The sequence below is a fragment of the Oreochromis aureus genome, linkage group 4 (genome assembly GCF_013358895.1).
Source record: "Oreochromis aureus strain Israel breed Guangdong linkage group 4, ZZ_aureus, whole genome shotgun sequence".
Taxonomy (NCBI): Eukaryota; Metazoa; Chordata; class Actinopteri; order Cichliformes; family Cichlidae; genus Oreochromis; species Oreochromis aureus.
This window is the reverse complement of record NC_052945.1, coordinates 31,912,753-31,984,841: the sequence shown is the minus strand read 5'-3', so window position 1 is coordinate 31,984,841 and position 72,089 is coordinate 31,912,753. Positions and strand designations below refer to the sequence as shown.

The 72,089-nt window shown below is 41.6% G+C and overlaps 2 protein-coding genes across 2 annotated transcripts; both read right to left on the bottom strand.

Annotated features, from left to right (window-relative positions):
* Positions 1-34,255: 34,255 nt before the first annotated feature.
* LOC120439789 lies at positions 34,256-39,380 on the bottom strand. The gene is made up of 2 exons (XM_039610843.1): positions 38,562-39,380; positions 34,256-36,827 (listed from the first exon to the last, which is right to left on the bottom strand). The coding sequence occupies exons 1-2, from the start codon at positions 39,048-39,050 to the stop codon at positions 35,184-35,186; spliced, it is 2,133 nt and encodes a 710-aa protein (XP_039466777.1). The 5' UTR covers positions 39,051-39,380; the 3' UTR covers positions 34,256-35,183.
* A 27,095-nt stretch (positions 39,381-66,475) lies between these two features.
* Positions 66,476-70,806, bottom strand: LOC116335538 (cytochrome c oxidase assembly factor 3 homolog, mitochondrial). Its single transcript, XM_031759263.2, has 2 exons — positions 70,580-70,806; positions 66,476-66,740 (listed from the first exon to the last, which is right to left on the bottom strand). The coding sequence occupies exons 1-2, from the start codon at positions 70,746-70,748 to the stop codon at positions 66,634-66,636; spliced, it is 276 nt and encodes a 91-aa protein (XP_031615123.1). The 5' UTR covers positions 70,749-70,806; the 3' UTR covers positions 66,476-66,633.
* Positions 70,807-72,089: the final 1,283 nt, after the last annotated feature.

The window sequence follows — 72,089 nt, the reverse complement described above, 5'->3', positions numbered from 1 at the left end:
TCTTGGTGAGGAGATGGAAGACCTCCTGGATAAACTTGATGAACAGGTGAGTGAAGTGCTCCTTTATCTGACATTTTTAGAAGAGAGTATACTTTTCTCTTAACAGAAACTGAAAAGATGTTGGCTTCAAACAAAACACATCAGTGGACATGTCAGTAAAATGAATGTCATGAGTCATTGCTTTGTTCTTATTTGGCAGTATTTTATTTAATTTGTAAAAAGAAAGTAAAATTGTTAACATGGTGTTGTTGTTGTTGTTGTTTGGTTTTTGGGGGGTTGTATGTTTTGTGTGTTGCTGGGTCTGACCTGTGCTTTACTTTCATTACTATGAGATTGCATTGTGTATAGTACACCATGTTACTACACTAATTGAAATTCTTGTTTTCCACTGAACACTCTTTAGACATCCAACACTGTGTCCAACTTGCACTGAGAGGCCTGCCCATTTTCCTCAAGGGAAGATGCAACAGGTTTTCCTGAAGTGCTTAGTAAGTACAAAAAAGTAATGCAAGTAAAACTAATTGCTATGAGATGTTTTTAAAGGATGAGTTTATCCAAAATGGAAATGTACACTTTCTCAGTGCAGTCCAGATAATTTTATAGTGGGGATTGCAGTTGTCATAACTCTCACTCCTTTTTTTCTGCTGAGCAGCAGCTGGGCATTGTTAGTGGTTGTTCCATAGCAGAAAATCTTTTTGTACAAAACTCACAAGGTGGCATTAATTAAAGGAAAATAAGCTTTTTCTTCTTAAAACCTCCATGAGTCAAACGACCAGCATGGTATAGAGGTTAAAGTTAAAATCTTTAGAAAGTTCTTTTGTCTTTAGTTTTTCTTAGCTTTCAATAATTCATATTTTACTTTTCTTCAGGACACTGACATTTTGGAACCAGTGTTGAACGGTGCATCAGTTGCCATCCTCACTATCCTACAAGATGACGATGCTGATACGTCTGTGCGAGAACATGCAGTTGTGTTGGAAGGGGACATCGTGCTACAGAACATTCCAGATCTCTCTACTACCCTGGCACACCTCTTTGGCCTTCTGTATGCCCTCAACATTGATTATCCAAAGCAGATGAGTTTTACCTTTGAAGCAATTCAGGCCATCTTATTTTGACCTGGTCGGACATTATGAAGGCAAAGTGGATAAATCATTATTCGAAATGTAAATTTTAGTCAGATGAATCTGTATTGTTGATAATATATGGTGAAAATTTGTCTTGTAGTATTGTAAAAAACTTGTTATAGTGTTAGTTTCCTCTTCATTGATGGTAACATTTCTAAGAACTTTTAACTTCCATAGTTCATCATAGTAAGCCTGTGTAAAATGTCAGTGTCTGGGTACATAGGCAATCGTTTGTGCCACTACCCTATTTAATGTGCAATAGTAATGTTCAGCTTTTACAAGACGGTCAGGGTGTGTGTGTGTGTGTGTGTGTGTGTGTGTGTGTGTGTGTGTGTGTGAATTATTAAGTTGCTGGACACTTTTCTTTTTTGGTTCTGGACTCTGGAATTTTAACGTCTCTGCTGGGGTGCTCAAAGCACCCAAAAGAAACTGGCAACACGTTTTTGTTTGTTTGTTATTTCTTTTCTTTCTTTCTTTTTGTTTTTTTTTTAACAGAAATTCACCCTACTACCCATGACATTCTGAAATGTACTGAAAAGACTGTTGAACAAAATAAATAAGCTTTTAGATAACATTGAATTGTGCTTTGTTTTATTCTATATCATTTATTAAGTGTTTTTTCAAGTATAATAACAGCATACATTTTCCTTTGTTTATATAGGTAAATTTTCAACTCACTGGAGTAAGAATTGTATGATTACTCAACAAGAATATCTGTGTTTGGTGAAGGCAGAAATACATGGCATTGAAACCAGAATTTCTTTGTTAGACTTACAGGATTATCCTAATTAGGTGAACAAGAAGATCCAAGTTGGCAGAACTTGTAAATCTTAGTTAAGTCAACAACAGTTGGCAAAAGTTGAGAAAACTCAAAAATCTCTTGCATCATGTTGCCTTGAAATTTTACGTTTTCTCAACATTTTCTTTTTTACAGTGAAGTTTTAAAAAGAGACTTTTCCATTTGATTACATTTTGTATGATGGATTATGCAGAAAAAGTAGAATAGGACTGAAAGATCTATCGCTTTATCACCTATTCAGGTTGTAAATTGTGTTTTTAAAAAGTAACTAAGTAATTAATTACTTTTGAAAATAAGTAATCAGTAAAGTAACGGGATTACTTTTGGGGGGAAGTAATCAGTAATTAGTTACTGATTACTTTTTTCAAGTAACTTGACCAACACTGGTGGACACTATGCTATTCTTGTAATTGGCCTCCTGGTATTGCTGAACCAGAGAGATGTTTTCTTTTTGCCAAATTTTATTTCAACACTTGGGATCAACTGTGTGTTTCTGATCAGCTTAATGTGTCGATTAATAACAAGGGAACAGACATCTATGTATAGAACGACTGTAATTCCTAAACAGTGAAGTATTTTTGTTGCTATATTGAAGCTAAAACTCTGGTTTCAAATCCAATATTGTACTGGGCAGAGGCAAAATTGCCAAAATTGTGTCATTGTCCAAATACTTGTGAAAGTGTCTGTAGAAATAAAGTGTTATTGTATATGGTTTTTGTTTTTTCAGTTTTGGATTCTTGTTTTGATGGTTTTACTTTATGCTTATTTAATTGTTCAGTTCAGTTCAATTATTCAGTTCAGTTATTCAGTTCTGCAAAAAATCTGAATAAAAGCCAAAGCAGAGAAAATTCCTGTAATTCGGTTCCTCTTCTTGATTTCTTTGTTCTCTGTCTCAGCCTCTGTCTCATCTTTCAGGTAATGTCTGTTCCTGTATCTATTATTCATGTCTACTGTGGGTCTTATGCCTGTGTTTAGTGTTATGTCGTTTGTTCACATTGAAAGCTCTATGCAGACTGAAGACAAAGGTTGGTGTATAGATGTCACAGTTTTAAAAAATCATACGATCCCTAGAGACTGTTTTTACGGTCTATATCGTTTTATTCACTGTCTGAGTTCTCCTCATTTATTCTGTTCGGTGTTTGCATATCACCTCTGGGCTGTACTAGTGAGCCATTACATCTCCGGGGCGCTATTCCAGCAAGCATGATCAACAAACTCTGAGTTTAAAAATCACCTCTGGGTTAATTAACTCTGAGACCAGCAATTCTTAGTTTTTTGATCCAGAATAGCTGAGTAAGTTTAATCAACTCTGCACTGTAAAATCTAATATTGTGTTTAATTAAAAATATTAAGTAGTCTGAACTTAATTTTGAAATGAAAGATGAAAGATGTGCTTTGAAAATGCCACGTCACTACCGTCCTCCTCCCTTGCATGGATCAGTCCGCATGTTCACGGTGCATTTTTTCTGGAATATGTTGATCAAACCTGGAAAGCTTCAGCTCAAGATATTATTGTTGTCATTGCTGTGGATCTTTACCTGATACTCTCACTTGGTGAGTAAATGTTTACTCTTATTCAAACTGATTTTGTGGCTTCTCTTAGTTTAGCACCAGGTTTCTAATCTTGCTAGCTAGTTAGTGTTAGCCTAGCGTTGCTGCTGCCGCTGGGCTCATGTTACTTAAAAATTAACACCACAGCCTTCAAAACCTTATATAAAACTATGTCTGTGAAATTTTCTGTTGATTGTTTGAAATAAAAAAGTGAGATAAGAGCCCAGACAAAATTCTTCGGGAGGTGCAGCCATTATGGGTGGGGTGGGGTGTGGGGGGTATTTTCAATCCATAGCCATAACTAACTAACTATAAATATCATGTTTAACCTGAGTAGCAAAAGACCGCAGGGGGTTGAAAACAATATGCCAGGAGTTAGCTGTGCTTGCCGACCCTTGACCTCCCGGTCAGCTATCACGCTGGTGGACAACAGAGCTCTCTGAAAACGTGGAAGCACTTTTGCAAATATGTGATATTTTGATAAATTAAGTAGATATTTGAGCATTACACAGCTACATAATACAAAATATCGTAAAAGGTTATTTTGTGACCCAGAAAGGGTAGTCTGGGGAAAAGGAGGATCGCATTTGTCAGCCGCGGTTGTCGGAGCCTGTGCGTACTTGTAAGCACGGCAATGGCGGAGGAGCGCGGCTAAAAAACTTTTAAATCTCACTTTTTCTGGGTCACAAAATAAACTTTTAAGATATTTTCAGGCGAGAATGTAGCTGTGTAAAGTTCAAATATCTGCTCGATTTATCAAGACATCACATATTTGCAAAAATGCTCCGTTTTCAGAGACTCTATTCATGCTTTGTGTCAGCTTTTGAACATCTGTGGCATCTATTAATGTCAAATCTAGCCTTTCTATAACAAGTTAAGCAAACTACCTTTATATTTAACCGACTTTTCTGTTTCATTACATTTTAAACAATAATAATAATAATAACAATAGTATTTATTTTGTTAAAAAAATTTGTTTAAAAACAAGTTTTGTTGTGAAAGCTATAATCCAGATTAGTGGTTAAAAGTTAAATGGTTAAAGTCTAGGTTGGCTTTATACTTGAGAATAAAGTAATATAGCTTGTCCTTCTAAAGAATTTGTTAGGATCCCTGGGTCATCGACCCAGTGGTTTGTGTTTTGGTTCTTTGAGTTTGTTATTTCATTATATTCGTTTTGCTTTTTGGGTTTTTGGATTATTCTTAGTTTAGGTTCTCTGGGTGGGTTCTGTTAGAGTTTTAGTGTTCTGGTTTTCTGTCTGTGATTCTGAGTTGCTGTCTCCCCTGTTTGCTGTATCCCCACGTCCAGTCAGTGTCTGTGTCTGCCCTGGTCCCACGTCTTTGTTCCCTTTGTTATAATGCCTGCCTGTGAGTCTGTGTTATGTTTCCTGTTTTACTTTGAAAGTCCATGTCTCATGTTAGTGTATCTGGTTTTGCTCTCCTTGTCTCGTTAGTCCTGATTTGCCCCAGCTGTGTTTCCCTCCTGTTGCCCATTCCCTGATTACTCCCTCTGCGTATTTAAGCCCTGTTTTCCTGTGCTCTCTGTTGCGATCTACCCTTATCTAGCTGTGTGTTCTGTCTGTATAAGTTTATCTGGAAGTCTCAGTTTTGTTACCTTTTGAGTTCAGCATTAAAGCTGTTTTGAGTTCACCTTTTTGCCTCCGAGAGTCTGCACTTTGGGTCCTCCTTACCACCACTCCTGCCTGCCCACAGCCTACACCTAACAGAAGATCGCGACCATACTATGGACCCAGCAGACATTGAACTTCAGGAGCGACGCCGAGCAGCCTTTGCCGAGCTGGAGGAGGAACTCCGCTGGAAGCCATGGCGCACCCCTGACATCGGGCGCATTTTCCATGGAACTCGGCTGGCTCTCGGTGGGCCCCGGAGCTGCCAGAAGTCTCCACCTGTTGCTCCGTTGGCACTCAAGATGCGGCCGCTTCAGTTGGGAGTCCTCCGTATGGCTTCAGGTGCTCACGCTCCAGCCTCAGCGTCACCGTTCTGTGCACCAGAAGCTCAGTTCCTTACGCCGCCAGCTACCTCTGCCCAAAGGAAACGGCGCTCACTTCGCCGTCATATGGACACTTCTGAGCAACCTCCTATGGTGAGCCAAAAGGACTACACTTTCCACACTCCACCTGAGCCATTAAACAGTACGGATTATGAGCTCACCTCAGAGACTTCCGGGACCTCGTTTCTCGATGAGGATTTGGATTGGGAGGCCAGTTTTGGTTTAAGTCCTCACAAGCTAGTTAATGACAACGTACATTCTTCTAAGACTGTTGGTTCTTGGACTGTACATCATGGTGGAAACAAGCTAAAACCCACTTTTGCCAAGTCTGTTTTTTCTAACCCTGGCCACATAAATTCTGAGACTGTGAAAACTGTTAAGACTGTTAGACGTGGTGGTGGTAGGAAGCTAAGAAACTTTGTAGAGGAGTCTGTGTTTGCTGAACCTACTCCTTCGCCCCATTGTGTTCCTGCTCCCAGGGCAGCTCGGGCCCAGCATTCCCCTGCACCTGTTTCAGTGCTTCAGGTGAGGGAGGCTGAGGTCCAGCTGGTCCCTGCTCCAGTGTCCAGGCCGGCTGAGGCTCTGCCTGTCGCTGCACCCGTACCAGCTCCTCGGGTGGGGACAGCAGCTGCCCAGCCATTGACGGTGCCTGTCCCGGCTCCCAGCGTGAGGATGACCGGGAACCAGTTAGCTCCAGCACCCGTACCTTCTCCTCGGGGGGGAGCGGCTGGTGTCCGGCAGGTACCTGCACCTGTTTTTGACCTCGCTGGAGGCTCAGGTGAGCCCGTCCAGCGGTTGTTTTCAGGTTCTGGAGGCTCAGGGGAACTAGCTCAGTTTACTGCTAATCCACCACCTAACCCGCCATTACTACCATCGTTACAACAGTCAATAGAACTTAAACTTCTATCAATAGCTCGAACATTAGCTCACCTTTCAGCTCAGTCGCCTGCTCACTTACCACCTGCCTTGCCTGGAGGGTCCGAGGGGCCTGTCCAGCCTTCTGTTCCTGCTGGGGGTTCTGGAGAACCGCACCAGCCTTTGTTCGTCTCTGCTGGAGGGTCCGAGGGGCCCGTCCAGCCTTCTGTTCCCACTGGGGGTTCTGGAGAACCGCACCAGCCTTTGTTCGTCTCCGCTGGAGGGTCCGAGGGGCCCGTCCAGCCTTCTGTTCCCGCTGGGGGTTCTGGAGAACCGCACCAGCCTTTGTTTGTCTCCGTTGGAGGGTCCGAGGGGCCCATCCAGCCTTCGTCGCCACCACCTGCGGCTCCCACGCCGTCGCCTGCAGTGCCACCACCTGCGGCTCCCACGCCGTCGCCTGCAGTGCCACCACCTGCGGCTCCCACGCCGTCGCCTGCAGTGCCACCACCTGCGGCTCCCACGCCGTCGCCTGCAGCTTCGTCCTCACCTGGTCCAGCTTCAGCTTCAGCTACGGCTTCGTCCTCGCCTGGTCCGGCTTCGGCTTCAGCTACGGCTTTGTCCTCGCTTGGTCCGGCTTCGGCTTCGCCTGGTCCGGCTTCGGCTTCGCCGTCGCCTGGTCCAGCTCTGGCTTCGGCTTCGCCGCCGCCTGGTCCAGCTCTGGCCGGCGCCGCGCCGCCTGGTCCAGCTCTGGCTTCGCCGCGCCGCCTGGTCCAGCTCTGGCTTCGCCGCCGCCGCCTGGTCCAGCTCTGGCTTCGGCTTCGCCGCCGCCTGGTCCAGCTCTGGCTTCGGCTTCGCCGCCGCCTGGTCCAGCTCTGGCTTCGGCTTCGCCGCCGCCTGGTCCAGCTCTGGCTTCGGCTTCGCCGCCGCCTGGTCCAGCTCTGGCTTTGCCTGCTCGTCCTGCACGTCCTGCACGTCCTGTCCGGCCGCTTTCCAGGCCAATGACTGGATGTCCTCGCCGTCGTGGACGGCCTCCTGACCTGCTCCGTCGCCGCCGGTGCCTCCCGCCCGGCCGGCCTCCTGACTTGCTCCGTCGCCGCCGGTGCCTCCCGCCCGGCTGGCCTCCTGAACTTTTTTTCTGGACTCTTGTGCCGTCGTCCTCCGGGTCGGCCCCCTGAACTGCCCGGGTTTGGACTCTTGGGCCGTCGTCCTCCGGGCCGGCCCCCTGAACTCTGTGTGACTTGTTTTTCCTGGCCGCCTGTGTGTTTTGTGTTGCTTTCTGGGCTCCGGTGTTTGCGCTTTTTTTTGTTTCTTGCTTTTTGTTTGGTTGTTTCGAGCCCTCCGTCCTGTTTCCCCACCGCCCGCCCTGGTTGGGTTGTTTTTCGTTTTGGTGTTCTGGTTTGGGCTGTCTGGAAGCCAGCCCTTAAGGGGGGTACTGTTAGGATCCCTGGGTCATCGACCCAGTGGTTTGTGTTTTGGTTCTTTGAGTTTGTTATTTCATTATATTCGTTTTGCTTTTTGGGTTTTTGGATTATTCTTAGTTTAGGTTCTCTGGGTGGGTTCTGTTAGAGTTTTAGTGTTCTGGTTTTCTGTCTGTGATTCTGAGTTGCTGTCTCCCCTGTTTGCTGTATCCCCACGTCCAGTCAGTGTCTGTGTCTGCCCTGGTCCCACGTCTTTGTTCCCTTTGTTATAATGCCTGCCTGTGAGTCTGTGTTATGTTTCCTGTTTTACTTTGAAAGTCCATGTCTCATGTTAGTGTATCTGGTTTTGCTCTCCTTGTCTCGTTAGTCCTGATTTGCCCCAGCTGTGTTTCCCTCCTGTTGCCCATTCCCTGATTGCTCCCTCTATGTATTTAAGCCCTGTGTTTCAGTTTGTCATTGTTGCGATCTACCCTTATCTAGCTGTGTGTTCTGTCTGTATAAGTTTATCTGGAAGTCTCAGTTTTGTTACCTTTTGAGTTCAGCATTAAAGCTGTTTTGAGTTCACCTTTTTGCCTCAGAGTCTGCACTTTGGGTCCTCCTTACCACCACTCCTGCCTGCACACAGCCTACACCTAACAGAATTAAGTTAAATTCCACAGTTGAATCATAAGAAACATTATGTTACATATAAAGCCTGCAATATGTTAGATCTGGTCATTTTGCTTATTAGAAACTTTATATATTGGAAGTTAACTTTTAACAAGCATGTAATGATTATATTTAAATTAGGTGGTCTTTTGTTAAACACATACCTCTTTAGGCCTAAGCTGACAGTGCCAATACCACACATTCAGACACAGTAGTAGATGATGTTTTTAATACTATATGTGTTAGTCTAATTTGGTTGTATGGGGTCTACATTGACCCTCTGTGTTGTAAGTTATAATGATTGCACAGCCATTAAGGATCAAATCAGCTTCTAAAAACTTTTCTGTTTTTTCTCCCTCTGCTTGCTTCTTACTGTCTTTGAGGCTCGGGACCAGCACTCCTGCTGTTGGACAGAAAGACATCAACTCAGTGGTAAACAGTGATGGGAATAACGGCGTTACTAACGGCGTTACTTTTTTCAGTAACGAGTAATCTAACTAATTACTATTCCTATCGTTACAACGGCGTTAGTTACTAACAAGAAAACACGGTCCGTTACTATTTTTCAACAAACAGACGGTTGACGCTGTGTTCAGCTTACCGCATCTTATATCAGCTGCAGGAAGTAGCTGCAAGTAATCTGGACGCTACAGCTTTAAGCAGCTGTGCGCTCCCGCGGACGGCAATCACGATCACTGTCTAGCACAACACCTGGAGCTCAGGGGGGCAAAACAATCGCATCAGTGCTGCTGTTTGACTGAGGAAGAATAAAGTAGTCGTGGTAAGTCAATCACATGACCACTTAAAGACAAAGCAACAAGGTGATATATACCAGTTTTTAAATTGTGTTGATAGGCCACGTAAAACCAGAGTCATGATAAACAATATATACGCGGCGTTTTTTCCTCAATAGTTTTATCACGTTAGCGCTAGCAAGCACTCTCTGCTTATGAGCAGAAAAACAAAACAAAACAGGGGAAGTTTTAAGATTGACGGCGAGAGAGAGAGAGAACAGAAAAAGAGAGAGAGTTTTGAGATGTGAGATTTGTGACGTTTAGCGTTTGGAGTGTGTAGTTAATGTGTTGTCTTGTGTAGTTAGTGTGTAGTGTTGTGGATAGTTTTGTGTTGTGTGTCAGAACAATGAGGCGACTGCTGTCTCCAGGTAGAAACAGCAGTGATACACCTGCTGCTGTCACACCTGCAGGTATCAGGCTGTGATGTTCTCCTTTATAGTGCACACAAACTAGTTTTTGGAGTGGCACAAATAATTTGTGTGGCATCTTATTGAAGAACAGCTGATTGTTCTTTAAATAGTTTGAAATGGTTATTTAAAAGGGTATAAGGTAAATGGATGCAAATAACTTTGTTGTTTGCAAAACTTGTGCATAGGATTTTAAAATTGACAATTAATATTTGCATTTGAAGTTATGAAATATGATTCATTAAACATGTTTATGGTTGTTACAGTAAAAATATAACTTTTTCTACTGTGATTTTATGTTTTTTTGTCTGATTTTAGATCAATTCTGGTTATACAGTATGACAAAATGAGAACATAACTGTAAATTCAGGCACGTGAGGTTGTGCTAAAAAGAATGATACCAAACAAGGCAAAGCAAATAGTTTTTAAAGGTAAAATGTGGAGAGAAAATCAAGAGTAGTAAAAAAATGGCCAATTATACCCTGGACCCCAGAGGGTTAAATGTTCTTTGTTTTTTTTTAAAGTAACGCAATAGTTACTTTTCCAAGTAATTAATTACTTTTAGAATATTGTAACTCAGTTACTAACTCAGTTACTTTTTTGAAGAAGTAACTATAATTGAATTACTTTTTCAAAGTAACTTGCCCAACACTGGTGGTAAGTATTTTGGTTTTCCAATATATTAGCAACTGTCAGTAACATTTATATTAACAAGGCTGAACTTTAATCATACTTTAGATCAGCCTGTTTTACTTATTGTTTTATTTGTGCTTTGGTTTGGGGAAGTTGTTTTTTTACTGATCTTTTCCTGTCTTCTGTTATTAGACTTGAGATATGACTGCACTATGCTGTTTCTGGTGACTCCAGTTAATTCTACAAGACATGCTGTGTAAGTAAACAAACAACAGTTTGGTCTGCATTTCTTGAAAGATCACATCCCCCAAACTTAGTTTAGAGCAGGGGTGTCCAAAGTCCGGCGGCCCGCAGTCGTTAAGTCCAGTTCAGTCTGTTAATGTTGATAACCGTTTCAAACAAACGTTAATAGGTGTGTTGCTAAGCCTAAGAACTTAAATAACAAGCTTGAAATGTACCCGTCCCATTTTCCCCTTTGTTTTTTCTCTGTACTGTAAATCTTCTGTCCAAGAAGAAATCTGCTGCTGGTCTGAGAATGAGCTAACAAAGCTTTTTCTGAATAAATCAATAAAGATCCATTTATGGAAAGCTGTGATGAAAGCAGTTTTGTCTTTAATTATATTCAACAATATAACACATTTGACCACTTTTAAATGATTTTTCTAACTTTAATTACGCTACAGTTAAGGTTATATACCTAATTTCTAGTAAGTGGCCCAGCCCCTCCTATATTTGTATGTATGTGGCCCTCAGTGAAAAAAGTTTGGACACCCCTGGTTTAGAGTGTCTACACTGTATATAGTGAAGTCTGCAAGTTTTCTAACAGCAAAATTTTTGTGCCCAAATCATTTTGCACATCATTAGAATGAAAGTTATTGGCCATGTTTGCATAGCCCTTTTTAAAATGATGCTTTCATGACATTATTGTATGTTGGGTGGTGGTCAGGGCTATCTAGACATTGAATGTCACCTCTCCGGTGGGGAGGGAGCCTGAGATTGTCTAAACTGGAGTCTCTTTTATACCAAATGCAGAAAAAATGTTTTAAGAAAGCAATTAAGTTCATGTTCCAAAAAATATGATTGTTTGCTTGCAGGACACCAGGAGCGATGAGTCCTTCATCACAGATGGTGTGGTCAGTGAAGATGGTCGCCTGCAGGTTCAAGCTCATTGCATCTCCAACCCACATCCACTGCCACTGTACTTAAGGGAAGTTAAAGACTTTCTTCTGCACCTACATTTGGATCACCTCGATCCATGACAGTCATTCAGGCAGTAATGCCTGGACTGGAAACAAGCCATCCTTAAAATAATACAACATTCCAGCTCCTGTGTTGGAATGGAAAACAAATGTGTTGTTTAAATTAGAGACTGCACTTGTGACAGAACAATGAATATATTTCATTTTGATTACATAAATAAAGTAAGTACAAAACAAACTTGTGGTAGGCCTAGAGCCAGGCGATAGAACGATAACGATATGTATTGCGAAATAACTTTTCTCGATAGAAAAATGAAACTATTGCGATAGACCTCATCTCTCTCTCTTCCTCTCTTATATAAAAAAGAAAGAACAGCCAATCCAAATTAAGTAGCGCAGAGCCGAACCAATCACAGCCGCAGCGTCACGTCACGTAACTTGTTACGTACAGCACAAGTGCCAAGCTGCACATGTGTATTTGTTTGGGAAGCAGCCAGCCGCCGGGTAATGGAGGAAATGAGTGTGCCGACTAGAGAAAAATCAACCGAGAGCGTGGGTGACCAGGTTACCGAAGAGAACAGATGACCGTTCCAATGCCGGAGAGATTGTCGAAAGGAAAGGCCAGAGAAGTTCCGTAGTGTGGAGGTATTTCGGCTATTTGAAGTCTGACAAAAAACACTGAAAAAAGCGCGCACTGTAAATTGTGCCGAAAGCACGTTCCCACAAAGTCTGGAAATACAACAAACCTTTTTTTTAATCACCTGAAGCAGTGCCACCCACTAGAGCACGCTCAATCTCTGACTGAAAGCGCTAATTCGTCATTGAAAACAACCAGGGGGATCCCTGTGAAGCAGCAACAGTCAATTGAGTCGGCTTTCTCCAGCGTCTTACCATATGACAAAAAAGCTAAGAGACATAGCGACATAATGAATGCCATAGCTTACTGTCTTGCTAAAGACATGCTACCAATAAACATGGTCGAAAATGAAGGATTCAAGCAGCTAATTAGGGTAATGGATCCTCGTTACCGACTCCCTGGACATAAACATTTCTCTCAGACAGCGCTTCCAAAGCAATATTATACAAGTTACTCAATTTTGTCTGTTCTTCTATAAAACAAACTAAGATTTATTTTTAGAATTAATATTTTGTTTCTAAGTGGAATTGACAATTTAGTGGTCTGTTTTGTTTGTTCTATTTTAAAACTTAAACGTTTTAGCGGCTGCCTTTTGTGTAGTTTGTAATATTTGCCTTTATTTATCTGAAACTGAAGTCTCATGTTCCTTAAGTACATCTACCCTGTTGAACTTATTATGGGAAATAAATATTTAAATCAAAACAAGCTGCTGATTGTTAGATTTGTATTGTGATTGTCATTTATGCTTAGAAATATCTACTTATATATTCTTAGAGTTTTATAATTAGGTGTAGATTGGTAGAGGGTTGATCCTTAATAGTCTGCAAGCTTTGTGTGCATTCCAGAGCTCTCTGACTTTCACACCCACATTTTAGGAGCATGGGAGAGGTCGTACCTTGTCTTATTGTTTTATGGTAGGATAAACGTATCTATATCTGTTCTAGGCTAAGTGCCTTTTGTTTAGATGGACGGCTCTGGGGAGTCTTCCTGGGGTCACAGTTTGACCCCCACACACAGATACACACATACACACACACACACAAGGTATTCTTTGTTCACATGCATACCTATATAAGAGGTCATATGTTAATGACCCTATGCATATTCATGTAACCACAATAAAAGAGCAGTGTTACGGGGGAGCGGACGAGAGCAACTGGGGTCAAGCGAAGGAACGGCGCCTGTCCAGTTCTCTCCCGTGCACGTGAAACATAAAGAACTTGCCTACTCGTGTCTTGCTTGCTGTGTAATTACATTGTCTTCAACGTTCCAGCGAATAGGTTCAAGCTACAAACCTATCACTGATTATTTCACATTTTACTTGTGAGCAACGGCACATTTGAATCTTACAAATATAGTTATTTGGCTTATATCGTGATATATATCGTTATCGCCTGAAATGAAAAAAACATATCATGATATGAAAAAATCTTATATTGCCCAGCTCTAGGTAGGCCTAAACTTATTTTCAGAATAATTAAATCTGAGACTTTGTTTCATTGTAAGATTATAACAGTGATGGCAATATAATTGTTTGTTGTTCAGCAGAACAGTGTCCAGTATGTTGGCTGTTATACTTTGTTGTGTTTGAAAATAAAAGTTGGGCTGATTTTAACATCATTACAAAAAGTGTTGTTAATTATTTTTAGTCATAATCAGGTTACCACAAATTGTTTTTTCATTTAGTTGAACTTAAAATGTTTGTCAGTAGGTAAACAATTAGTAATGTACAGTCAGAAATATCAAGTTATTCTTAATACTGCAGACTTGCAATGAATAAGTTGTCCTAACAGTCATCTTAAGCTTTACTTAGTTTTTTTGAGGCAACGAGTTTGCATATTTTTTTTTGAGTTCTGGAAACTACATAGGTTTTTACTCTATACTCAAAGTGAATAAGTTGCCTTAACTTAGTCATCTTAAGTAAACTTTACTTAATTTTTTTGAGTTCTGGGAACTAATGAGGCTGTACAGTGTACTCAAAATGGGTAAGTTGCCCTAGCTTAATCATCTTAAGTAAAACTTTACTCAATTTTTTTAAGGCAACGAGTTTACATAGTTTTTTTGAGTTCTGTGAACTAATTAGATTTTACAGTGTGACTATGTTCACACCTTCTTTCCCTACTCGCGCACAGGGAAAGAAAGTCATCACATGTTATGAGAAATATCAGAGCTTTTAAATATATTTTAAATATTAGATGTTAGAATTTGTTCTGAGAGGGGAAAATGAAGCGATTTTGAATAGATGTGATAAGTTGGGAAATGACTGGATTTAAACTGGATCTGGGCCAGATCTGATTTGTATATAATCCTTATCTGATTTGTATCCACCCTACTGTGCACTTGACACCAGCACAGACATGGTTTGCTGAACTGTTGAAGATATGATATAATAGCATCAGGTTGATCTGGTTCTGGTTCCACTGAAACTGATTTAAGGGATTTTGGTGGAAACCATTTTGAGATTGAAAATGTTGAGGAACCTTGGAGTCATTTTTGACCAGGACATGTCCTTCAACGTACATATTAAACAAATATGTAAGACTGCTTTCTTCCATTTGCGCAACATCTCTAAAATTAGAAATATCCTGTCTCAGAGTGATGCTGAAAAACTAGTTCATACATTTATTCCAGGCTGGACTACTGTAATTCTTTATTATCAGGATGTCCTAAAAACTCGCTGAAAAGTCTTCAGCTGATCCAAAATGCTGCAGCAAGAGTACTGACAGGGACTAGAAAGAGAGAGCATATTTCTCCTGTTTTGGCTTCCCTTCATTGGCTTCCTGTTAAATCCAGAATTGAATTCAAAATCCTGCTCCTCAAATACAAGGTCTTAAATAATCAGGCCCCATCTTATCTTAATGACCTTGTAGTACCATATCACCCTATTAGAGCACTTCGCTCTCGCTCTGCAGGCCTACTTGCTGTCCCTAGAGTATTTAAAAGTAGAATGGGAGGCAGAGCCTTCAGTTTTCAGGCCCCTCTTCTGTGGAACCAGCTTCCAGTTTGGATTCGGGAGACAGACACTATCTCTACTTTCAAGATTAGGCTTAAAACTTTCCTTTTTGCTAAAGCATATAGTTAGGGCTGGACCAGGTGACCCTGAATCCTCCCGTAGTTATGCTGCAATAGACGTAGGCTGCCGGGGATTCCCATGATGCATTGAGTTTTTCCTTTCCAGTCACCTTTCTCACTCACTATGTGTTAATAGACCTCTCTGCACTGAATCATATCTGTTATTAATCTCTGTCTCTCTTCCACAGCATGTCTTTATCCTGTTTTCCTTCTCTCACCCCAACCGGTCGCAGCAGATGGCCGCCCCTCCCTGAGCCTGGTTCTGCTTCTGGTCCTGGTTCTGTTTCTTCTTGTTAAAAGGGAGTTTTTCCTTCCCACTGTCGCCAAAGTGCTTGCTCATAGGGGATCATATGATTGTTGGGTTTTTCTCTGTACCTATGAAGCGCCTTGAGGCGACTTTTGTTGTGATTTGACGCTATATAAATAAAATTGAATTGAATTGAATTGATAACTACTGAAAATTCTAGCATCAAATGTTCATAACAGACTCTTAGTCTCCTGCATTTAAAACCTCAGCCTAAAATATGTCTGGTTCAATTTTCAAGTCTTAAAAGTCATTTCAGTCTCATTGTTGCCCAGATGCTCGCATGATCTCCAAGACCCAGCTGCAACAGACTGTGAAAGTACTCAAGTACACAAAGTAGCAAACTATGTCTAATTAGGATTTTAGTTGTGTAAAAATATAAACTTCTCAATATCAGTTCACTCTTCTCTGAGCTTTAACAGCTACTTTATAAATAAGGAAATCAATGGGTATGTCATTCAGCTGGTTCAGGTGCAGCAGGAGGGAAGGAGTCAGCGAGAGACTCAAAGTTTGTTGAAGTACACCTGCCAGCGAGCAGGTTAGGTTCACAGAGCCTGTTACCTCGGTAAGGTTGAAACTCTTTTTCTAGAACATAAAAGTAAAGGACCAGCTTGAGCGCCCACCTGTCTTTCTTCTATGTGTGAAAATCACTCTTAGTTGTGTCTCTCCTGATAACTCACTGTTTCTTTGTAGTAACTTCTTTGACTTTGAATTCAGTGTAAAACTTCCTTGGCAGAATCCTCTACCTGTTACCTAACCGTATCCTTCAACCCTTCTTCAGAACATTCACCTCTGCAACTCACCTGCCTGCTGACATGCTCAATCTCTCTGCTCCTATATAAAAACAAATCAGTGGCCTCTCCCTCACCTCGCCAAGTATGCACATTCACTCTGCCCCACTGGACACACCTTGTGGTAGAAATTCAGAACACTGGAGAAAACCATGATACAAATTCGACATTAAGTAAGCACAAGATTACTTTTTTTAAAATAGCAATTCGAACAAGTCTTTTCAAACTCAAGGGTACATCTGACTTAGAATAAGTAATTATTACATTACTTAACCATGAGTGTAAGTAACCTACACTAAAAATTCTGTCAACTTGCATACAATATCTGTAACGGAAAAATTGTAACGGGTTCCAATTAAAGCCAGAAAAACTGGTTTAAGATGGGACTGCTTTTGTCTATAGCCTAAGGCAGAGGTTCCCAAAGTGTGGGGCCCGCCCCCTAGGGGGGGCGCAGAGCCATTGCAGGGGGGGCGCGGTATGAAAAGAAAAAAAGAGCGCTTGGACACTGTGGACAGGTTTTTGACGGGGCTCCCACATAAACGCAAAGCAGGAGATGAAGCATCGCCAAATATGTTTCCAAACCAACTTCCTTCCAAGCCAAAGACAGGAAAACATGGTGAAGCATATCTTCCCTTTGGCTTCACCTGCACAAGTGCCAAGGTAGGTCTCCCCTACAAAATTAGTTTCCATGGGTCGGGAGCAGCGCTGGGCTCTCCAAATCACGGACAAACAGTATCCCACATTCTTGATTTTTAGTTCACAAACACTTCCTGTAATGACTAACTACTCCTCACATTTTGGACATGTTAGCTCTTTATGCAGTAAAGTTACAGTGGGATACAAATAATATCAGGCTGATCCTGCCGTAATTTGTTCCCCCGGTTCAAATCACGGACAAACAGTATCCTACAGCTGTTTATGTGTTTAAACCCATTTTGCACAGAGAACATTTTTTGAAAAATGTATTGACAGCAATGTTGAATATTATTACACAGGAAAAAAACAACTACACGTAAAATAATCACACCGTGACGCCTCTGCCTTTCTAAATGGAGGGACAGTAACTGCGTGTGTATATGTAAGCGTGTAAAACCTGAAGATAGTCAGATTAACAGTAACAGTATTTTGTCTCTATCTGCCATTCTGCAATTCATCTCATGTAAACAATAACGAGGCGCACAGCGTGACGTGAAAAGAGGCACATACCTTTGACGTTGCGTGACGAACTCTGTAATCGTCGTCCACACGTAAACGCAAAAAAGGAGTTTTAAATAATCTCCGTTTTCGGTGAATCGCAACGCCGTTTACGTGTTGACGAAAGGCCCAAACGCATAGAAACAGCTGAATCTTCAAAAATACCCGTGTAGGTGTGGACGTAGCGTAAAAGAGTTAGTAGTATATTTTATTACTACCTGTAATTTATTGCCGTTTACTTGTATTTGCTTAATTGTTTACTAAATGTTTGAGGCGTGAAATAAACCGCAACGGAGCAAAATATAGGTGTGTGTGGTTGGAGGATGTGTTTGTGCGGGGGGGGGTGCGTGAACATTTTTCTTGTAAAAAAGGGGGGCCTGGCAAAAAAAAGTTTGGGAACCACTGGCCTAAGGTATCCTCTTCTTTATAAACAGGGAGGAGAATCAGTGAGAAAGACAAAAAAAAGCTCCTCTGCCTGGCTCCTCAGAGAAAGACAAAATAAGGGTGAAGAACACATGAAGATAAGGATTTTCAAATTCTGCTTATTGTGTGGATGTAAAATTTGATACATAACAATCATGTAATATTGAGGTCAACACAATTATTTAAAAAAAATGATGAGTCATTGACAAACAAATATATTCCTCTCCATTGGGGAAGGACAATGTAATGTAATCTTAAACCCTCGTTTTTGTTGTCAAGCAGTCAAGAAATACTAGTTTCAATTCTGACTACAAGACCAAATAGACATAAAACTATTCTTGTTTAATCCTAAACCGATTACGAATGTTTTTCACAAGATCAGAATCAGCATATTAGCAGTTCCCTCCTCTCTCACTTACAAAATGCATTACATGGAGGAACAGAAGCCTAAAAATCATAGAAAACAACATGTTTCTGCTTGTCACAACAAGACTTACAAGAATACCTCATATTCAGCCACATGTTCAGTTCACAATGTGAACATAGAGACGTACTTTAACACCAGTTTCTTCTCAGTAAAGTAAAAGTTGGCTTATAATACACAGCTTTCCTGATAAGCAGCAGCGTTTTTCTTTGCCTTTAATTCTCCAAGTCTGAACACAGGTGCTTTCAACTATGTGCGTAGAAAAACAAATCCAAATATGTCAAATATTCACTAATACTTATTTTAAGACAGAGCCTGAGGGGAGTGCTGTTGCTATCTGCATGCGCACCTCAGTCAAATAGCCTTAGCGTTAAAGCGTAAACACAGCTTTCCACTATGAGAAATTTCCGCCTTGTGAAAGATACAGAATTAATACAAACCTTTCCCACTGGCAGCAGGGTGTGTTTGAGTCTCCAAGCCTGACCACAGGTAATTTCAATCATGTACAGACAAAAGCAAATCCAAACATGTTAAATGTCCAGCAACACTTGTTTGAAGACAGACGACAAACCCGTTAGGGGAGTGTCAGTGCTACCTGCCTGCACACCTCTATCAAATACCCTCCTTTGTGCTAAGGTATAATGTACAGCCTACCTGCACCACAGACTCCCCCTTGTTGCACTGTAAAAAGAGTTTGTAGAAATTACAGTCAAGAAATATCAAAAAGCAACAGTAGACTGTAAAATCCAAAATAATACATATCCAAATGACTTTTACAGAAAGACAAGCAGAGATGCCATCACCCCATCAACTCATACACACACAAACAAAAACTGCTTCCTCCGTGATTTATCAGTTCAAAATAAATAGGATCAGAATAAAACATACCATTTATACTGCCCATCTGCACTCTACATGGTAATCTTCACCTTCCTGCGTTTCTTCCTGACTGAAGAACTGTAACATGTTATTACTTCAACAGTTAAATAAATATCTACCGTATTACTAAAGATCAGCTGACAATGACAAGTGGTGAAGGAATTTTTCAAAGCATTCCTTTAGTACAGTACAACAGTACACACTAAAGTTAACACATAAAACTGTATTATTGAATAATTTTTGCATAAAATACCAAAAGTAAAAATAGTTATTCTGTAGAAAAATGTTCTCCATCAGTGTTAAATGGATTAATATTGCTGCTGTTTATGATTGAGCTCATTTTAAATACTTGTATTCTGTTTAATGTCCAGCATCCAAGCATATGTTTGTGGTGGCTGTCCTGTGAGGACCACATAGCTATGATAAAACAAAGAAACCAAAAAGACAGTTGATTAGAAGTACAACTATAATAAATATATCAAAATACATTAATAGCAAAAAAATCAGCTGAATTAAAAGCATTGAGCAGTATGTGACATGGATAATAATCTACAGGGGGTTTGAAATATGAATGGAAAATGAAGGCTGAGTGTTGGCAAAACAACTGGTTAATGTATTACAAAATCAGACTGAGAGAGACATGTACATGCCTGACACAGACAGACCAACTGTGGAGAGCTCACAGAAAGACCTGAAATCAGCAATGAGAATGAGTCAGCAATGTTTCAAAGTAAGCAATGAGTAATGCACTCAACCACCATGGCCTGTATGCACCCTCACCAGCAGCGAGACTCCATTGCTGAAGAAAAAAAAAATGCTGAGCAACATTTAGACAAGCCTGTGACTATAGTCACAGGCTGTTTGGATGCCTATATAGGACTATAGTCTGTGTTTGGATGCCATAATAAACATGATATTTGGAGGTCAAAAGGCACTGCAGATTACCCCACATGCCAACAGTGAAGTTTGGAGAACATCATGATGTGGGGCTGTTTTTCAGCATAGGGCACTGGCATGCTTTATATAACTGAAGGAAAGATGAATGGAAAAAGGTACCAAGACATCTTGATAAAAATTTGCTGCCCTCTACCAGAATGATAAAGATGAAACAAGGGTGGATGTTTCAGCAAGACAGTGATCTCAAACACACAGCAGAGGAAACTCTCAGGTGGTTTCAGAGAAAGAAAATAAAGCTGTTAGAATGGCCCAGCCAAACACCTGACCTGAATCCAATAAAAAACTATGGGAAGAACTAACGGTCATAGAAGGGACCCACAGAACCTTCTATTGTTGTAGGATTTTACGTTACAACATTTTATCATTCTGTTGTTGTGAGCACCGCCTTCTTTGCTGTGACGTGCTGGGGCGCAGGCATCAAGGCAAAGGAGGCAAACAGACTGAACAAACTCATCGCCACCCTGGAGGAGGTGAACAGCGACAGAATGCTGGTGATACTGCTGGCAATCATTGACAATGACTCCAACCCCCTCCACAACACACTGGACAATCTGAAGAGCAGTTTTTAGCAACAGCTTCCTTCAACCTCGCTGTCTGAGGAAATGTTACAGGAGGTTGTTTCTTCTGCTGCTATCAGACTCTTTAATTAATCCACTTGGGTCAGGTCCACACATGTGGAACAGAATTAATCACATGTCAATGCACCCTGTCACTTTTGTACTCCACGACATATATTTGCACAGATACTTGTATATTTATATGGATATTTATATTTATACCTATTATCTATTAATCTTAGTATTTATCTATCAATATCTGTTTCTACAGTTATTTTATATGAGTGCTTTATGTTTGTTGTATATTTGCTGCTATGACAACTCCCTCTGGGATTAATAAAGTTGCTCTGATTCTGAAGCGTCTTGAGGTGACTGTTGTTGTGATTTGGCGCTTTATAAATAAAACTAGCGCTGTCAGCGTTAAACTCATTAAAATGACGGTAACGCCATAACCGCATTAACGCGGCAAATCTCCATTAGTGAGTTAGCGTGGATCGCCCCGTGCGTAGGGCTGCAGGGCGTCAACGCGAATGTGTATTTAGCTCGTATTTTGAGATAATATTAATTCTGGGATTATTATTAGTTTGCTTCAAGTTTTATTCACGGTTATGTTTCCCCCAGGTCCTTTGTGTTAGTTGTCATGCTGTGTGTTCCATATTGTCAAGCTTTTCTATGTTGAATGTGCTTCGTTTTACTTCCCCTGTGGTGTCATTATGTTCATTCCAGTCACCCCATGTGTTTCCTCGTCCCCTGATCACCTCCTGTGTGTATTTAGCCTGTGTGTTTCTTTCAGTCTTTGTCAGGTCGTCTGTGTTTCCTCCCACCACGTCACGTCATGTTCCATGTATTTCATGATTTACATTCTTGTTTCTTCTTCATCATAGTTTGTCGCACGTTCCTGGTCAGAATCACGTTCATGTCTGTTGTCATAGTTATCTTAGTTTAGTTACCACAGTTTCGTTTTCCCAGTTTAGGTTTTAGTTTTAGTTATCGCTCCTGTTTGCCTTGCTTTGTTTTTGTATTCCTGTTATCAGCCGTAATAATGGCTCGCCTTTTGTTAACCTTACTTTGTTTTTCTTCCATGTCTGTGTATTGGGTCTTTTCCTTAAACACACACGCTTTGCAGTCGTGACAATATCAGCTATTAGTGCTGCTGCATCGTGAACAGTAGTACCAGCAACAACTAATAAGAGCTTGTGACCAGGCCGCAGTCACATGAGGCTGCTGCTGCTCGCACCTGCTGTGGAGAAGTGAGGAATAGATGAAGTAGATGAAATTAACGTGGTAAAAAAATAGATGGAGGGGCATAATTAGGAAGGGAGAGATTTAAAGATTCAGGTAAGATGAAAGGCTACTTTCACAATGAGCCACAGCTGAAGTGTAACAATTTAATTATTGTCACATGCTGAAGTGCAACCTGATTAAAACCTGCTTCAAAATCAATAATCATATTGATACTGAATATGTTTTACCATTCGCTGTTTATACTTTAGTACACATATTCTGGTCATTATTCTGTGTTAGTCGGGTTAAGAGTTGAATTATTCCATAACAATACAAACACTGGATGAAATTGAAATTTACTGAAAGAAGCTTTTGCAAAACAGTCAACACTGCATGAGCAGTCTTCATACCAGGAGAGATACACAGAAGAAGTAAAGGTACATAAAGGTAAAAGCACGTTTTCTATTATTTAACACAGGTTGATTCAAATCCATTCAATTTTATTTGTATAGTGCCAAATCACTTTTCACCTCCCAGCCCTTTAAACTCTCACCCAATCATTTGGGTTTTCTCTTTTACAGAAAAAGCCCCAAAATTGGGTGATTCCCTATGAGCAAGCACTTGGCAACAATGGGAAGGAAGCACTCCATTTTAAAAGGAAGAAACCTCCAGCAGAACCAGGCTCAGGCAGGGACAGCCATCTGCCGTGACTGGCTGGGGGCTGAGGGTGAAGTGAGTAATGTTTGGGATTTGTTTTGTTGTTGACACTTTTTTGTATGGCCTCCAGTCTTTTAGGATCATTTGTTTTTTCTGCTTAAATAAAAGAGTTCTTGTTAATGAACTGAAACTGGAAAGCGGCATCCTCGTCATTTGTTGTTATTATTCAGGTTAGCTGACTGTTCTTCTTTCAGTAGATGTTGCTGTGTCAGGCTTCAGCTGTCATTTATGCAGATGAATGACAGCTGACGTTAGCAGAGTTTTCAGCAGATATTCAGCTGTTCTTCTTACCCCATTCTTTATTAATGAGATCGGCCACTTTATTTGCTTCGTTCTTGAGGTGAATATGCATTTCTGCAATTTTCATGATGGACCTGAAACTTTCCTCATCAAATTTTTCACTCATTTCAGCAGTGTTTTGGACTCTCTTGGATTTTTTTGCAATATAAAGTCAGCCAAATTATCTATCAGCAATTATTTTTTGGTGTGTAGCAGTGGAAGCAGGGCAAATAGCAAATAGCACCAGATTACTTTAATGCTGAAGAAATCTTAAAAACTGGAGGATTCTAAGACAAATTCATAAGTCTTAACATTCTGGTCCCTTTAGCTCTTGTTTTGTTTTGTTTTTCAGTATCTCATACCTTACAATGATTAAAAAATGCCTGTACACCTAAACAGGAAAAACAGGACAGCGAGGTGTTAAAGTGAGATTTGGCATTTGGGGAACCCCTCAGCATGGGGAAAACAATCACAGCTTATCTTGGCTGATCCCCTTTCCTTCCCTAATGTCATGGTCCTGGGTATGCGACCCAGTTTTTCGTGTTTTGGGGGGTTACGTTTTATTCTTTGTATTATGGTTTTCTGCTTATATTATATTTATAGCTCCTGGATTTTAGGTTTCTGTCCTGTTCTGTGCCTCCTCTGTGTTCTTCATGAAGCCCTAATTATGTTCCCCGTGTGTTGTATGTTTAGTCTTAGTTTTCTGTCTTTATGCCTTCCCTGTGTCCCATGTCAATTTTTTTATGTTTTATGTCTCAGTTTTCTTTTCCCAGGCTTTTTCTTCCTTTGTATCACTTTTTAGTTTCACCCAGTTCGTGCCACTGCCATGCTCAGCTTTTGTTTTTATTTCATTTTCGTCCCACTGTAAATAAAATTAACAATAAGTCCTTCGTCAGTGCCAGCACTTGGGTCCTTTCTCTCATTCCTTCCATCTGCCCTGTCAGACGTGACATCTCTGAGTGAACCCATCTCGCACTCTTTACTCTCCCTGGAAACACAGCAGCTGAACCTTTAGCTACGAACACACTGTGTAACAAACAGTAAAATCAAAGTTTAATTGTGAAATAATTAATTACTTGATCCTGTCTGAGAAGGCTGTATTTTAGATGTGTGCAAATCAGGCAGAGAACAGTCAGATTACACAAAAGTAATTTGTGTGTGTGTGTGTGTGTGTGTGTGTGTGTGTGTGTGTGTGTGTGTGTGTGTGTGTGTGTGTGTGTGTGTGTGTTTAGGTGTGTGTGTGTGTGTGTGTGTGTGTGTGTACACCAGTAGGAAAGAGAATCAAAACATTGGGACTGTGAAATCCTCTTGTGAAACTTGTGCACTGCCTTTTGAAATAAATGAACAGTCATAGCAGCAACAGTCACAGTCATAAGGAGTTAGCGTAAACCAGGGCGAGTTGCCACATGTTTTGGTTGTCACATGAGCTGTCCATTTTGCAGTGATCATTTTGTGAAACACACAAAAGATTGAAGTAAGGAGGTATTTTTCAGTTTTCTTGGGTCAGAATAATTTGTTGTGTTGTTATTGATTTTATATTACAAGCTTACAGAGTATTAGTCAGTTAAATATTAGACACAGATTCAAATCAAAGCAATTCCCTTTAGGTTTGATCATTTTTCACTTGCAAATTAAAGGTATGACATAGCTAGCTTAAAATGTTTATCAAAAGGTCAGTTGTGGATGGTTGTTTCACTGGTTGGTTGTCACATTGCTTGTTACTGTCAAATCTCAAAGCCCTGTGAGCCCTTGAGTGAGACTAAACAAGCCAAACTGGTTATTTGGCTTTCTCAAATGACACCCTACTCACTCCATTTGATCACCAAGCCTGTGGGAATGATGCCATGTTCTTAGACATTATGGAAAAGATTACGTTGAAATACAGTTTTTAAAAGTTTCAAATGGGCCTGTATGAAGTATCTGGTGGGATGGAGATGGAACATTTTGTTGACAAAGGGGAAACCCACCCTGCTATGTTTCGACAACAGTGGGTCACATCTGTTACTGGATCGCCTGAACTATGCGAAAGAAAATGATGTGGATCCTTTCATTCCCTCCATATTTCTCACAGAATCTCCCTGTTCAGTATGTGGACCTTTCAAGAAACATCCAAACTTTGCCTGTGATGGAGCAAAATGCAAGAAAAGCAATCAAAATTTATGATATTCCAGCACACACACATCAGCAGCAGCATCCGATTCTTCCCACCCTGAGCAAGTGCAGCCTCTACTAAAGCGAGACAAAAGAGTCCTCTGATCATGGTTTGTGTTGAGCCATATACAAATAGCCAGCCCAAGGAAGTAAAAAGGAAGATATCTTCTATATTGAAGTTTTGTATTTTGTACTTGTCAGATGTTTCCTTTGTGATACTGTGTTCAGTGTAGGTCTCATTGATCAACGTTTGCTTTCAAGATTTTGTCTTCATCAAACTGCTGACATTTCTTTCCTAAGTTGATTCTGAGTTTATGATGGTAATCAGTGAGAATCTCTGAGAGAACAAATAATAAAGTTAGGATGTATTTTAACCAAATGACGCAAAGCAGACTTAACCAAATGTATTTTACTGTTACCCATGTTGCCTTCTCACCTGACTTATTCCCAAAAGCAGACTTTTAACAATTGAGTGTAATCAATTAAACCATATATTAAGAGAGTTTTAAGATAGTTGGACATAGTGGAAACAAGCTAGGAAGAAAAAGCACAGATCATCCACAAAATTAAAATCACAGTTGAAATCAAATCTGCTAATAATCTAATTACTGTCATGGTTCTTGTGCGTCCCCCGTCAGCCCAGTGCGGCTACAAATGTTTTGTTCTAGCTTTTGGTTTTTTCTCTCTCTCTCGCTCCTATTGCTCTGCCTGGGTGGAGGTCATGTTGGGCGCCTGCCTTTGGTCCACACACCTGCAGTTAATCACCCACCTGTGATTCATCACTCTGTTTGCTGGCCTATTCATAATTCAGGGAACTACTCGTCGCTGGATTATTGAGTAACTCATGTTAGTGAAAGCCCGGCTCTGCAAACTTCTGTTTCTCCTAGTGCTTGCTTTGGTATTAACGTTCGTTTCTTTGCCGGACCCATCCTGAATCCTGAACTTTGGATTTAGGACGGCTAAGCCCCTGTGCGTGAGTGTTGGCAGTTTGAAGTGTTGGCACACACTCAAAAACACACACCACCTGTAGATAGTGCACCTGGTGTTGTTTAAAAAAAGAACTGTATTCCTCAGTCTGCGCCTGAGTCCGTCCCACCTGCCCTGACAATTACAATGCAGTTTTCTTGGAAAACTTGGGATCTGGCTTTGACATAAGCTCCAAATAAACTTGGTGTAGACAAACTGCTCAGGACCACAATGAGCAACAAAAAAATCCAAGGCATTGGTGAGGTCTCCAAACCCCTAATCTGTTCCTGAGCTGATCAAACATTTGTGCAATGTGCTGGACCAAGGCCAGTCCATGAATGTCAAACTCCACAATCCACAGAACCAAACTGATAGCATTGTAGTACTAGACACCGCGGGATGCCTAAAAAGGTATTGTGTCAAAAGAACGGAGCTGTTTTGGGACCTACACAATATTAGGCAGATGGTTATACTGTGGTGATTTATTGCTGATACAATGCAAAACAAAAATATTGGTTTAAAGAATGCAAATGACCTAATTTCATCTCTTTTATTTAACACTTTTTACTAACAATATATACCAACAACAGAATGACTGTGTCTGTAATGAACAGTGTACTTCAGCAAATACTATTTTCTCTCTGTTAACATGTGTAAGGCTGTTTCACTTGATTAGAAATTTCTGTCTGTTGTATTATTCTCTTTGAAAGTGGTTTCTGCTGAGGTAATTTAATGAATTTACAGCACAGTCAATCTCCTAATGAGTCATTGGGGGTCACCCAGCAGTCGGTTTCTCTCTCTCTCTCTTTATAATAATCATTAAATAAGTACAGTACCCTGCCTAAAAAAGTGTTTAAGTGGATAGATAGTCTAAATTGTTTTTCACAATTCACAGCAAAAATACTTATGAAACATTAGATATACATGAGTTTTTTATCATCATTATGATTATTTTTATAGGTATGTGTGTGTTTGCTTGTACTAAATAGAAGCAAAATTATTAAAAACATGAATTCAGTTTTTCTAGGCCCAGCGCAAATTGGTCCTGGCGACCTTTCAGGAATGGTGTTTCTATTTTCTGGAGAATTTATTGTTCAGTTGGCAGTGATTTAATACCTGTTGTTCTCTAATCTGGATCTTAACCTGCTCCCAGGGAGGCTAGGTTCGCAACATGGCAATTTACCCCATGAAGAAGTGAACCACCTTGTAGTACAGAAAACCCTGGGCTAACCCTGAAGTTATATGGATGAAATACAATCCACCTTTATAGTATAGGCCTCAAACTGTGTTTGATTTAATTTAGTGCTGTCAGTGTTAATCTTGTTAAAATGACGTTAACGCCATAACCGCATTAACATGGCAAATCTCTGTTAGCGAGTTGGGACGGATTGCCCCATGCGTGGGGCTGCACGGCGTCAACATGTTAGCGAGGTTAGCTCGTTAACACGTTAGCGCCATCCAGCCCCACACACGGGGCAATCCGTGATCTGTTTGATCCTTTAGAGCAGCTGTCTCGGTGTTGTTCCAAATGAACCACAGTGCAGTTCATTGCAGGTGGGAACTTGATCAACACTAATCCAAACCAACTATTAAGTGTACGCTGCAAGTTTGAGCTAAAAGACTTTCTGTAGTCATACTGGCTTTGGGGGATCCTGAAAGGTGTGCAACAGTCTGTACTTGCTATCAGCTAGCTATGAAATGAATATAAATTTTCTGTTTCTCCTGTAGTTCAAAACACAGCACCTTTTTCCTGTATTTACTTTTGTTGCTCCTGCCCCAGACATATATGGCCAATTAGTGGACTCAAAAGGAGGGCTCCAAGTCAAAAACAGTGAATTTATTTACACTGAATAAACAACAACAGTCTGAAAGGGTTAAAAAAGTTGCAACAGTTTCAGTCCAGGGAGTCCATTAATAGATTACATTTTTAATCCTCTCTCTTATTCCACACAAGGTCAGCTCATCACTCCGTGTTGGGGAATTCCCAACCAAACTGTTCGCAAGGCAACAATCCAGCAAAGACTGGGCGGCTCTGCCCTCAACTCATCTTTTTATTAGTTCAAACTTGAGTAAACTTGAGTAAAAATTTAATCTATTAATGGAATCCAGTAACCTCACTTTTTTATATAGAGCATTTAATTATTCATGCCATTACTGGATAAAATTGCCGAATGAGACTCACGAAAAACTCTGCTCTAATGTTCTGCAGTTTAACAATCCCATCTGTGCTTCACTGAGCTCTTTTAATGAGTTACTGGTAATAAAGTTCAGTAATAGGTTAACATTTAATTGAAAAAATGCAGAGCAGCTCTTCAAGTCTTCAAATTGCGAGACATGATTTATATGCCTGAGTGAGTCAATATCTCTTTCAGGATGCTGACTCGGGAAATGACCTGAAACAGCACCTGTGCGGCACTACTTGTGTTGATATTGTGTTGAATAATATACCAGAACTAATAAAACGCGATACCCACATGCACTCTGGTGAAATGGAAGTGGACAAGTCCCAGCTACCCACACCTCCAGCACTCCTTTCTCGATGTTCTTGCTGCTCCCAGTGAGTGGGGCTCAGCATTTATAGCCACTGGGACCTTCGGCAGTGGCTATCACAGTGGTGATGTGCCATGGAGCTTCTTCCTTTGGACCGGCGATTTCTGTGGTTTAGCTTTTCAGCTCTGTGCTGTTTGACTCAGCCCTCCTCTCTGGCTGTTCTTGCCTCTTTTACTTTGTCCTCCTCCGTGTCCCAGCATGATACCGACATAGAGAAGAAATAATGATGACTGAAATAATGCGTCAGCCAGCCTCCCCTAGCAGTGCCCACTGAACCCGCTGCACCACCCGTCCGTTGTAGCCGAGCCACACATCACACCTCGCCACAGTCACATGTTGTTATGTGTAAGTGGAGCAAATTATTCTCTGCCAGGTACAAATATAAAATAAATCGGTTTAAAAACAATGAGTAATGTGTGATACATTGTTCCAAATAAATTTAAAAAAGGGAGTCAGTGAAAATACTTGTATGCTTAGTTCCAGTGAAGTAAGGGGCCAAGCCCAACTCCTGACAAATAATCTCTGGCTGACAGCCTCTGTTGGTCTGTTTGTGTTCATTAGTTTTGTTCTCTCCTTCCTTTTGCCAGTAAAATAAAAGCTGTGATTTTGAGTTCAGTTCTGTCTGGGTCCACTTTCTGCTTGCCTCACACGCTCTGTGACAGAAGAATGTGACCTAAACATGAACCCTGCAAATTCAAGTATTCTTTCTGAGGAAGTGTATGCTCATCAGAGGCATCCACTGCACGAGCTCCAGAGGCTTCAGCTCCCAGGAAGAAATGAGGCTCTCACAGTCAGTGCTCTTCACCACAACAATCAGAGACTAATCCTCAGGCCATGTTTGCTGACACTTGGCTTCTGCCTGAACATGCTGTTCTACGTGTTCTTACGCCAGGCACCCATCACCATGACTAAGACAATTTTAGTTTCAGGTGCTCATGTTGTTAAGCCCAGAAAGGGAAGGTAAATAATAAAGTTATTAAGGTTTTTTATTGCAGTTTCAAGTATTATCATTCATATATATATATATTTTACTTTTACTAAAGTAATGGATGGAGGGAATTTTATTTTGTTTACAGAATCCTAAACAAGGAGAAGGAGAGACTTACACTAGGTTACTATGCAGTAAGTTAAAATTTAAAAAATAAAGTAGATTTAAGTTTTTTAGGTTATGGGACAGATTTCTTATTGTGATCCCACTGTGGGTTCTCAGAATTCTGTCTTGGATCTCATATGAGTAAAACTGCTCTGTGTGGCCAAACCCACTTGGGGTCCACATGGGAGAAGTGTGGGTTTGCCCTTCCCAAAGTTGCCCTTGCCAGTGATCTCCAAATCTGCTCTCCACAGCAACGCTCTCGTCACACACAGTTTGCTCACCACTTCTCTCTGACGGGTAACTCCGCAGATATCTGTAGAGTAACCTCACCCTCTTGTATGTGGGTCATTCCATCTCAAATCAGGTATTTTTATGCTCACCTATTTCAAATTTGCATAAAAATTAATATATATTGAAAATATGTATTGAATGCTATGATTTTTTCCCACTGTGAACAACCATCTTTGAAGAGAGGCTGTCTGCCATCTATATTCCAGTTATGAAATCCCTTCCCATTAGTGGTGTGCGATACTGCATATTTTGGTATCGATCCGATACCAAGTAAATATGGGCCGGTATCACCAATACGAATACCGATACCGATACTTTTTGATAAATAAGGTGGATGCGTCATTGAATTGCTAAATCTCAATTAATTTTCATGTCCTTAAGTGTTTTTGTGATGTTTCCTTTTTTATCATTAAATAGTTAAAACTATGCTTTATTATTGTGACGGGGCATGGTCTGCCATGCCGCTGCAGGTGAGATGGACTCACGGGCATCTAAAATCATGCCTTGCCGGCTTAAAACCTGTGCTCTGCTTGTGCTGTTGTTGTTTTTGGTTGTGATGTGCACGGCTGACAGCGGGAGAGCTGCAGCCATTGAATGTACTGTTACAGCAACCGTGTGATTACTGTAAGGGTGGACAGCGGATCGGGGTGAGCCGGAGGCTGGCGCAGGCGCTGGAGGTGCGGGCGGGCGGGCCCCTGAACCACCTTGTCACTGGTGCTGCTAGATGCACGGGTGACCGCCAGAGTGGACACTTGATCATCGCTGGGCCAGGGCGACGGCACCGATGGGCCGGGCCGATTCCCTCGCCTGCTCGCGGGGTGGGGAATAGGTTCGGCCGGATGGCTCCTGAGGTGGGCTATGCAGGTGGTGGTGTTGATGTGTACAGCTGGCAGCGGGAGAGCTGCAGCAGTTGAATGTACTGTTACAGCAACCATGTCATTATTGTAAGAATAAATGATGCTGCGAAGCATGGTTAAGATGGTTATGGTGGTTATCTTTTTTTTCTTGTTTGAAAAATCTTAAGTGCACGAAAACCAGTAAACAATTTAAAACAAATACTGTTGCGAAACTATAATACAAAAATTACAATTAAACTTCTCAACAACAAAAACAACGGGTCAAAATATAATTAATATGTAAACGTGGTGGTAATGGACAAGTTAACTGGGTTTTTTGATCTTGCATGAGTTGCTGTTTTTTATTATTTTTAATATTTTAATATTGTACAGTGTTTTATTCTTATTTTATTGTGTTCTTTGTGCGAAATAAATTATATTTTTAAAAACATAATTTCAACATTTCCTATTGTTTCTGGCTCTGCTACTGCTCTTCCCGTTTAAGAAGGGTTCTCCTTAAAGTAGGACCTGTACTAAACCGTGCTTTTTTTTTTTTTTTACATAAACAACTTAACAACCCCCAAAGTGTCTAAGTCACGTCACGTGACAGCGCAACACAGAAACACAAGGGGGGTTGCTCTGCTCTGCTCTGCGCTGACCTGGCTGTTTCGTCTATGCTGAATCACAGCATTGCAAACGAGCAGAACTTAAAGTAAAGAATCGATCTCACTAGGCTAGTATCGATTCGATACCGATGCCGACTTGGTATCGATACAATCGATATTTGGATCGATCCACCCACCATCCGCCCATCTTAAATCTGGGACTCTCCACCATTTGACCTTAGAACTGAAGAAGCTTCTCGCATGACAGGTGAAGCATCTTCAAGCAACTTAAACAAGTCTAGACGCTTTTCTTTCCAAGCTCCTTAGACTTTCTCTTAAACCTTCTCTGATTTGACTAAAATTTTTATGATTCAATATTTGGACATATATAATGATTGCTATGAAATTTTAGCTTTATATATCAAAATACCTTATATCTATATCAAATACCTTTCAAGAACAGTCTCCACTGGCTTGCCTTCTTTCTGTAGAGTATTGTGGTGCCAGTTGTTCTCCAGGAAAGTGATGCCCACTTGGGCATGTGATGCAAAAGAAACATGATTCATCAGACCTGAACACCTTCTTCTACTGCCCCGTGGTCCAGTTCTTGTTCTTACGTGCTCATTTTTAGCACTTTTGGTGGTGGACATAGCATATGTACCCAAATGGTCTGCAGCTATTCAGCCTCATATGAAACTTATGCTATATTCTGACACCTTTCTGTCATACCCAGTATTAATTTCTTTGACAATTTGAGCTACAGTAACTTTTGTGTTGGATCAGACCACACAGGTCAGCGTTCGCTAGGTGCATCAATTAGGCTTGGCCCCCGTGACCGTGTCACTGGTTCACCACCGTTATTTCCTTAGAACACTTTTGACAGATACTGACCACTCCAGAAAGGAAGTACCTCACAAGAGACCCAGCCTATTTGGACCTCACTCAAATCCTTATTGTTGCCCATTTCACTATCCCTGCTTGGCTGTACTTGAATCCAAGGTTTCGGCATCAGACTGAATTGAAATTGAAAAAAAATTTGGATTTCTGTATTCCTAGTATAAACCCTCCTGTTTTTAAAAGTCCAAGCCTGTAGTACAGTGGTTGAGGCTGTTGTCTTTTTGATGTGCTGCAGTGTTATGTTCCTGGATAGTCCCAAAACTATAGGTTTTTATGTGTATTATCCATTTGAAGCAGTCCATTAAGCTAAGCTTTGGACTGCTTTGCATTACAATCAAACAATTATAAGTTAATGGTGCTAGTTTCAGTCATTATACAAATGTACTGTTCATATGTCAGCTGAGAGAAGAAGTCGTTTAAGAGGATGAAAAACTGTTCTTCTAGATTATGTCCAGATGAACAGAATCAACTTTCCAGAATTTCCTTTCATGGACGCATGTATCAAGGATAAGGAAAACCGCTTAATGTGTTCATCATACAATCACACAACAATTAGGACATCGCAGCCAGACTTACAGATCAAATCTTGCAAGAAACACAAATTTGACGCAACAATACAGGAACTAAACATCAAACCAGAATAGCATGCAGCTCTGTAACATCGAATATTATTATTTCATTCTTATTAGAATTTTGCAACACATTTTCTTTAAAAGCCAATGTTCTTTCCACAATACAGACACACAATACTAAAAAGGTTGTAACAGTTATAGTTTTTGAGAGAGTCATTTCTGAATATTGCCTCCAACTTCAGTGTGTCCTGCAACTGTGTCATTTGAACTTTGCACAATAAATGTTTTATGCAAATCTCACAGCTTGCATAAAGATAGAGAAGCAAGAAATATTTAAAAAATTGGTAATATGTAGCGCTTTTCTATTTTACCTAAGCACTTTATACAACATGCCTCATTGTACGCAAGCTGGAACAGTGAATCTTTTAATTGTTCATCAGGCTCAGTAGCTAGAATCCCTGATAAGCATAAGCGAAAGAGAATCGATGGTTGGATGTTCCGGCTCGTTACTTGTCTCTTACCAAACATTTTCTTAATAAATCCATCGACCACAGGTTCTGGTGACGTTGCTAACTTGTCATAGGCAACTATAGCTCTTTCGTTAAGAGACAGAATGTGCTGCACACACTTTATACAGTAGTATCAACTGAACTACAAAGGAGATTCAATTCCAGAAGCTGCTCCAGCTAGTGCTCACATCCAGCCACCAGCTGGAAAAGGAAAAACAGAATGGCATTGTCATAGTAGCTCATCAAGAAAGTTTAAAAATTTTTACTCTTTCTGGTTGGCTGCATTGCACAAAGAAATGAGGATTAAAATCCACTAAGAAGTCAAGGAGGATTGGAGAGATATCAGGGAAAAATAAATATTTAGCTGTGCAGAAACCTAGGCTGCTCCTGTTCTGGAGGACCTGTGTGTAAAATTTGTGATGTTGCTATATTAGTGATACTAGTGTGCCTTTATTGGCAAGATTTAATTGCATAAAATTGCACTTAAATACTACTTTTAATATTTTAGGCACAGAAACAGAGCATAGTGAATAGGAGCAATAGTAAGTATTCCTGAAGGCTACTTGCAGAAACTATAAGAAAGCTTGACAAACAGAGCTCGGGTTGTTTTTGAAGATAAAAAATAAAAACTAAAAATAATTTTTAGGTTTGAAAGAAGTGTACAAACTCTTTTTTGTCTTCTATACTGAATTTCCTGATTTTTTTGCACAGTTCAGGAAATTGCTGCATCTATTCCCCTTTTCATGCAAATTATAAAGAAAGAGGGGTGACATTTAAAAACAACAAATAACCCCCTTCAGTCAACAGACGTACAAATTTAAGACATAATACTAATATAGCAATTTAATTAGAAATCACAAGGTTTTTAGTCGAGTCAAGTGGGTTTATTGTCACTCCAATGTGCAGTGGTACAATACACAGTGAAATGAGACAAAGTTCCTCCAAGACCATGGTGCGACATGTAACATATAACAGACAATCAACACAGGACTACATAAAGTTATTAAACAAAATAGCGATTTCAAAAAGTGACTCCTTACTTCCAGATATGGTTTTGCTTCCTCAAATTAACTTTCATGATTCACTTGTGCAGCAGCTCTTACGTTTGTCAGTGGTAGGGAACCTTCAAAACTCTGGAGAGGTGATGATACTTCTCTGTCAAATCTGTAAACTAACCATGTAAAACCTCTCCATTGGTATCATTTACTGAACTTGTGGATAGTTGTGCTTGTAGCACCCTCAAGGATGGACGTACGCACGATGTAGTTATGGAACAGGGTTTATTCTGGTCTTGGCAACCCGTGAGAACTGCTCACGGACAAAACAATAAAACAAAAACATCACATAAAAATGCGCTCTTGTACGCAGTATCAATCAATCAAAAATCCTTAATTACAGAAAATAAAACATTTAGACACACAAACCTCGTGAGCTGACATCCAGGAGGTGCTAAATAGTCCTTTATGGCCTTATTGCCTTATCCTCCATCTTCTTTCTCAATTATTTCCACTCTTTAAACGATATTTTCTCCATGTGTGGAGCTAACCGTGAGCTGCAGCATGCAGACACCATGTGCACTAGCAAAAGGAAAAAGTGGCTGGGTGGAGACCCAAACAGCAAAGCTGTACCCTACACAGTTCACCACCAGAGGGCGCAAAGGAACAAAATCCAGACATACAGCTTAACAAACATCAAATGCAACAAACATCACATGCAAAAGACCGTTACACTCCCACCAATCACTCGTGATTTAAAGAATAAAGTATTGCCTAGGAACTAATGAACGGCTTTTGAATGAACTATCATGAATTATCCTTTAAGCAGAGTGCGGTTGAGAATCTTCTTCCGCTTCCATCAGAATGACTGTCTTCTGAATGGGTCTTTCCAGGTGCACAGGTTTGGAGGTACGTTTTCCTGCTCTATCCAGGGTTGGATCACTCAGCAGCAATTTCACCTTCCTCACTTTTCCATCCTTTCCAGGATACACTTCAATGATCCTTGCCAACTTCCACTGGTTGCGTGGAGTTATCTCATCCTTCAGGAGGACAACATCATTGATCTTAGCATTTCTGTGCTCTTTGGTCCACTTCTGTCTGCCTTGAAGATTTAACAAATACTCCTTTTTCCACCTTGTCCAGAAAGTGTTGGCAAGTAGTTGAACACGACGCCACCTCTTACGGAGATAAAGATCTTCTTTCACAAACCTTCCTGGAGGTGGAGAGATGATTGTGGACTTCATGGTTAGTATGTGATTCGGTGTTAAAGGTTCTGGGTTTGATGGATCACATAGTTGGTCAGTAGTCAATGGTCTGCTATTAATCACTGCCATGACTTCATACAGGAATGTCCTCAGAGAGGAGCTGTCGAGTTGTTTGGCTGATTGTTCCAGAATGGACATGAGAACACTTCTTATGGTGCGAATTTGTCTTTCCCAGACACCACCCATGTGACTAGACGCTGGGGTGTTCATGAGAAACTCGCAGTCCAGTTTCCCTAGCTTGGCTTGATCCATTTCCTTAAATGCTCCAATAAACTCATTTCTAGTGCCGACAAAATTCGTGCCTTGATCGCATCTTATCTGGCGAACTGTACCTCTTATGGCCATGAATGCACGTAAGGAGTTGATGAGGGAATCTGTAGAGAGATCATCAAGCATTTCAAGATGCACTGCCCTGGAGCACATGCAAGTGATTAGCAAGCCATAACGCTTTAGCTCCTTGCGGCCTTCTTTGACATAAAAAGGACCAAAGCAGTCCATCCCACAGTAGGTGAATGGCGGTGTGGTCTCCATCCGATCCTCTGGGAGGTCTGCCATCTTCTGCTGCTCTGTGCGCCTTCTGAACCTTCTGCATTTTACACATTTATAGATGTAAGATGACACAATCTTGCTGCATCCAAGAATCCAGAATCCGTTAGCTCGAAGTTCATTCATGGTGATCCCTCGTCCTTGATGGTATGTCTTCTCGTGATAATGTTTGACCAGTAATGCCGACACGTGACTGTCTCTTGGCAGGATCGCAGGATGCTTGACATTGGGGTGCAAAGCTGCATGTGTTAAGCGTCCGCCTACCCGAAGAATGCCTTGGTCATCAAGAAATGGACATAACTTGTGTAACTTGTTAACCTTGTCTTTCATCTGCATCACATCATGGTGTTGCAAGGTTTTTATTTGCTGAGCAAAGGCGGTTTCTTGAACCATCTTTATGATCGTTAACTCTGCTTCCTTTCTCTCTTGTAGGCTACTGATGTCGTGTGATCTACTCTTGTGATCCTTTGCTTCTTTCACATACCGCTTGAGTCTAGCAACTGCCTTAACCATTCTCGACCAGTCGGAAAACTTGTGTAGGCGATCTAACAAGGACCTTTGTTCCTCCACTTGTATCTTGTGGACTTGAACCTTCTTAACCTCCGGGTCACTGGTTGATAACTCTCCCACCTTAATTTCACCAGTGGGTATGACCTTCTGCCAAAGGAGGTCGGGGCCTTTGAACCAGTTTGATGCTACAAGTTGTTCTGCTGTGAGGCCTCTTGAGGCATGGTCCGCCGGATTGTCTTCGGAAGTTACATACCTCCATTGGGTTGGATCTGTACTTTGTTTGATGCGTTCCACTCGGTTTGCAACAAACACATGAAATCTTCTGGCTTCATTGCTGAGGTACCCGAGTACCACCTTCGAGTCAGTCCAATACCTTTCTTCTGAAATTTCCATTTCCAATTCCTTTTTCAGCATGTCACCAGTGCGCACAGCAACAACGGCCGCCGACAACTCAAGCCGAGGTATAGTTGTGACTTTGGTTGGTGGAACTCTTGATCTTCCCATCACCAATGAGCAGTGGACTTCACCAGTTGTGCTTACTGCTCTGAGGTAAGTGCACATTCCATATCCAGATGCGCTTGCATCGGCAAAATGATGAAGTTCGTAGTGCTGTGCCTTGAAGTTCGAAGGAATGTAGCATCTGTGAACCTTTACATCTGCAAGGTTTCCCAGGTCACGCAACCAAGCCTCCCACTGAGGTCGAAGACTGTCAGGTAAGTTATCATCCCAGCTGAGTTTATCTCGACACATTTGTTGCAAGATCTGCTTCCCCAGCAGAATGAAAGGTGACACAAACCCAAGTGGATCGAACACAGAGGCGACTGTGGCCAATACTCCTCTTCTGGTGAGTGGTTTTTCCTTAACAACTACTCTGAACTGAAACTGATCTGATGCCACACACCATTGTACGCCAAGTGCTCTTTCCATATGTACTTCACTGAGTGCCATATCTAGATCTTTGGGCGCTGCAGCACATTCTTCCTTCGGAAGCGAAGCTAGAACTTTGGTGCTGTTTGAGATGAACTTGTGCAACCGAAGTTTGCCCATGCTGCAGAGTTTGCATGCTTCATTAACCAGCTGTATTGCCTGATCTTCAGTGTCAACACTTGCTAGTCCATCATCAACGTAGAAGTTGGTTTTGATGAACTTGATGGTTTCTTCATCAAAACTTCCTTCCCCTTCAGCTGCAAGATGCTTGAGGCCATAGTTGGCGCAACCTGGAGAAGATGCTGCTCCAAATAGGTGTACCTTCATCCTGTAGACAGTGAATGGAGTTTCAAGGTCACCGTTCTCCCACCACAAGAACCGTAGGTAATCTTGGTCGCAAGCATGCACATGGAATTGGTGGAACATGCGTTCGATGTCACACATGAAAGCCACTGGCCCTCTTCGGAAGCGACACAAGACTCCGAGCAAGGTGTTTGTTAGCTCTGGACCAGTCAGGAGATGGTCATTTAGGGAAGTGCCTTGGAACTTGGCAGAGGCATCAAAGACGACACGAATCTTTCCGGGTTTTTGTGGATGATACACACCATGGTGTGGGATGTACCAAACTGGTGTCTTGTCAATGTCTTGCTCTGGGACCTTTTCAGCATCTCCATGGGCGAGGATCTCATCCATGAATTTCTTATAGTCCATGTAGTACTGCTTGTTACTCTTGAGCCTTTTTCCTAAACATTTGAGGCGATGAATAGCACATGCCTTGTTGTTCGGCAGGTTCGGCCTTTCACTCTTGAATGGGAGTGGCATTTCAAAATGACCATCCTCCTTGTGCCTAATGCCGGTCTTCATCTTTGTTAGAAATTTGAGATCTTCTTGAGAGACCTTTGTGTCTTCTGGAGCTTTCTCAACAAAGTCAGACTCCAACATCTTTAGGACCTCTGTGGGAGAGATAATTTCCTTTATTTGAGTTCTGTAGACATAGTGAACCTTGTTGGTGAAGTTTGAAGAAGGCTGAATGTCAGGCACCACTTCCTTCACAATGACTTGGTGACTTATACCGAAGGCATCTCCATAATCAAGACATGAATTGCCATAACCCACAATACTCCATCCCAGATCAGTTTTTTGGGCGAACGGCTGATTTTCCCTTCCAGACACAACCTCACGAGGAACAAGTGCTTGGGGGCAGTTGTACCCAATCAGCAGACCAACATCACAGCTTTGTAGTGGAGCGATCTCACTTGCAATGCATTCAAGATGAGGCCAAGCCTTAGCTGTTGTAGGCGATGGAATGTGATCTCGGTTTGCGGGAATAAAGTCTCTGGAATATGTTACTGGTAGGGAAATGGTCTTATTTGAGTAGAACCCTCTGACTTGTAGACCTGCGAGCTTGCGACAAGCCACAACTGTGTTTCTTGAAGACATGGTAGTGAGCTTTAGCTGAGTCGATTCACCTTTGACATGCAGAGCTTGTGCCGTTTCTTCAAGAATAAAGGTTGTATCGCTCTGTGTATCAAGGAGCGCGTACACAAGAATTTCATGCTCTGGCTCACCTTTGGTTGACACCCATACTGGAATAATGGAAGATGTGTGAGTGTCGTCAACATTCTGCGTGACTCTGTTAGAAGTTGCTTCACTTGTTGTTGGTGTGACACTGTTGTCTTGTGAGACGTCTGAGTTCGTTTGTCTTGTCCTGTCACTATTCTTGGTTTGATGTCTCCTTGTTCTGTCTTCCTTATTGCGATTGTCATGAAGACATGTCGGATGTCTTTTATTACATGTGTCACAGGTTTCTCTACTTTCACAATCCTTGGAGCGATGACCAGAGTTCAGACAGCCAAAACATAACTTCTTGTCTTGAACAAACTTTAGTCTCTCAACAATGCTCTCATTTATGAACCTTCTACACTTAAGTAGACTGTGACCCGACCTTTCACAGTACACACAACTAGCACTAACAGTCCTTTCATTTGAGCGAGTTGCTAGCACCTTTGCTCCATTGCCTCTGTTCCTTGTTGTTTTTGCCCCTTCAGTTTCACTTGGCTTCAGAGCATAGAGAGATGTTATGGGATTACAGGCAATTTTGGCTTCCCGTGAGATGAAATCTACAAATTGGCTGAAGCTTGGAAAGGTGTGAGTCTCTTCTTGCACTTCTGTAACCTTTCTGTTCCACCTTGAAGTCAGCCAATCTGGAAGTTTTGCAAGCATTTTTTGGTTTTCATTGCAGTCATTGAGCACTTCAAGCCCCTTCATTTGCGACATGGCTGTCTTACAGCAGCAAAGGAAGTCAGCAAATGCTTGAAGTTCCATACTGCCTTTAGAGCTTATCTTAGGCCATGCGTCAAGTTTGTCTCTGAAGGCCTTTGCTACGAGGAAGGGATTGCCATACCTCTCTTCGAGAACTGTCCATGCTGCATAGTATGCAGACTCTGTGCCAAGCGGGAAGTAGCCTTCTATTGCTTTCCTTGCAGGGCCACTTACATATTTCCTCAGGTAATAAGTCTTCTCTTCAACTGGTATATTTTTCCTGTCGATCAGAGTCTGAAAGGAAATTTTCCAATCATTATATCTGATAGGATCGCCACTGAATATTGTTGGCTCTGGTACCGGAAGACGACTTGCATTAAGAGACACTGCAAATGCTTTGACCAGATCTTCTGTGCTCACCTCACGTTGCGGTGTCACATTTTGTGGCGAGGAACACCGTTTCATATGCTGGTCATTGTTTTCAGACTTGACTTCATTTTTCTTATCAGATCTATGGTGAAGTAGGTTGTATATTTCTTCATCTGAACATTCACTTTGTTCATACACCCGCTGTCGAGCCTTTGCTGCATTCAGCTTTTTTACAGTCTCAAGTCGCTCTACTTCTCTGCGCTTAGCCTCTAGAGCCTTTTGTCTTTGTGCTATTTCTGCTTCTTGCCTTTCAATTTCCTTCATATGGATTTCTTGCGCAAGCAGAACTTGGAGAGCAGCCTCATTTGCTGCAACTTCAGCAGCTGCGTCTTGTCTTTTAGCTGAGAGCCTGCTGGAGTGTCTAGAGGAAACCCTTGAATGAGAAGAGAGCTTAGTGTGGTGTGACTTAACACTCAACCTGTCTGAGGCTTCTAACTTAGGCATAGACTCAGTTTCCTTCCATTTTTCATCCCTTTGACTTTCCACATCTGAGGCTACGGATTTAGATGAAGACTCACTGTCCTTCCAAAGTTCTTCATCTCTTTGAACCACCGCACTACTTGGACTTGGACACTTCCTTACAGATTCGATAATTGTCTTTGTTATGGCTTCACACGTATCCATCCTTCGTCTTGTGTCACTATCTGGAGATTCAATACGTCTGAAGTCATCATAGGCAGCATTCACATCCTTAGAAGCACTCAAAACCTTGGTAACATGTTCTTGTAGCAGATCCTTTGAGCATTGACCATCTATAGCTCCTTTGGCATCCTTAATGACAACCTTCCACTTCTCATAGCGCACACTGAAACGATGTGCAGCCTTCTTTATGTGCTCACCGTACAGTTCTTTGCCCTTTTCCGTCAACGTACGGACTCGTTGGCTCTGTCGTGCTTTTTGTGAGGTAGTAGAAACATCATCAGCTGTGCCTTCAACTGCTTGTAGTTGCTCATCTGCAGAAAGTTGTTCCACATCACCCTTTTCACTGACTTCTGGATTAGCCTCAAACTCTGCCATTGTTGGAGGGTTTTGGTTTTTTTGTGTGTATCTTACTTAGCCTTAATGTAATGGTGCAGCAGCTTAAATTTGATTTGGTAGTTGAGGAGCAAATGGATATCAATCTACATTTACTGTTACAACTTTAAAGCACAGTAATTACTGTTACTCTTTAAACATCACTTAACGTGTATACTTAAGTCACTTTACATATAAGTCACCATTACATATCTTGTCCAAGCCAGTAATACTGATTCTTACAGAAGCTGCTGAAACCCACCATACGCACAATGCACAGGTTACTCATCACAACATTAATCTATCACTGTATGAATATCAGTCACTTAAACAGCAGAAATGTAAACAATGAGAAAGAAAGAAAAAAGAAATATTCCAGTCCTTTGTTCATTTATAAAAGGAAACTTATCTGAATTATTTTTTACAGTCCTTTTCGTTTTTATTTCTCTCTTTCTTGTGGTTAATTATATTGAGTCCTTTAACTGAGGCAACACTTATTTTCGGGGCACCTGACTTTCCTGCGGGGCTGCGTCCTTTCATCTACCCGTGCAGAGCAGAGTTCTCACTGTAGCACCCTCAAGGATGGACGTACGCACGATGTAGTTATGGAACAGGGTTTATTCTGGTCTTGGCAACCCGTGAGAACTGCTCACGGACAAAACAATAAAACAAAAACATCACATAAAAATGCGCTCTTGTACGCAGTATCAATCAATCAAAAATCCTTAATTACAGAAAATAAAACATTTAGACACACAAACCTCGTGAGCTGACATCCAGGAGGTGCTAAATAGTCCTTTATGGCCTTATTGCCTTATCCTCCATCTTCTTTCTCAATTATTTCCACTCTTTAAACGATATTTTCTCCATGTGTGGAGCTAACCGTGAGCTGCAGCATGCAGACACCATGTGCACTAGCAAAAGGAAAAAGTGGCTGGGTGGAGACCCAAACAGCAAAGCTGTACCCTACACAGTTCACCACCAGAGGGCGCAAAGGAACAAAATCCAGACATACAGCTTAACAAACATCAAATGCAACAAACATCACATGCAAAAGACCGTTACAGTGCTCTTTACCCCGACATGATTTAAATGTTTCCAAAGGAAGCACCAGCATTCAAATTTAATTTTCAGATATCAGAGTCTCAGTGTTTGTGTGCATCATCATCAGAAATAATACGCCCCATGACCCAAATGCACCATTGCAAATAAGTATTTGCATTCAGTAAACCTGACAACAGAACCATGCCACTGCAAACACTGGGCATCTATGCTGGGTAAAGAAAAAAAATTTAGGCTGTGTTTACTTTTTTGAGTGAGAAAATCACATAAATTTGTTTATCCAAGTCAACATTTAAGATCTAAAAACTGGACTGACTCTCTCTCTCTGTGTGTTGTTAATCGAAAAATCATTAAAGTTATACAACACTCTTTACAGTAAGGAGCACAATAATTGTAATAATAATAGTAAATTTTATTTATAGGCACCTTTAAAGGCCCTCGATGTCACCTTACATTAGTACAACAAAATAAAGACATAAGAAAAACAAATTTAAAAACAATTATAAAAGCTAATGAAGGTAAAAACAGACTAAGACTGAGTCATGATGAAGAATATCCAATTCTGAATGGATGGGTTTTAACACCTGATATACCTGAAGTAGAGAGAGAGTTTGTAGTTTGAAGATCTGGTTGAAGTGGATTCCAAAGTCTTGGGGCAGAACAACTACAGGCTCTGAGTCTCATGGTAGTCAGGTGAGCAGGTGGAACAGACAGAAGGGAAGCTGAAGAAGAGCGAAGTGTACGAGGGGGTAAGTACGTATGGAGAGGATCAGATAAATATGGAGGAGCAAGGTTATGAAGGGCTTTGAAAGTAAGAAGTCGGACCTTGAAATGAACACGTAGGTGAACTGGAAACCAATGGAGCTGTTTAAGAACAGGAGTTATATGCTCAGTGGATCTAATACTGGATAAAATACGAACAGCTGTATTTTGAACTAACTGCAGTTTATGGAGAGATTTAAGATCTGTCTTTCTCTCAGCCCTTGTTGTAGCTCCTCTGTTATCCTAAGCACAGTTAGAATCTTGTACAAGTACACCATATATGTGAAGTATGAATGTGTGTGAATTGTAGATAGACAGCACTTAGATCAGAAGAGCATATGAAAAAGTGCTTGAGTGAATGGGTGAATGAGCCAAGTTTTGTAAAGCACTTTGAGTACTTAAATAGAGAACCATTTACCATTTACATATGTGTTCCCAAGATAAGAGGGGAATTAGGCATGTTAAATCAATTCAGGACTGAGTTCTCTGGTAGAGTAGAAAACCATATAACCATATATATAGTAGATAGCTATATAACAACAAGTTCATTTACCATTTAGTCTGCTTTAATGCTCAGGGACATTACCTTGCTGTAGTAAAGCGATCCCTCTGCAGTATGCAATAAGTATGGATTTTGTACATAGCAAAATGTTTACAGTTTTCTTTCTGTGATCATAAGGAGAAAAAGATATTTCTGAAAAGTTATGTGCAACACATAATACAGACAAAAAAATTTAACTGTGAAAAATGTCCTATGCTGTATACACAAGGGAGAGCAAGTGGTAAATTACACTAAACCACTAAGGGAAAGATGACGGAGAGGGCTGGCTCCCAATTTAAAGTCAGTGAGGCTTAACCACCAGAAAAAATGGAATATTTCAGAAAAGATACGAAATTTTGACCATCTGAAAATAATGTTCGCTCTCTCACTCTCCCTCTCATGTGCTCACTCTTGCAGATTCTCTCTAGAGCATCAGTACTGGTCCCTAGAGTGGGAGCAGCTAAGCAACAATGGCTAGCCTAGCCTTTTAGAGCAACCAAGCAACCGCAGCTTACACCTGTCCCAGAGGACCTGCAGCCTGAACCTGCACCTGTGGGGCCCAGGGGGGCTTTTCTTTACTTTGCATTGTCTTCTTTCCTTTTTGGTTTTTTACTGTGTTGTCACTTTTATTCTCTATTATTTGGTTTCAGTGATAACAAAGCAAGCCTTTCAAAACATTTCTACAAAATATTCAAATTCTTTTATACAACCATTCGCATTTATACAACATCACAGATTCTTATTATGGGGTCCAGGGCCACATTATGGACGGGTCTGGATTCTACACATCGGTTCAAAGCAGTTTTATCCTTCTGTAGCAAAGAGGTCATTCATAGGCTGCTGCAGGCAGATATTGTTAAAGAAAGATGTTAAAGCTTTACTTACTTAGATTACTATGTCAGTATAAAAAAAAACAAAAGTATCCTCTTGTAAACCTATCCATATCATTGTCACGGCTGGGGCAGCAGTCGTGTTGAGGATGAATGAGGACCCAAAATGCAGACAGCCGACTGATGATATGAGTGAGGGTTTATTTACAGGTGGCAGTGGCAAACAGGCAGTGAGGAATGGCAAATGCTAACGGAAACCTAAACTGGGAAAAACTAAAGAGCAAACCTGAAGTCATATGAACTGGAGAATGCAGAGAGACGCAGAGATACACGGATGACGCAGATGACACAGAGAAACGCAGACTACACAGAAGAACGCAGACGAGCCGACGCCGAGCACAGCCTGACACCCACTAAATATACACACAAACAAGGAGACCAGGTAATGACATACAGGTGGGAGCACAGCTGATTCTAATACACAAGACGACCTGAGGATACAAGCTGAACATGATGACAACAGACACAGACCGTCAGAATAAAACAGGAAATCCAGAACACGAACAGGGCACGAGGGAGGACACAGAATACCAAAACCAGAATAACTAGAACAGAGGAAAATAATCATAAAACACACAACGCTGGGTCAACGACCCAGGACCATGACAGCACCCCCCCTCCAAGGGCTGGCTCCAGACAGCCCAAAACAAAAACAGACGACCACCCCAGGGCGGGCGGTGGGGGGCCCAGGACGGAGGGACCAACACCAAACAAAAGAAGCCCCAGCGAGTTACAGGAACTGTCCAAAATACAAACACACATGCTGGAGTCCTCGAACAGGGTCCCAAAACACAGTTCAGGAGGCCGGCCCGGAGGCTGACAACTCAGGAGTCTGAAACAGTTCACCTCCGGAGGCCGGCCACGTTGGCAACACAAATCCAAAAGCCGACCGCGCGGAAGGCAGCGGTGGCGAAGTGGAGACAGTTCAGGGGGCCGTCCGTGCACACGGCAACGGGCAAACAGTTCAGGTGGCCGACCGTGCACACGGCAACGGCGGTGGCAGAGCAGGTCTGGAGGTTGGCCCCGAAGCCAGCGGTGGCGGCGAGTTCTTTCAGGAGGCCGCCCTCGACGGCCATGATGCCAGCTTAGAGGCCTGGAAAGCGGCCAACAAGGATGAGGTGGCACAGGGCGAGCTGGCTCTGACGGCAGTGTTGACGGGGCTGAGGCTGAGTCGGAGGCTGCAGCCGGAGCTGGACCAGGCGACGAGGCAGGAACAGATGCTGAGGCCGGACCAGGCGACGAGGCAGGAACAGATGCTGAGGCCGGACCAGGCGACGAGGCAGGAACAGATGCTGAGGCCGGACCAGGCGACGAGGCAGGAACAGATGCTGAGGCCGGACCAGGCGGCGAGGATGAAGGCGCGGAGGCTGCAGCTGGCGAGGATGAAGGCGCGGAGGGTGCAGCTGGCGAGGATGAAGGCGCGGCGGGGGCTGGGCCAGGCGACGCTGAAGACGAAGCGGACTCGGAGGCTGGACCAGACAAGGATGAAGCCGGAGCTGGACCAGGCGAGGATGAAGCCGGAGCTGGACCAGACGACGGCGTGGGTGAAGCTGATGAGGATGAAGCTGCTGCTGGAACAGCTGGTGGCTGGACAGGCTCCTCGGGCCCCCCAGCAGACGACGAAGGAGGCTGGAGCGGTCCCTCCGAGTCAGGAGGCTGGACGGGCTCCTCGGGCCCTCCAGCAGAGACAGGAGGCCGGAGCGGTCCCTCGGACCCTCCAGCTGACGAGGCAGGTTGCTGGACGGGCTCCTCGGGCCCTCCAGCGGAGACAGGAGGCCGGAGCGGTCCCTCGGACCCTCCAGCTGACGAGTCAGGAGGCTGGACGGGCTCCTCGGGCCCTCCAGCGGAGACGAGAATGGGCTGGCCGGGCTCTCCAGAACCCCCAGCGGACGTGAAGACGGGCTGGCCGGGCTCTCCAGAACCCCCAGCGGAGACGAGAATGGGCTGGCCGGGCTCTCCAGAACCCCCAGCGGACGTGAGGACGGGCTGGCCGGGCTCTCCAGAACCCCCAGCGGAGACTAGAATGGGCTGGCCGGGCTCTCCAGAACCCCCAGCGGACATGGTCACAGAACCAGCGGGCACAGGGGCCCCTGGCACACATCGGGCTGATTGCAGCTGCGCGGAGCACTGGCCCTGCTCAGGCAGCGACAGCTGGGTGCAGTCCTCAGCTGGAGTCTTAGCCTTCAGGGGTCCAGAGTGGGCTGAGGGCTGAAACTCAGCCTCTGGGGAGGCCCTGAAGTGCATCACAGTTTCTGAGATGGCCAGCTTTTGAGGACTGATAACAATATTGTGTTGTTTGTCTCTCTGCTTAGACTGAACAGATGAAAAACAGGTCTTTTCGGGTTGGATCGACTTAGCTTGTTGTACAGGAGGAGTAGGTGAAGATGACGACTGAATAGGTGGCTGATCTGAGGGTGACTGAAGTAAAGGTTGGAACAAGGAGACTTTTCAGCACAGACTTTTCAGGCGCTGTCACTTGGTGTTCGCTCGCTCTGTGGTATAGTATCACTTCCTGTTCCTGCTCAAACACAGTGGTGTTTCTGAGTAGCTTTTCTGCTTAGCAATTTAATTTAAATCTTTTGATACATCCCTTTTTCATAGTATAATCTTAACGTGCTTCATCTGAATCACCCTTTCTGTGTACTCACTACCTAATTTATAGCCAAAGTATTCACTCACTGTCTCTTTACTGTTTCGCTAGCTTAGCTTAGCTTAGCTCGTAGCCGACTCGTTAGCACCATGGCTACTTCACCTGTCCCTCCTGCACTTTCCTGCTCATTGTGTCAGATGTTTAGTTACTCCTCGGCCTCCTTTAGCAGTAATGATACCTGTAATAAATGTAGCATATTTGCAGCTCTGGAGGCCAGGATTACTGAATTGGAGACTCGGCCGCACCCTTCATTCACCCGTAGCTAGCCAGGCCCCTGTAGCTGGTGCAGCCGAAGATAGCGTGAGCCCGCTAGCTGTTCCCGGCAGACCCCAAGCAGCTGGGGAAAGAGGGCGGCTGGGTGACGGTGAGGAGGAAGCATAGTCTTAAACTGAAGCCCCAGGTACACCACCAACCTGTTCATGTGTCTAACTGTTTTTCCCCACTCGGCGACACACCCGCCGGGGTCAAACTCTGGTAATTGGTGATTCTGTTCTCAGACATGTGAAGCTAGAGACACCGGCAACCATAGTCAATTGTCTTCCAGGGGCCAGAGCAGGCGACATTGAAGGAAATTTAAAACTGCTGGCTAAGGGTAAACGTAAATACAGTAAGATCATAATTCACGTCGGCAGTAATGACACCCGTTACGCCAATCGGAGGTCACTAAAATCAATATTGAATCGGTGTGTAACTTTGCAAAAACAATGTCGGACTCTGTAGTTTTCTCTGGTCCCTCCCAATCAGACCAGGAGTGACATGTTTAGCCGCATGTTCTCCTTAAATTGCTGGCTGTCTGAGTGGTGTCCCAGAAACGATGTGGGCTTCATAGATAATTGGCAAACCTTCTGGAGGAAACCTGGTCTTGTTAGGAGAGACGGCATCCATCCCACTTTGGATGGAGCAGCTCTCATTTCTAGAAATATGGACAAATTCATTAAACCCCCAAAATATGACTATCCAGAGTTGGGACCAGGAAGCAGAGTTGCAGTCTTACACGCCTCTCTGCAGCTTCTCTCCTCCTGCTACCCCCAAAAACCCATCTCCATTGAGACTGTGTCAGCTCCCAAAAGACAAAAAACAAACTAAAACCAGCAATAAACAACTTAAACATAAAAATCACAAAGAAAGAACAATACAGTATCCACATCTGAACCAAAGAGTAAAACAGTGAAATGTGGATTATTAAATATTAGGTCTCTCTCCTCCAAGTCTCTGTTAGTACATGACTTAATAATTGATCAACAAATCGATTTACTCTGCCTTACAGAAACCTGGTTGCAGCAGGATGAGTATGTTAGTTTAAATGAATCAACACCCCGAGTCATTCTAACTACCAGAAATCCCGAAGCACAGGCCGAGGGGCGGTGTGGCAGCAATTTTTCACACCAGCCTATTAATTAACGAAAGACCAAGACAGACTTTTAATTCATTTGAAAGCCTGATGCTTAGCCTCGTCCACCCCAGCTGTAAAACTCAGAAACCAGTCTTACTTGTTATCATCTATCGTCCACCTGGGCCTTACACAGAGTTTCTCTCTGATTTCTCAGACTTTTATCTGATTTAGTGCTCAGCTCAGATAAAATAATTATTGTGGGTGATTCTAACATCCATGTAGATGCTAAAAATGACAGCCTCAACATCGCATTTAATCTGTTACTAGACTCAACTGGCTTCTCTCAAAATGTAAAAGAACCCACCCACCACTTTAATCACACTCTAGATCTTGTTTTAACATATGGCATAGAAACTGAATATTTAACAGTGTTTCCTGAAAACCCTCTGCTGTCTGATCATTTCCTGATAACATTTACATTTACAATAATTGATTACACAGCAGTGGAGAGTAGACTTTATCAAAGTAGATGTCTTTCTGAAAGTGCTGTAACTAAGTTTAAGAATATAATCCACCCACTGTTATCATCTTCAATGCCCTGTACCAACATAGAGCAGAGCAGCTATCTGAACGCTACTCCAACAGAGGTCGATTATCTTGTTAATAATTTTACCTCCTCACTACGTGCGACTCTGGATACTGTAGCTCCTGTGAAAACTAAGGCCTCAAATCCAAAGTCCCTGACTCCGTGGTATAATTCTCAAACACGTAGCCTAAAGCAGATAACTCGTAAGCTGGAGAGGAAATGGCGTGTCACAAATTTAGAGGATCATCATTTAGCCTGGAGAAATAGTTTGCTGCTTTATAAGAAAGCCCTCCATAAAGCCAGAACATCTTACTATTCGTCACTGATTGAAGAAAATAAGAACAACCCCAGGTTTCTCTTCAGCACTGTAGCCAGGCTGACAAAAAGTCAGAGCTCTACTGAGCCAACCATCCCTTTAACGTTAACTAGTAATGACTTCATGAACTTCTTCACAAATAAAATTTTTATCATTAGAGAAAAATTACCAATAATCATCCCACAGATGTAATATTATCTACAGCTACTCTTAGTACCATCGATGTTAAGTTAGACTCTTTTCTCCAATTGATCTTTCTGAGTTAACTTCAATAATTAATTCCTCCAAACCATCAACGTGTCTTTTAGACCCCATTCCTACAAAACTGCTCAAAGAAGTCCTGCCATTAATTAATTCTTCGATCTTAAATATGATCAACCTATCTCTAATAATCGGCTATGTACCACAGGCCTTCAAGCTGGCTGTAGTTAAACCTTTACTTAAAAAGCCATCTCTAGACCCAGCTGTCTTAGCTAATTATAGGCCAATCTCCAACCTTCCTTTCATATCAAAAATCCTTGAAAGAGTAGTTGTCAAACAGCTAACTGATCATCTGCAGAGGAATGGCTTATTTGAAGCGTTTCAGTCAGGTTTCAGAGCTCATCACAGCACAGAAACAGCTTTAGTGAAGGTTACAAATGATCTTCTTATGGCCTCTGACAGTGGACTCATCTCTGTGCTTGTCCTGCTAGACCTCAGTGCTGCGTTCGATACTGTTGACCATAATATCCTATTAGAGCGATTAGAACATGCTGTAGGTATTACAGGTACTGCACTGCAGTGGTTTGTATCATATCTATCTAATAGACTCCAGTTTGTACATGTAAATGGAGAGTCCTCTTCAGACACTAAGGTCAATTATGGTGTTCCACAGGGTTCAGTGCTAGGACCAATTCTATTTACATTATACATGCTTCCCTAGGCAACATCATTAGAAGACATAGCATAAATTTTCACTGCTATGCAGATGACACGCAGCTCTATCTATCCATGAAGCCAGGTAACACACACCAATTAGTTAAACTGCAGGAATGTCTTAAAGACATAAAGACCTGGATGGCCGCTAACTTTCTGCTTCTTAATTCAGATAAAACTGAGGTTATTTTACTCGGCCCTGAAAATCTTAGAAATATGGTATCTAAGCAGATTCTTACTCTGGATGGCATTACCTTGGCCTCCAGTAACACTGTGAGAAACCTTGAGTCATTTTTGACCAGGACATGTCCTTCAATGCACATATTAAACAAATATGTAAGACTGCTTTCTTCCATTTGCGCAATATCTCTAAAATTAGAAATATCCTGTCTCAGAGTGATGCTGAAAAACTAGTTCATGCATTTATTACTTCCAGGCTGGACTACTGTAATTCACTATTATCAGGAAGTCCTAAAAACTCGCTGAGAAGCCTTCAGCTAATCCAAAATGCTGCAGCAAGAGTACTGACAGGGACTAGAAAGAGAGAGCATATTTCTCCTGTTTTGGCTTCCTTCATTGGCTTCCTGTTAAATCCAGAATTGATTTCAAAATCCTGCTCCTCACATACAAGGTCTTAAATAATCAGGCCCCATCTTATCTTAATGACCTTGTAGTACCATATCACCCTATTAGAGCACTTCGCTCTTGCACTGCAGGCCTACTTGTTGTTCCTAGAGTATTTAAAAGTAGAATGGGAGGCAGAGCCTTCAGTTTTCAGGCCCCTCTTCTGTGGAACCAGCTTCCAGTTTGGATTCGGGAGACAGACACTATCTCTACTTTCAAGATTAGGCTTAAAACTTTCCTTTTGCTAAAGCATATAGTTAGGGCTGGACCAGGTGACCCTGAATCCTCCCTTAGTTATGCTGCAATAGACGTGGCTGCCGGGGATTCCCATGATGCATTGAGTTTTTCCTTCCAGTCACCTTTCTCACTCACTATGTGCTAATAGACCTCTCTGCATCGAATCATATCTGTTATTAATCTCTGTCTCTCTTCCACAGCATGTCTTTCATCCTGTTTTCCTTCTTTCACCCCAACCGGTCGCAGCAGATGGCCGCCCTCCCTGAGCCTGGTTCTGCCGGAGGTTTCTTCCTGTTAAAGGGAGTTTTTCCTTCCCACTGTCGCCAAAGTGCTTGCTCATAGGGGTCATATGATTGTTGGGTTTTCTCTGTATTTATTATTGTGCGATCTACTGTACAATATAAAGCGCCTTGAGGCGACTTTTGTTGTGATTTGGCGCTATATAAATAAAATTGAATTGAATTGAATTGAACAATAATGGTGGCGAAGTTGGAGACTGAGCTGATGATAAGGCTGATGATTCTTTTACCAACTGAGCTATAGACTGGGAAATGGACTGTAACATAGTTTGTAATAAGTCTGGCTGTGACTGTAACTGAGCTATGGGTTGTGAGGCTGAATGTGATGGAGGTGACAACTGAGCGGCTAACTGAGCTAGTGGCTGCTGTGCGGCTAGCTGAGCTCCTGGAGGCTGGGCAGCTAAGTGAGCTCCTAGAGGCTGGGCAGCTAAGTGAGCTCCTAGAGGCTGGGCAGCTAAGTGGGCAGCTAAGTGAGCTCCTGGAGGCTGGGCAGCTAAGTGAGCTCCTGGAGGCTGGGCAGCTAAGTGAGCTCCTGGAGGCTGGGCAGCTAAGTGAGCTCCTGGAGGCTGAGCAGCTAAGTGAGCTCCTGGAGGCTGCTGGGCAGCTAAATAAGCTCCTGGAGGCTGCTGGGCAGCTAAATAAGCTCCTGGAGGCTGCTGGACAGCTAAGTGAGCTCCTGGAAACACATTCTTGGAAACGACAGTTGCAGGTAAGCCAGGGAAAACACCATAGTCCTCACTGGCTGCACAAAAAACGGCCCCAGAATAAACAGTCCTTAAACTGGAAGGCTTGTGGTTACTGTCTTTTTTACTCACCACAGCCGGCAACTCAGAAGTCTCAGGACACGGCTGTGGCGATGGGCGTCGGCGGCGTGAACGTCGCTTCCTTCTTGGGGATAGCACCGACTAGAGGTCTGCGCGGGAATGTTTTTTTAGTCCCGCTCCCGCCCGCTCCCGCAAGGTTTTGTACCGCACCCGACCGCTCCCGCTGTATATTCAGTCTTTGTTCACCCGCTGCCCGCTTAGAATAATTTTCTACCCGACCCGACCGTTCCGCTAAATTTAGATCTGGTTTCCAAAATCTCACATTTAAATGGGGTACCACCAAAAATAGAGATAACAGATAAAACTGCAGGTTGTGCAATGATTGTATTTATTTTTCTTAAACAAGATGCATTTATCTGTCAAGATGCAACATTTATCTTTTAACATGGAAAACGTGTTGCAAAAATAAAATAAATAAAAACGAATACAGCATTGTGGCCTATTTGTTATTTTTATGTAAAATACAAACGTAACATTTTTCTGTCAACACAGTAGGGAAAGTGTCGCCATGAAAAAAAAAGTCACTTAAAATTGTAAACAAAAGAACAAAATAGTTGGCCACTGCGAAATTAAATGATTGTTTAAACTATCAGTTTAACGAAAAAATGTCCCAATGTCGAATTCAAGGTCTCTCCTACAAAAGAAAATATGCATATATAAATACAACAATAAACGACATCTCAAAATTATAAACTATTAATCAAATGAACGAAACTTACTTAAAAATCCAAATTATTTTAAATTTCCATGCAGGAAAAGAATGTCACTGACTGATGAGGGTTTCAGTACTGAACGTCTCTCCTCCAAAATCCGACCACAAAGGCTGAATGCTCTCTCGGAAGGTGCACTCGTTGCCGGGATGCAGAGGACAAATCTTGCAAGGTTGCTCAGGGCAGGGAACTGGGAACTGTTGGAATTCCACCACTGCAAAATGTTTTGTTGACTTGATAATTCAAGTTTCATGGTCCTGTACTCCTGAATCTGAACATCTAGTGATTTTGATCCACATGATTCTTCCTCTTCCTCCCAATCTGAAAATTTATGAAGAACAGTAGGCCTTTTGGCAGGTGTTGGTTCAACATCCTCATCATGTGCATGATCAAACTTTAAATCTTCGATCATCTCCTTGACTCCCTGTATCACATTCTGTCGCCCTCTTTCATCTAACATTCTCAGACCTCGCAGATTTGGTGTCAGAAAGGTTGCTATTTTATAAAGCATGTGAACAGAATGGGATGAAGTGCTGTCTGCTGACAGTAATTCTTTCAGCCGTGTTACACAGACGGTTGCAATTTCAGAGAGCAGAGGGTCTTTTGTGGCTGATGTACAGTTCTCAATTAATCGCACAGACCACGGAAGAACAAGTGAGGCACTGGGAGCTGTGTTATCAGTTTCCAAGTCGTCAGTTGCCTCTTTGAAGGGTTTTAGGAATGATACTAGTAACTTAAGAGTACTGATGCTAATGCGTCCGATCTTGTCATAATTATTGCTCTCAGTCAGCACAGATGCAATGTCTTCGTACTGTTCCAAGACAGAATTTAACATGTCAAAGTTAGAGTTCCATCGTGTCTCTATGGATTGTTTCAGTGACTTTTTAAGCTTGCCCTGCTGTCCTGAGTGTTTGAAATATGTAACCAACTTTTAACATCAGTCAGAAGGCTAGCGATCTCTGGAGACTTTTCGATTATGGCAGGACCAAACGCACTGGAGAGAGTCACGTTTAGTATGTGCGCTGTGCAGTTTAGCCTCGTGTATTCTCGTAAGGCACTGATCATGTTGGCTCCACGATCTGTGACAAAAATCTTTTTTGCCCATGTCTGTCGCATCAATGCCAAACACTCTGAGATTCTGCAGCAGGTGCCTTCGAATGTTTTCACCTGTCTTTGAGGTGCTTGGGTCAAAGGGGCAGCAAAAGCACTCTTGAATGTAGCTCAGATTGCTCATTAACGTAATGGATGGTTGCAGACAAAAGGACGTTTTTCGATATGTTTCTGTCCATATGTCTGCTGTAACAGCGCATCCAAACTTCGATATTGTTGCAGTGATTTCCTCCACAACATGTTTACGTAGACTCTGAGCCCTCATTTCAACATTTCTTGACACCGTTGTGGGGTGTGGTAGTATCTCACAGACATCGAATTTTCCTATTCTTGCTGCTGTGTCGACCAAATGTTGGGCCAGCTGTGTGAAGCCTTTTCCAGAGATGGTATCATACGGTCGAATGTCTTGGCAAACAAACTGAACACATTTGTCTCTGGTTTCTTTTTAAACTTCTCTGGCACCAGCAAAGATTTAGTAAATGCCAGTTTTGTTTGCCCCTTTGTGATGGGACATGAGTGCCGCCTTAAACCTGAGGTTCCAGTCTTGTGACTGCAAAGGGTAAAACTTTGAGGCATTTATCGCATTGTACAAAGGGTAATTTTTTTCCATTTGCGTCTATGACGCATGAAAAGACTCCCATACATCAGACTTGCCTGATGTGGGTTTCCTTAAAGTAAACTGACCGTTGTCTAATCCCAGCTGAACGTCCTTCAAGGAAATTGCATCTTCAGTTTGCTCTGCCATGTTGGTAAAGCGGCTCTGATGCAGGTGATGCGCGCACAGAGTCACAGACTGTGCAAGTAAAATGCACGTGCAAAAAGCACTGATCCATGCGCTCAGTGCGTGTAACAGGCGTGAGCACTGGCTGTACCAGTGCTCAATTAGAATGAGGAAATCACAGATATGCTGTTCCTAAAAAATGTCGGGCACGCTATATTTTCAGACCGCCCGCACCCGTTCAAATTACACCAGAGTTACCGACCGCTACCGCATTTTATTTGGAAATTTATTCCCGCGCCGCAAGAAATCTGGTCGGGTCCCGCGGCTCCCGCGGGACAGCCGCGGGAATGCAGACCTCTAGCACCGACCGGCCGGGTAATTCCACATCCGGCGGGCCGGGCGGCAGATTCCCTGGCGGGCAGAGCAAAACATTCGCCGCCGGGCTGGGTCGGGAAGCGGTAGCGGTTGAAGGGTGAAGGTGAAGTTCGTTCAGAATGAAGTCCTGTGCGAGCGGATGAAGAGAGTCCAGTAGCCAGTGGTGAGCAAAGATTAACTGCTGTAGCCTGGCTTCTACAGCGCGGTGTAATTCGTCTCCCTCACGTTCGAGCCACAGATTGACTAATCGTGAGACAGAGTCGATTACTTCCTCCCGAAACTCCTGGGAGGGCGCGGATGCTGCTGGGTCCATGTTTGGTCGGCTCGTACTGTCACGGCTGGGGCAGCAGTCGTGTTGAGGATGAATGAGGACCCAAAATGCAGACAGCCGACTGATGATATGAGTGAGGGTTTATTTACAGGTGGCAGTGGCAAACAGGCAGTGAGGAATGGCAAATGCTAACGGAAACCTAAACTGGGAAAAACTAAAGAGCAAACCTGAAGTCATATGAACTGGAGAATGCAGAGAGACGCAGAGATACACGGATGACGCAGATGACACAGAGAAACGCAGACTACACAGAAGAACGCAGACGAGCCGACGCCGAGCACAGCCTGACACCCACTAAATATACACACAAACAAGGAGACCAGGTAATGACATACAGGTGGGAGCACAGCTGATTCTAATACACAAGACGACCTGAGGATACAAGCTGAACATGATGACAACAGACACAGACCGTCAGAATAAAACAGGAAATCCAGAACACGAACAGGGCACGAGGGGAGGACACAGAATACCAAAACCAGAATAACTAGAACAGAGGAAAATAATCATAAAACACACAACGCTGGGTCAACGACCCAGGACCATGACAATCATATCCCATCCATCCATTATCAAGGGTGAGGTCAAAAACCCGTCAACTGGGCAGAGAGTAGTGCCAGCCAAGGAAGCAGTAAAAACTTCTTGTTACATTGCTAAAAATAATTTATTTACAGAAACAGATGTAAAATCATATATAGAAAATTCAGCAGTGGGTTGACCAACACTAAAAATCTAATAAAAGTGTACTTAAAAGTTGCAGGAGAAGCTAGATTCACACTTGAAGCGACGTTCTTTTACACCCTCAGGACGCTGATCTTCTAAAGTGGGGTGTATAGTCCTGTAAATGCGTCCCTCTGCTTTGGTCAGGAAAAGGGGAGTGAGGGGATTTCATTCACACAAGCCGTGCTGAAAGCGGATGATGTATGCAACTGTTGACTGCTGATTGGTTGACAAGGGGGCCATAGATGATTATAGTGGTATAATCATTACCTTGTCCTGATCCCTTCCACTAGAGCCACCTAGTGGACTTTGGTAAGGCTAACCCTGATTGGTTATTGGTGGAGTCTTTTAGGGGCATGAACTAATGTAGGGGTAAATAATTTTACCGTCAGGATGTGCTGTCCATTGGAAAAAACTAAAAACACAAGTCTTACGATAAAAAATATGCAATATAGCACAACTACAAAAGACTAAAAACCATAAAAGATTAACAAACCGCCCACTACCAGGATGGCATACAGTGGTGTGAAAAAGTGTTTGCTCTCTTCCTGATTTCCTGTTTTTTTTCTATGTTTGTCACACTTAAATGTTTCAGATCATCAAACAAATTGGTAACACCTTTATAACACAACCCGCGAATAAGGCACAATTACCCTGTACTTATGTCCATTTTGAGGGCAACAAGTCAGGTTTTTGCAAGAAACAATGAAACATGTAGTACAAAGGAGTTTGCAAAGAAAAGCATCTGGACTTCTTTAAGTTGCTTGAAGACGTTTCACCTCTCATCCGAGAAGCTTCTTCAGTTCTAAGGTCAAATGGCCGAGAGTCCCAGATTTAAACCCAGTGGGAGTATCCCCCCAAGGAGGGACAAAGGACCCCCTGGTGATCCTCTAATCACAGCCACTTCACAAGCGCATGGCACAACATAGAAGAGCCACCTCCACAGGACAAGACTCAGCAGTCCATCTGCATCTTAAGGATAAAGGTCACTCTTTCGAGGATGCCAATGTTCACATTTTGGACAGAGAGGACAGATGGTTTGAAAGAGGAGTGAAAGAGGCCATCTATGTCCACTGTGAGCGACCATCTTTGAACAGAGGCGGTGGTTTACGACACCAACTGTCTGCCATCTATAATCCAGTTTTGAGTTCCCTCCCCAGACGCCTTAATGCCCACTCACATCCTGGGCCATCTGACCTCAGGATTTCACATGACAAGGTGGGGCCAGGTTTCACAATGGGCTCACCCGAAACCCTGGCTGATTAGGTCCCACACCCGCTTTCACACCTGGGCTCATGTGATTAGAGGATCACCAGGGGGTCCTTTGTCCATCCTTGGGGGGATACTCCCACTGGGTTTAAATCTGGGACTCTCGGCCATTTGACCTTAGAACTGAAGAAGCTTCTCGGATGAGAGGTGAAACGTCTTCAAGCAACTTAAAGAAGTCCAGACGCTTTTCTTTGCAAACTCCTTTGACTACGATGACCTGGATGACTGAGAACCTTCACAGACAATGAAACATGTACACTGTACATACCCTGTATTTTCTGGAGCACGGGTCATGTTATGGAGTAACTAAGGTGCAAGTACCCTACTTGCAGTTTGCAGGCAACAAGTCAGTTTTTTGCAAGAAACAGTAAAACAAGTACACTGGACTTTCTGGAATGTGAGTGATATTATAGAGTCACCTGCAAGATCCGCGAAACAATAAAACAATAACACTGCAGCACCCATGAATAAGGCACAAATAGTGTGTAATTACGTGTAATTTCATGTACCAAGTTAGGTTTTTGCAGAAAACACTAAAACATTAAAATAATTACACAGTTAGTACCCTGTAATTACATGTAATTATGTGTAACAAGTTTTGTACAGGAAACAAACTCAGTATGTGTAAGTTACTTTGCTCACAAAGTAAAAGACATTTTCCAAACTGAAAAATTCCATGGTGGTTCTGAGTGTAAGAATTGTTTTGTATGGTAATGTATTGTTAGAGCTATTTTTTAAGAGTTTCATGTTTCATGTTTTTCTTTTTTAAAGTTTAATGAAAATAGCTGCTTTCCAGTTAATGCAAATGCTTGACTGCAGTTGTTGCTGCTAAGGGTGGCCCAACCACTTATTAGGTTTAGTGGGTCTTTTTTTAGTGTCCCTTTCAGGGTTTTGCAGGTTCAGTGTGCCTTCAATTTTGAATAAATCAATCAAATCTCTTTGACTGAGAGACTAAATTCTCTTTCACATTTTACATTCTGTTAAATGTATAAATCATGTTTGTAGTGACTGTCCTGAGAGGACTACATATTTACAAAAAAATCAGTTGTTCGTAAGCGCAGAAGCAAAGGCCTACATATTGACTTTTTTACACAGTATATTAAAATATTAAAAATAAAAACCAGCTGAATTAAAAGGCTTGATCAGTGTGTGACATGGTTAACTGTCATTAGCTACAAGGAGAATTAAAATGTAAATGAAAAAATGAAGGGCGAGTGTTGACAAAATAACTCGTTGAACTTACTGTTTACAGACATTCTCACAGATCCTAATCTGAAAGTGCTTTTGAGCTTGCACCTGAACAGTTTGCCTTATTTATGGAGATGGTCAGAGCTCCCATCCCCTCTTACAACTCTCCTTGCTAATGTATTAAATGAATTCTGAACAATTTTGAACAAACACCATCTTCTCTACATCACATTGTTAGCCAAGGTGGTTAGCAAGAGGGAACTCATCTCTTACGATGCAAAATCACTGAAGCTTGGTTATTTACTGATGTATTTCCATATGAACCACAGGTCATAATTGAGCCTAAAACAGTAAAAGCAAGCCAGCAGTTACTTGCCTTGCACGTTCAAGTTTACATCAGTTTACAGTCAAAGACCTGTGATTTATCCACAAATCGCCGGCACACATCGCCAGAAAAAAGGTGCTGGACTGCTGGCTCCAGTAAGTGTTAGTCAGTAAGTGACCTCGGACCTCAGGCAAAAGAAATACTTGTTTTTGAGTTTGCATTGTGTGCATCTTTATGGTTTTATCTTTAAACACACTGTAGAGTTATAAGACTAGGGAGTAAAGCTTTAACTGAAGTTGCAAATTTGCAGGTGTGCCTGGGGCAACTGTGCCGTTCTGCATGACCCAGTTTCAGCCTACCTTTAGCTGTCTGACAGATGGCATTAACATTTGCCTCTAGAATATTTCGGTATACAGAAGAGTTCATAGCTGACTCAAAATCTTTTATGGAGGTTGTTACATTTACTGATTAGTGTGCTTTTGAGGCTTTACCCTCCTAATTCCTGCGGCAGTAGTAATGGTGTAGTTAGTTTTTCACAAGGGTATATAGAGTTATGTGAAAACATTATTTACACAAGGCATACAAGACTGAGAGCCCCTATTTTAGGATGTGGAAAACCTCATAGCACCCTCTGGTGGCCGCAAAGTTACCATGTGGTTCAGGTAGAGCTGCTCATAAAGACAGAAATAACTGCAAAGTAATCTTTATTCAGTGATATCTTTATTGCATTTGAACTATTTCACCTATTCATAGTCCAGCATTTACTTCATATATCATAAGATCACACAACTAATAACACAGTAGACACTATGCGATTATTTTTTATATGAGATTCTACTTGCTTACATTTGTATGTAAGAATAAAACCTAACACCACAAATACATCCATCACCATTTCTTGACTAGTAGTGTGCAGTATGTGTCATTTCCCCATTGTCTTTCTGTTTTTCTCATTTTGTTTGATTGGAGTTCTTCGATTTTGTGAACTTCCTGGCCTTCCCCAGTGTTCTCATTAGATTTAGGAAAGTTACTGTGCATATATGTATATGTTGGCTGGTGTGTTTCTTTTTTCCTTTTTCAGTAATAGCTATCTTGTGTCTGGGTCTATGTCCCTCTTTTCTCTTATTGTCTGATTCTGTTTACCTGTGTTTCATTTGTTTCCCCTTCCCCTGATGTCTATGTTTGTGCATAGATAGCTTCTGTCATGGCATCTTTCATCCCCATCTTTTCCTTGCCTGTGTTTGGATTATTGTAGATTTAATTTGCCTTTTTTTGCCTGTCTGTGAAGTCTGCTTTGGTAATAATATTTATTTTAAGTACAATACTTAATTAAATGTGTTTAAGGGCTTCTGTAACAGAGAAAGTTCCTTTTCTGCTGGCAGTTTCTTATGCCGAAGGATGCGGTACCGTTCTTCTCGAGGACACCACAGAAGCCGTCAGTCGGGCAGTTTGGGAGGTCCTCATACTGCACTTGTTCTCCACCCACCCACAGCCACTGACCAGCCAGATTACACAGGCCTGTCCACACCTGCCAACCGTAAAAAAAGAGATACATATAATTACAGTATAAATACAGTCTCTCACCAACACAAATGTGTGCATGAAACTGCCCAACCTCATCAGTGGTAGCCTCTTGTGCGCTCTTTTGTCCAGCGGTGTGGTCATCTGGAGTGATGAGGGAGGCCAGGTCATAGCTGTGGTTCCAGTATGAAGAGGGTGGATCATCTGTGTCCATTGCATCCAGAGACCTACAGTGTTCTAATGCCTCCTCCCAAGTCTTATTCTCCTTCACCAGAATCAGCTTTTCATCGTAGCATAGGAAAGCACGATTATCATCACAATTCTTGTTTCCCCATTTTCCATTGTTTGTGTACACACAGTTTCCATTTTGATCTGGTTCTGCAAGAAGTAAGAGAAGGAAACAGAGAAAAAAAGACTGGGATGGATTTCAGGGAAATGTTAAAGGTAAATAAAACTAGATTCAGTGTCAAATCATTTAGCCAGTACAGTGTTTATGTGTCTAACAAAAAACCTCTTTGCTGAAGTTGCAGCTGGTTTGGGCCATTATGAAACTCTAGTATAGTCAACACTGTGGTGAAAAATACTGCTGCATACTGTAAATCTGACCCTCTGTCAGCACTAATGTCTCTAATGGATTTCAGGTCAAAGTGCAAAAGAGATTTGCATAATAATAAGTCTGATCTTGTAACATCTAAGGAGTCAAAAATATAGTGTCAGACTTTCACTATATGTTACCATTGTGATCCCACATGGTGAAGATGGCTATTTCACCTCCTCTGGACCATTTCCATGGACTTGATGCATCCTCTCGGTACAAACCAATCCATCCAGAGAATTCAAAAACTTCACTCTCTTCTGCATTTCTGATTTGGACCAAGTCAGTGTGGTGCTCCCTGCAGAACTCTTGTGCACTTGCCCAGTTTCTCTTGTAAGGGTCATTATAAAAAGTGACGTCTAGCAGATGTCCACACACAGGGAAAAGAATAAGCAGGAGAGCAACGTTCTTCTTCCTCATTGTGTTTTTCACAAGAGAAAACTGGAACAAAAAGCCTGCACAGCCAGGACACAGAGGACAAACTTTATAGTGAGAAAGAGCACGGTCACTGAGTCCACATAATGCTCTACTGATAAATGCTGAGAGAAATTTAGGTCAATAAACTCTTCAGTAGATACAATTAGAGTGCACAGATTTTGTGTCTGTTTATAGAAATCAATACAACATTTATAATTTCCGAAACATAACTTAAATTATACAAATAAAATGTTTTAATATTTAAAACAGAAAAAAGAAAAGAAGACAAATAGAAATGCTAATTTAAATGAATCGTTGTAATGACATTTACAAAAAACACAGTTCCACTGAGATAACTTTTCTTTTTTGGGGAAGCAGCTATTTCCATTCATTCACTTCTGCTTATCCTTTTTCAGGGTCGCGGGGGGCCCTGGAGCCTATCCCAGCGAGAAGCAGGGTACACCTTGGACAGGTCGCCAGTCTGTCGTAGGACTAACACATAGACAGAGACAGAGACAACCATTCACACTCACATTCATTCCCACATTCACACCTATGGCCAATTTAGTGTTTCCAGTTGACATATCCTCACTAACTGCATATCTTTGGACTGTGAGAGGAAGCCGGAGTAGCCGGAGATAACTCACCCAAACATGGGGAGAACATGCAAACTCCACACAGAAAGACCCAGGAGTGATGGTGGAATTGAAGTCAGGACCTTCTTGCTGTGAGGCAACAGTGCTAACCACTGTGCTGCCTCCTCTGTAAACCGCTGTTTGAAAAATCTAGATTTAAGAACTTCAGCAATCAAGCCGTTTCAGAGACTACAGCGACTGTGGTCCAGTTTATGCAGGAATACTTTGTTAATGAGCTACCTTTTTAAATCTATTTCTTTCCTATATCTATGTGGCAGTTTAATTAATCATAGTTTTCAATCACTGATATGAAAACAGGAGTTAATCCAGTTCATCTCTGTCACTTGAGCTGTGTTTATTATCACTAACTGGTTGTTACATATTTTCCTCAAGGCATCTTCAGCTATATATCTTACTACTGGTAGCTGTGGGTTAGTGCAAAGCATTACAACAGCATAAAATGTTAAGAACAAACAAACAAACAAAGAAAAACATTTATATCACTGGATTTAAAAAAATGTAAACAACCTGCCTTTTCAAAAGGTTTGAATATCTGTAACTGCCATGAGAGACTTGACTGTTTATATTGCTTGTACAGTTTGAGGTAGAACAGGGGAAGCAGTGTGGACTTCGTCTTCGTACAGAAGATTCCACTGAAACATTTTGCTGGGCGTTCCACAGCAGCAGAAGGGAAATGTTACTGTAAATTACAGTGATTTACAGTAACATTATCAAAGTACTTTTTTAGTCGATGCGATGGCAAACCATTGCTCAATATTTTAAACAAGTAAGAAGTATACTTACCCCACAATAATCATTTCAAGAAAGTGCTGTTAATGACTAAAAAAATTAAGAGAATGAGTGGTAGATGCATACATGCTAGTCTCAGAAAGTTAAGCTGTTTTTAATACACAGTTTCAGCAGATTTAAACTGTAATCAGCCAAACTGATAAAGACTTATGTGGCGATCACACAGTGTCTTCCTCTGTTTGACTCATCAGACCTGTTTGTACAGCAGCACTTACCTTGGCAGATATAAGCGGAGAAATTCACTCTGGTTATGATCCCTCTAAATCAAATCCAAAAAGAGGCCAGTGGTGATTCAGAAGTCCATGCAAAACCTGCCACCGATGTCCTTAATGAAATTGATTGATAGCTCTGACGTGCTATCCCAGAAGTCATTTAAATTGTTCTGCAATTCGATCAGGATACAAAGCAGCAGCATTCAAATGTGTCGTTTTGAGGTACTGGATCATCTTTCATGAGAATTCATTCAGTTGAATGTTCTGGATATTTACTTAGTGCCTTCCTATAACCTTCAGGGATCATGTGCTGCAGACTGTCACTCCTTACTGACAGAAAATTATCAAAAGTCGGTCTTTTTATGTTTGATTGATGTTAAAACAATAAGGTCAACTTTTTATTTTTTAATCTCCACCACCTCCTGTTAGCAATATTTTTGCTTTAATGATAGCAGATGATTACATGTTATCAACTATGTCTGCTTTAAAAATCTAAAAACAACTTTAAAAACAGCTACAGGACAGACGTCTAAAAATTGAAGTGAAACTCACTCTATGTTTTTTAGTTGTGATTCATTTATTGCCATTAATTTATTTCATTCTTATTGTGGAAATATAAATAATTATTATTATCTTCAAATAAAGGTTAACAAAGAGGCCTCTGGGGCCTGGATCTCCTCCATGCCTGTTTCATGTCCTGGGGGGCAGGGCTATGGCTCCCCACACCTACTATTAGACAGCTACATGGAGAAACCTTGTGAATACAAGTGCACTTACACACACACAGGTGATCACACCTGAGTACCTGTTTGTACACACCTATGTATGAACAGATACTCACAGACACACAGTATCCTGGTTGGCTGCTGCCTCTGAATATATCGTGTTGTCGGTCTTGTGTGCTGCTCAGTAAAATTCAATATTTAATATTTACTGTAATTTGTGCTTATGTTGTTTGTTGCTTTCTTTTTGCTTGATTTTTTTCTAGCAGGTGATCAAACAGATTTAGCGTCTTTTCTCTCCTCCTATTTATTACTCTCTTCTCCTGTTTTTCTTTCCCGCTCCTTCTGTTGAGTTTCTTCCCAACTTCTATTTTCTTCGTCTTTCTCTCTCCTGTCCCCAGTCCTGTGTGTTCTGACTGTAATAACTTAAAAGTAGATGGAACAAACTATGACTATCAAATTGACCAGTATGGAAAAAGCTGTAATGATGCATTTGGGAAAATAAATCTGTAGGCATTTTTCTTGTCCTTCAGACAATAATTCTGATTGCTACAGTGCCGAATTAATCAGTTACAAAATGACTCAAAACCTGTGGAATCTGACTGGTATTTATCATAGAATACCAAAATCGGCAGGTCCACCACTGGCACCAGGTGCTTTTTACAGATGAGAGCAGGTTTAATTTGACCCTACCCTGGCGCATTTGGCTGCATGTGGAGAAAGTATGCAGGCAGTTTCACTGACAAACCTCCACGCCCGGCTGACCCAAATCCAGTACAACTTTTCAGGCCCTTCATCAGGTTGCACCTCAAACTGTCCAGGGATCCCCTCGTCCAGATCTGGGAGTAGATTCCCCAAGACACCACCTGTGCCGTGACGTTGTCAGGCAGGCATACAAGCAGATGGGGGCCATACAAACTACTAAGTAACATTTTTTGGCAAAATAGATGAACCTGCGGCATAATTTGTTTCACTTTGATTTTTGGGGTGTCTTTGAATTCAACCATCTGTAGGTTGATCATTTCCATCAAATGATCCTTTTTGTTCCTAACACATTATACCCAGTCAATATCAGTATAGAGATCCAGCATGAGTCACTAGTGAGATCTGACATCTTTGTGGGGGGTTTTTGAGCAGTGTATTTTTAAACATCATGATGCCTATAAGCCAGTTTGAATGTTAAGTTTCCATGATTCAAATCCTTCCATGCCTCATTGTCATTGTATTTGATAAACAGATATATTATGATTCCATTAACCTTGGTTTGTTATTCACCATAGTGAGTTTATTTCCATTCGTGTGTGTATGATGGAGTTCAAACCCTCATCCCTCAGTCCACTCACACACAGACACTATACAGTCCAAGTCCTTTGCAACCTTTCCTTTTAATGTGTGCCTTGCTCTTGTTTGTTATTTATTCCTGTTATCTTACCAATTGTGTTTCCTGCACAGTTTTATTGTACATGGACAATGACAAAAAAGAGCAATTTTATTCTATTCTAAAGGTAGTCCTGCACACTCCTCAATTATGGGATGTGCTTAAGTTTTTCAAAGGACTGCACTGAGTCACATGACTGTATAATTCAAGTATGGGGCATGTGATGAGCAGATCAGCTGACCTAAACCCAGAGCACTTTGTCCTAGATTTTTAGGAAACCTGAATGAATGAGCTTACAACACATGGCGACAGAAATCGAGTTCACATTAGGCTATGCATACACAAATGGCATACAGCTCATATTTCTTACAGTGCAGTCATGAACATTTAGATATTTTGCTGACATCAGCAGGTTTGCTTGCAAACCGAATACAGGTAGCTATGCCTACAACAAATTTGTGGAAGTTAAGATGCTTGTTGACTGAGCTATGGGCTTTAATTTTCATACACAAAACTGGGATCTTACATAAATATATTGGGGTGGCTGTGGCTGAGGCAGCACAAGTCACTTGCTAATCAGAAGGTTGGTAGTTTAATCCCTGGCTGCTCCAGTCTGCACGCCAAATATTGGGTAAGATACTAATTCCAAGTTGCCCTTAGATGCATCCACCAGAATATGAATGTTTGTGAATGTTTGATAGAAAGCATTTAAGTATAGAAAAAAGTGCTTGTGCGAATGATTCACTTTGCTCAGGTAGAGCAGAAAAGTGCTATGTACAAACCAGTCCATTTACCATATCTGTATAATTTTAAGAAAACATTGATCATTTTTCTCTTGAAAATTGAATTCTTTAGATTTCCTGGGCAACTTTCTACTGTTCTATGTCACTGATATACGATAACTATAATGCTATAATCTGGACTACATAAACTGAAATATGAATGAACTGAAACCTTTTTCTATGTTAACTATTTAATTTTAAAATAAATTTTGAATTTATCGGCACATAGATGGGCATCAGTGTTTTTTCCTCATAGCACCTTAAGGCTTACAGTAATACAGAAAACTGATCAGAAATATATATTAATGATTATATATACTTTTATTTCTTTCCAAACAGAAAAGGAACCAGAAACATTGTAACGTCCGTGTATGAGCCGTGATCCCTCCAGCATCCACGTGTAAACTTCTCCACCTGTATTAAGGGGCCAGAAAGCCCAGTCCAGGCGAGCTCCTGTGTCAGGAGTTGGCACCAGTCCGTGGCCCTCTGATGATGTGGATCCGAGCTTCCTCATCCAGTTCCTCCACAATTCTCTCCTGTTTCACAGACAGGATGGTGTAGCTAACTGGAAAACTGCAGGTTAAAGGAAACACATTAAAAGAGCCATGTGTGTAGTTTAACTCGTGTTTTAACTGGAAACCCTCAAACCCAAAGCATCGTCATTTTAGACTGCTTTGCTGGCTGAACAGTTAGCAACCTTTAAGGTGCATTACAGTTAGGTTTAGGGGCTCAAACCTATTTTTGTTGTAGAGCCCCAAACCTATTTGGGGCTCTACAACAAAAACCACAGTCGATTTTAAATAAAAAATAAAATAAAATTGATCTACATGCAGTGTCACAGCCAAGTGAGACATGTTCTCTCATTATTCCAAATCAACCATTATTTCTTGGTTTATTTTCCTGTAAAGTTTATATTATAATTATATTTTTTTTTTTTCCATTAACTGCACCTACTGGACTGGAGGAAGTAATTAGAACAGGTATGTCCCAGCCATTTTACATGATGGGCCAGAAACAGCCCACTTTGATTTTAAGTGGGCTGGACCAGTGAAACTCCTCTTTCTGTCAGTGTAAAGAAGCCTAAATACACTTGTAATTCTTAAAATCTTAATAAAGAAATGCTGCTGTAGTAAATGAAATAAATCTGTCAGCATGATTTTCCGGACTTAAATTATAAGAAATAAATATGAACAGTTCCAGACTGTCCTGTAAATATAAAACAAAAAGTATCATAGGTTTTTTTAATTTATTGACAGAAAACGTTTTTTTTCTCCTTTCTATAGTTTTTATATTTCTATAGCGGATAGTAGAAAAAACATAAACGTTCCCATCATTCTTTTGTTAAACATATTACACTGATGTAGCTAAAACAGCTAAAGGTTTATCAGTAAACATAAAGTTGTGAAACTACAGTTAAAAGTTCAAAATCTATGCCCTCCTTTTCCAAAACTCTCCAATGGAGCCAGAGTGGCTGTGGCTCAGGTGGTAGAGCAGATCAGCTACAAGGTTGGTGGTTCGATCCTTGGCTTCCCCAGTCTGCATGCCAAATATCCTTGGGCAAGATACTAACCCAAAGTTGCCCTCCGATGCGTTCATCACTGTGTGAATGTTTGTTAATTTTCACTTGAGTTTAGAAGTGCTTGTATGAATAAGGGTGAAGGAGGCATGTTGTATACAGCACTTTGAGTACTCCGGGAGAGTAGGCAAGCGCTATATAAGAATCAGTCCATTTACCATTAAATTCTTTACCAGGCCAGTTTTGGCCCCTGCGCCTTATGTTTGATACCCCTGAATTGGAACATTAAAGGTTAATAGATTACTGAACCTTTTATTAAAATGTAACTAAAAATGTTTTACTTATTTATTAAGATGTACTGCAGGGGGCTTGCACCAGGACTGACATAGCTACATTTTTTTTGTGTGTTATCATAACACAAAAACACAACACTGCCTCACCTGCCCTTTAACACGAAGAGGGCAAGACTCACATCATGTCACGTGTTTAGGGCAGGATGATTTTGTTCATGACTACCTACACTTTGCCGTTAAGACGTTGTGGACAGCTGTCAGGTTATCCGTCTGATCCCCTGAACTACGACATTTCACATGTATCACTAGAAATCTGAAGCTTTAAAACAACGTTCGGTGATTTCTCATCAGTAGCAAAAGTCATTGTGTCCAGTTAGAGATTTAATATTTTCATACTGTGTTCCTTTCTCGTGCATAAATCAAAGTACAACATTGTTTGTTTTTTAACAGGTTAAAAAGAAATAAAAACAGAATGTGGTGACTTATCCTTAAATTAAATGTATTCACAGAATATAAAATGTTGCCCCATGTGGACTCTTTTAAAGGATCAGTTTCAATAACAAATAACATTTGTTATGCTGTCTGTACCAAGGGCGTCGATTTGGCATGGACGGAGGGGACATGTCCCCACCAATAATTTGATCGCTTCTTGCAAAAAAAAAAAAAACCGACAGAAAGAAAAAAAAGATCTGTCAGCGTCTCATTCACCTGTGGCGCAGAAAGAGTTAAATTACATTCTCTACTGGAGTCCTACCTCATGTGACAAATATGGCCAATGTGATTGGCGAAGCCTTTCAGGGAGCTCTGTTTAGTTTTAGCAGCGGCAAACCTGCGCTGCGAGGACCTGCAAGGAGGAGAGGAGGATGGCAGCAAAAAGGAAGAACCTGATATAAGAAAGTATTTTTCAAAGAAACCTGTAAGTCACTTAAAGCCAAGTTCACTCATAAAATGTGTCCGTCATAATAACGTTACAGGCTATGCTAGGCTTTGGCCCACATCAGTCTAAAATTGTATGCAACCATGAATAACGTGTTTTGGAAACTAACTGCACAACAGGCAGCACTATTAGTTCTCTCAGTCTCAGAGTAGCATTTCTAATTTTGATTGAAACTGTCAGAGAAAACGGCAGCCTCGAGCAAGCCAGGATATTAGTTTACAGAGGCTTTTATATGTCTAACGTTAAAATGTTGGTGACACAATAATTTCATCCTAATGGTACTGACATATTCATAGGGTTAATTTTTGAGACAAAATATCATGAGGTAGTCATGATTTTGCAAATATTCCACCTTGTAGTGCAGTTTGCACTACAATTGTTAGGCTGCTGATGTAAATTGATTGATTAGTGTAGATTTGACAAAGAATCTGAATTGACATGTCTCACTTTTTATATGGCACGAATCAATGTGTTATTTTATCAGGTGGCAATATGTCCTAGTGCAGCCAGAGGGGAAAAGCCAGGGCCAAAGGTGAGGCACATCAAGCACAGAATAATAATTTTGTGGTCATCTTAGATGAGTTTTATCGACAAAAACCACCAGTTCATTTAGTGTTCCCTTAGTGCTAATGTATAAGAGAAGTTGGTGTACTATAACTGAAATAATCGTGTTAAGATAAGATTACCTTTCATTTTGTCACAGCAGAAAGTGGACAGTGCAAAGTTATATAGCAAAAATTAGAATACAATAAGAATAATATACTGTACACAACTGTACAGAATAGAATAAAATAGTAGAAAAAAAATAGAATAAAATATACATTAGGATAAAAATAGAATACAAATGTTATATACAACTGATTAAAAATACAACTTACAACGTCTTATTGCACATGTGTGTGTTTGATCAGCTGCAAAAGTCTTTGTTGTGGAGTCTGGGGAGGAAAGACCTGCGAAATCGCTCCATTCCACATTTAAGTCCTTAAAGTCATATTCTTTTATTGTCTTGACTGTATTTGAAGCTATTTTTATTTTTGTATGATACCTGATTTATATGGAATATGGCTGAAGTAAACTAAAGCCTAAAATACTTAGTCAGTCATTCGTTTAATCGTAATTTAACATTATATAATTCACATATAAAACTATGAATTGTAATTTTAAATGGTTTAATAGCATGTAGAATAGCATATGTAGGCAAGTATATTTCTTCTTTTTTATCAAGAAGCAAAGACGAAAAGGAAAAAAAAAAAGAAACAGGGCAGGGTTCGGTGGTTGAAACACCCGTCCCCACCAATGCCAAAACCAAATCTACGCCCTTGGTCTGTACATTATTTATAGTTATGTTGTACTGGGTTATAAATAAATAATAAAGTGCACTCAGTTTCTTTAACAAGTCTGATGATCAACTCTGCTAAACAGACTGTATGTTTAATAAAGTGTAATATTTACATTTTTTAAGCTGAATTTGCAGTCCCACGCATTAATGACTTACTGTGAACTGCTCTGCACTTCCCATCACGGGGTCTGTAAACAAGTGTTCTTGTTTAACCTCACCTCTCTCCTTTCTCTAAGGAGTGCAGAACACATGGACTGTTCTTAGTCTAAACACCCAAACACTCCTGCCATTCATTCTTTAAGCGACCTGTGAAGGATACAGATGCCGACCACAAAAGCTCCTATAGACAAGCCTGTCAGCAGGTTGCGGGTTCGGATCCGGGCTGCATTTTTCTTCCAGAAGTCGAGGTTCTTTCGGTGGCGGAGGAGTTGTTCCTCCGCCGCTGTTAGTCTGGGTTTAGCAGCTCCTTCTGCTCCTTCCTTAGACATGACTTCTTTGGATCGTCTGCTGCTCGAGAGGAGTGTCCAGTGAACCGGAACGGCTCTAATTCTTCCTTGTATTGTTCATTTGCGGTTGGCAAACAGCAAAATGGTGCATTACCGCCACCAACTGGTGTGGAGTGTGGACCTTAATGACAGAAAAAAAAAAACAAAACAACAAAAAACATTCAAATCCTCCCAAACAAATGAGTCTGCTTTAAAAACCAAAATATGATCTGATAACTTTCACTTCTCAAGCTCTTACGAAATAAGTCAACCAAGTCCAATTTCACTTTCTTATTGCCAAGCTTTTTGATCAGTTATCTTCTTTCAGCATCATATTTCTGACAATGCAATAAAACATGTTCTGTTTCCTGTTCTCTACTGCAGTCACACTCCCCTGTACGGTGTTTCCCCATTAAAAACAACGTGTTATTCAAACTGGTGTGTCCAAATCTAAGTGGCGATATAACCGTTTCCTCTTTCCTGTTTGTTCCTGTGCTTCTAATTTCTTCTATTTTCCTTTGGATTCTGTAAAAGCATCGCCCTTTCCTCTCTTCCTTCCATTGCTTTTGGCACCTTTCTTTCATTTTGTGCCATATTCTACTTTTGATCTCTGTCCCACTGATATCCATATCCACCATCGGTCTCTTTGTTGCTTCCTTTGCTGTTCTGTCTGCCATAAGCCCCATCATAGTAATTGTGGATAATGTTTGGTGGATCTCTATCAGAATGTCAGCTCTGCAGTCTGAGTGACTGTCTTGCAAACTAGCCAGTAATAAACTTGAGTCTGAACATATCACAGATCTTAGTGGTGTTGCATCTTGAATCCACCGGACAGCTAACAGTATTGAAACCATTTCTCAGTGTACACTGATAAATCATCACTGATCCTTTTCCTTACTTTGATATTAAATTCAGGAACAATAAATGCTGTGTATATTTTGACATAACTGACTGATTAATATATTCCTGCACTGTATGTGAATTTAAGATAAAAACCCTATCCTTGTTGATTTTTTTCTCAATAGTGTGAAATCTACTACTGCATCAGGGAGTATCCAAGGTGGTATTGTAGGCAACGTAACTGTCTGACTCATGTTGATCTTATCCAGAGTAAGTTCAACCGCTTTCTGTCCCACTGTCCACCCAAAGATCTTCAATTATCTTTTCTTTTTTTCCCAGCAGGGGTGGAAAATAGTTTTTGTTGGATGATCTTTACCATGTCCTTGTAAACTTGCCCAGTAATTCAATGGCATTTCTCCCACTTCTACCTTTACTGCTGCTGTTGAGGCTGTTTTGAATGCACCTGTGCAGTCTTGGATACTATCTAACTTATGAAGACTTGTT

What these genes read in the sequence shown, in the direction of transcription:
- LOC120439789 (XM_039610843.1), bottom strand. Translation starts at nt 39,050, where the DNA reads ATGTCTTCAAGAAACACAGTTGTGGCTTGTCGCAAGCTCGCAGGTCTA. An exon ending in AAATTATCTCTCCCACAGAG is followed by an intron (nt 36,828 to 38,561) that starts GTCCTAAAGATG and finishes CTTTGGCAGAAG; the next exon opens with GTCATACCCACTGGTGAAAT.
- LOC116335538 (XM_031759263.2), bottom strand. Translation starts at nt 70,748, where the DNA reads ATGTCTAAGGAAGGAGCAGAAGGAGCTGCTAAACCCAGACTAACAGCG. An exon ending in AGCTTTTGTGGTCGGCATCT is followed by an intron (nt 66,741 to 70,579) that starts GTATCCTTCACA and finishes GCAGTTTTCCAG; the next exon opens with TTAGCTACACCATCCTGTCT.